The sequence below is a fragment of the Schistocerca americana genome, chromosome 3 (genome assembly GCF_021461395.2).
Source record: "Schistocerca americana isolate TAMUIC-IGC-003095 chromosome 3, iqSchAmer2.1, whole genome shotgun sequence".
NCBI classification, from domain to species: domain Eukaryota; kingdom Metazoa; phylum Arthropoda; class Insecta; order Orthoptera; family Acrididae; genus Schistocerca; species Schistocerca americana.
Genome location: NC_060121.1, coordinates 905,564,664 through 905,636,752, shown reverse-complemented (window position 1 = coordinate 905,636,752; position 72,089 = coordinate 905,564,664). Strand labels below are relative to the sequence as shown.

Here is a 72,089-nt window from a genome sequence, read left to right as displayed (position 1 = left end):
CAAAACTTATGCTCACTAAATAATTATGTACTTTCCAACTTAACTTTTGTTAAGGAAGATAATTGCCTTTCATTTCACTAAAACAGGATACTCGGATTCATGGCAGCACTTGCGATAAGACCCTGTCTAGCTAAACGTTACGGATAAAATATAATAGCAAAACGTTATTATTGAAATAGAAACCACGTAACTGGTCCATGCAGTTACACGGTACTCAACATTCGAGATGAAAGTGGTGCCAGCATCGATCTACTGTGTTATTAAAAAATAGGCGGCAAAAGTATCCATGGGTCTTCCCGTGTAACAAACTCTGAAAATACTTTTCTTAGAGTCGGATTTTCATAGTACAGACCTTACCAAAGTATGTCATGAATAAGAAGCCGCATTACTTCCACATCAGAGGCTATATTCTATAACGTTTCAGTTCTCGCCCCTTTCAGCTCACAAGATCGAACCCTTTGCCTACTATCCACCAACTGACACATACCTCACAGGACCTTTGCAGTTCGACCGCCAGATCCACCTTTTCTATTTCCACCTAGCCAGTTCCGTTACGGAGGGAGTTCTCTTTAAGGTTCACATGATTACATACCTACTTCCCCTATGCATGAACCAGTATTACAATTGAACTGTTAACTTTTACGTTCTCTTACACTACATTATTTACAATTAATTTCAATTACATAAATTATCATAAATAATCAATAAAAGATTTCAATGGATGTTACATCAAAGAACGTGGTTACATAGAAATTGCCTTAAGTAAAAACAGACAAAGAAGTTAGATAAGACCATTGTAGGTAATACTGATAGTAGTGTTACAACGAGATACATTAAAACCATCGTCTTAGATTTTCTCTATTTTTTTACTAATCCAGTCTCGGAAATTTTTGGACCGACAGGATACATAACCAAAGGGTGCGTCAACCTTAAATCTCTAAATGTGTAACAGACGGGATGGTTATCGATCTTTTGTAGACAATGAAATTATTAAATGATTACAGAATGCGACCAAAAGCAAGTACTGCGAAACGTATTTTCGTGAAAAACGGTGAAAGAATCTATAAAACTTCCGTTTACGTAGCATGCGATGCTCTGAAATGCTGCCCACCCAATCATAACAAAGAGTTAGATTGCAAATATTCGTCTATTGATACACTATAAGTAGATATGAAAGTCGCCATACAGTTTGAATAGTCTGGTATCGGCTGTTCCAAGATCTAGAAACATATGGTAGATAAGAGTACTTAAAAACTGATAAATGTAAAATTGGAATAATCAATTCCAAACATGCAAATCTCTCCGAAAAATAAATGGTCGAAGAATATTAACACATTCTTGCTGAAAAATAGAAACAATTTAACACTGACAAAACTTTTCTTTGAAAAACTCTGCAACAGTCTAGTTTCCCCCAGCTTGACAGTACGTGTTCCATTGTCGCGCAGCCTGTAGCTGTGTCCAGGCGACATTCCTGGCGTGTGTTGCCTTGACCACTCCCCGCAGGCGAAGAATGAACTTTAAAACAAAGGAGTCTGGCGGTCAGTGTATCGGGCGATTGCATCATGTCTGTGTGCTGGGATTACGGTACATTTGTTCCATACAACAGTTTTTTGTTCCAATTACGTTTTTCGTTCAAATAACGGTGTGTGTGAGAGAGAGAGACAGAGTGTGAGAGAGAGAGAGAGAGATAGAGAGAGAGAGAGAGAGAGAGAGAAAGAGCTCTGCTGCCGCTAGATGTGTGATTGCAAAAGAATAAAATACTAAACAGTGAAATTGAGGTAAATAGCATAATAGTAGTGTAAAAACTCCCCAATAAGAATTTACAACCAAAACAAGTCAGTAGCTGTACTGGACTCATATTTGGAAGAAGTGGGGCTCAAATTGCGATACGGCCATCCGCTTACAGGTTTCCTATAAGTTTCCTAAATCACCTCCAGGGAATGATGACTCACGCTTATCAAATACGAGCTTTTTCTTTGTCTTCTATGATCTCGTAGTCGGGACGTGCATATGTGTCAGCGCATCATGATTTACATTATCTATGACTGCCCTAATAAATTTCAGTCGAAAGAGGAAATGGTTCTTACGTCGGATTCCACCCCAACCTCTGTCTTCCCATCCTTCACCTCTCCCCATTAGGCACCTACAATGGAGCTACTACTTCCGTCTCTAATAACCATGGCTTCGATAGAGCAATATACATTTCGTTTATTTTGGTATTAAGCTATTAATATGACCAAGGACTTGGTGGAAGTGATTGTGGAAAAAAAGAAGCTGTATCGGGTATTGTTAAGCTCTTGGAGGTAAAAGGATTTGAATAGACGCAAGGTACATAAAAAGAGGCTAAGAAATTGACAGGAAATAAGGAAGAGGCAAGGGAAAGAGTATGTGGGAAAGCAGAGCATTCACGTGGATATAGAAGGTTGGCGGTAGCCATGAGGATGTTAAGGAAGATGCACCCACAAACATACAACCTACATCTACAGGTGTTGAACAGTGGAAAAAGCACTTTGAAGAACTTCTGATAGAAACAGCAGAAACTTTACGTAAGGTAATACAGAACCTATACTAGAGTAAGAAGTAAAGTGGATGCTGAAAAAGGCAAGAAATGGAAAGGCAATTGAATCGGGACGAATTATGATAGAACTGTGGAAATATACGCTTCCTCAATTGGTGAGACTTATATATACATTTTTCACTCTGATTGTGGAGGTAGGGGAAATACCAAAAATAGAGTGGTGCCAATCATACATACCTGCTAGTTACAAAAAAGGAAACAAGAAGCATCCAGGATTAGTGAAGGGCTTCCATCAGCAGACTTTTTATCGTTATACTGAAGAACAGGTTGGAGACTGAGATTGAGGGAAAGACGCAAATGTAACAAACCGGTTTTAGGGTAGGAATATCTTGTATAGATCATATTTTTAGCCTCAGACAAGTAAGTGAGAATGGGTATTCTAAGGGTCAGGAAGTACACTTAATATTTGTGGATTTAGAAAAAGCGTGTGATTCTGCACCCATCAACGCAATATGAGAAGCGATGGAGTATATCGTATATAAGCACTACAGATAGCCCTAATTCAGGAAATATACGAGCAATCTTACCCAGTAGTTAAAGTAATGAGAAAGTTGAGTGAAGAATTCCAAACATCGTAAGGACTTAGGCAGGATTGCAGTGTGTCACCGATCCTGTTTAAAATAAACATGCAGTATATATTGGAGCGGTGGAATCAATCGTCACTGACGTAATTTGTTCACAGTGGTGTCAGAAACTTCTCACAGAAGTTGTGGAAAAAAATCCTATGTTTCCGAAGTGAAGCAGGTAAGAATCACTTTTCAACTTTCTTGGTCTTGTTCTGGTCCTTTGTTGTGTAAGTTATACACAGAATACACGAGCAGTAGCCTTTAATTCTTTATTGCATTTTAAAGGGTGGCTAGTAACCTACCATATTGCATCCAGATGTTTTGCAAATGTGACGTGTGCTGCCATCTGTTGACTTCGCTAGGAATCATTGTTAATGTACGAAAGAGCTCACATTTAGCGCCCCCTAAGAGTGCGTGCGTTCTCTTTAATGTCGGTTGGTTGGCTGATTTGGGGGAGGGGACCAAACAGCGAGGTCATCGGTCCCATAGGATTAGGGAAGGATGGGGACGAAAATCGGCCGTGTCCTTACAAAAATGCCATTCCGGCATTTGCCTGAACTGATTTAGGAAAATTGCGGAAAACCTAAATCAGAATGGCCGGACGGCTGTTTGAACCGTCGTCCTCCCGAATGCCAGTCAAGTGTACTAACAACTGCGCCACCTCGCTCGGTCTCTCCTTAGGGGCACAACTGCAAAATTTGTATCCCTCGAGTGCGTTGTGGAGTCCGAAGGATAGGATTTGCTTCTGAATTATACGTCAAATAAAGTACGAAAGCTCTTCTAACTGAAGAGCTGCTCATTGAGACCAGACAACGAATTGAAAATGGAGAAAGCAAACAAAGGTTGTTGATGCTCTTAGTACGAAGGAGTCTGCTTTAAGAAAAAGATTGAAAGCAGTGAGTAGAGAACATAGATTTTGGCGTTTCCAGAGGACTGGATCCAGTGCATTAAGTGTGGGAGATGGTGGCACTTCATTTGAGGGTGATATTGCGTTCATTTGTGACATTTGCTAAATACGTACTCTTTAGGCTTGTTTTGAGTACTCTTAAGCGCAGGTGAACGAAACAGTGAGCATTTTCCACTTTTTGTGTTTTTGAAAACTTCAACAACAGTATTACCTCTCTGCTGCTGTAATTTTTCTGAACACGTAGATTTAATAGGGGTGGAGATCTCTTCTGAACAACACGTTGCAAGGTATCCCGGATATGCGCAGTAATGTTCATGTCTGGGGAGTTTAAATTTCCTTTACTTTACGTCTATGGTCACAAATTTTTTCTCATCAAAAATGGTTCAAATGGCTCTGAGCACTATGGGACTTAACAGCTGTGGTCATCAGTCCCCTATAACTTAGAACTACTTAAACCTAACTAACCTAAGGACATCACACACATCCATGCCCGAGGCAGGATTCGAACCTGCGACCGTAGCAGTCGCGCGGTTCCGGACTGCGCGCCTAGAACCGCGAGACCACCGCGGCCGGCTTTTCTCATCAGACCAGCGGTTTCGGTCTATAATGACCAACTTCGGATCTGTTTTATAAAAACATGACCATCTTCAGATCTGTTTTATAAAAACATGTCTGAAGATGGTCATTATAGACCGAAAGCGGTAGCCTTATGACAAAAAATTTGTGACTATAGGCATAAATTAAGAAAATTTATTCTCTTTTTGTGTCACTGTTTCATTCGCGACCATGTCGCAGCTTGTGAATCTGGGGAGCTGGTGGCCAGCAGAAGTGTTTAAACTTAGAAGAGTGTTGCTGGAGCCACTCTGTAGCAATCTACACGTGTGGTGTGTCGCAGTGTCGTGCTGGAATTGCTCAAGTCCGTCGGAAACGATGGACATTAATGGATGCAGGTGATCAGACAAGATGCTTACGTACGTGTCACCTATCAGAGTCGTATCTAGACGTATCAGGGGTCCCATATCACTCCAACTGCACACGCCCCACACCATACAGAGACTCCACCAGCGTGGACAGTCCCCTGCTGACATGACGGGTCCATAAATTCATGAAGTTGTCACCATACCCGTACACGTCCATCCGCTCGATACAATTTGAAACGAGACTCTTCCGACCAAGCAACATGTTTCCAGTCATCAACAGTCCAATGTCGGTGTTGACGGGCCCAGGCGAAGCGTAAATCTCTGTGTCTTGCAGACATCAACGGTAAACGAGTGGGTTTTCGGCTCTGAAAGCCCAAGTCGATGATGTTTGCAGAATGGGTCGCACGCTGACACTTGTTGACGGCCCAGCACTGGAATCTGCACCAGTTTGCGGAAGGGTTGCTCTTCTATCACGTTGAACGATTCTCTTCAGTCGTCGTTGGTCCTGTGTTTGTAGGACCTTTTTCCGGCCGCAGCGATGACGGATATTTGTTGTTCAACCGGATTTTTAATATTCATGGTACACTCGTGATACGGACGTACGAGAACATCCCCACTTCATCGCTGCCTCGGAGATGTGTCCCGTCGCTCGTTCGCCGACTATAACATCGCGTTCAAAATCACTTAAATCTTGATAACCTGCTATTGTAGCAGCAGTAACCGATCTAACAACTGCGCCAGATACTTGTTGATTTACACAGGGTGATTCACGCAGATATGCAAATATTTTAATGTGTTATTTTACAAGTAAAATTAAAGAAAAATGTTCATATAAACACAGGTCCGCAACTGATTGGTTACAGAGTTACGGCTAGTAAAAGGTTTTGCCTGCAATTTAGCAACTTCGCTAATCTGAGGCCATCGCAAAACAGTACGAGGTTAAAGTAAAGCACGCTTTCCATTTATTTTGTTGTTATTGATCTGGTGAATCTAATACAACATGTCCCAGACGCGTATCTGCAGTAGTTTTCCCGAACATCCAGAGAATCAAAGGTTATTATGCAAGTAAATTTGTTTACTTTACATTAAGAATGTAGAAATGTTTAGTTTTCTGTATTGTTCAGTTAAAGTAGTTTGCAGATTATTTATGAAATAGGGATGCGTTTCAAATTTACGACAGACGAATACGCCGATATGGTGTTTATTTATGGCAAATGTGATGGTAATACTACGGCTGCAGTTTATGAATATCGCGTACGTTATCCAACTCGGAGGATTCCGAATACACGAACCATTAGTGGAGTATTTCGAATGTTACGGTAACAGGTTCTCTACCCAGCGTTCGTAATCATTACGAGCGCTCGATACGTGAAGACGATGATGAGGATATTATGGATGCTGTTAAACGTAGCCTGGCTACCGTACAAGATGATTAGGCATTTCACGATCTAAGGTATGGGGTACACTGAAGTACAATTATCTGTATCCTTACCATAAACAAAAAGTGCATCATTTACATCGGGGAGATCCTGCCCTTCGCTTGTAGTTGTGCCACTGGTTAAACACTGAAACTTCCTGATAGATTAAAACTGTGTGCCGGATCGAGACTCGAACTCACGACCCTTTCTCACAGCTTCACTTATGCCAATACCTCGTCTCCTACCTTCCAAACTTCACAGAAGCTCCTCTGCTAACCTGCGAAGGTTTTGCTAACTTTAATACCAAAGCTTATCTGTACCCCACATGTTTCGTACCGCCCTACTCTCTGGCTGACAAGGAGTACACAGCTGGAACAGCAAGACAATGCCGAATGACGGCTGCGCTCTGGCTTTCCGCTTCTCAGAGGCGTGTCGCAGTGGAAGGTCGTGTTTACGCAGAGTTGTCCCTGCCTCTGCTGCACCAGCCGGTTCTCTCAAGATGTCAGGGGTTACTCACCACGCCACTGTGTGGAACGCATTACCAGTTGGATTGAATGTGGAGGACAAGATAGCAGTACCACAGCACTCCCTAGTTGTGGTTAAAATTTTCCTGCAACAGTCATTTTACGGAACTCAAAAAATAACTGTTTTGCGTTGGATCCCACTGCTCACTAGCTCTACAGTTACCTGTGTTTACATGACAGAATAGTGGTACACGCATCTTTCCCGCAGGTACTTTATGGAACTACAAAGGTCCCTAAAGAATTCGAGTACATACATCGTCGGCAACACTGATTCCGCCATCTGCGTGCCCACCAAGCACTTCGTGGATGTTTATACCATAAGTGGCGAAATGCCGACGTCATACACATTGAGCAAAATAAATAGATTTCCAAAAGGCTTTTGACACTGTACCTCACATGCGGCTTGTAATCAAATGGAATATCAAAATGGTTCAAATGGCTCTGAGCACTATGGGACTCAACTGCTGAGGTCATTAGTCCCCTAGAACTTAGAACTAGTTAAACCTAACTAACCTAAGGACATCACACACATACATGCCCGAGGCAGGATTCGAACCTGCGACCGTAGCAGTCTCGCGGTTCCAGACTGCAGCGCCAGAACCGCGCGGCCACTTCGGCCGGCAAATGGAATATCGTCTCAGTTATGCGACTGAATTTGTGATTTCCTGTCAGAGAGGTCACGTTTCGAAGTAACTAACGGAAAGTCATCGAGCAAACCAGAAGTGATTTCTGGGGTTCCCCAAGATAGTATTACAAGCCCTCTGCCGTTCCTTGTCTATACAAACGATTTAGGAGTGAGTCTGAGCAGCCATCTTAGGTTGTTTGCAGATGACGCAGTCGTTTATCGACTAATAACGTCATGTTGTTGTTGTTGTGGTCTTCAGTCCTGAGACTGGTTTGATGCAGCTCTCCATGCTACTCTATCCTGTGCAAGCTTCTTCATCTCCCAGTACCTACTGCAAACTACATCCTTCTGAATCTGCTTAGTGTATTGATCTCTTGGTCTCCCTCTACGATTTTTACCCTCCACGCTGCCCTCCAATGGTAAATTTGTGATCCCTTGATGCCTGAAAACATGTCCTACCAACCGATCCCTTCTTCTAGTCAAGTTGTGCCACAAACTTCTCTTCTCCCCAATCCTATTCAATACCTCCTCATTAGTTACGTGATCTACCCACCTTATCTTCAGCATTCTTCTGTAGCACCACATTTCGAAAGCTTCTATTCTCTTCTTGTCCAAACTGGTTATCGTCCATGTTTCACTTCCATACATGGCTACACTCCATACAAATACTTTCAGAAACGACTTCCTGACACTTAAATCTATACTCGATGTTAACAGATTTCTCTTCTTCAGAAACGATTTCCTCGCCATCAGAAAATAAAAATAAATTGCGAAATGATTTAGAAAAAATATCTGAATGGTGCGAAAATTGGCAGTTGACCCTGAATAACGAGAAGTGTGAGGTCATCAACATGAGTGCTAAAAGGAATTCGTTAAACTTCGGTTACACGATAAATCAGTCGAATCTAAAAGCCGTTAATTCAACTAAATACCAAGGTATTACAATTACGAACAACTTAAATTGGAAGGAACACATATAAAATGTTGTGGGGAAGGCTAACCAATGACTGCGTTTTATTGGCAGAACACTTGGAAAAAGTAACAGATCTACTAAGGAGACTGCCTGCACTATACTTGTCCGTCCTCTTTTAGAATACTGCTGCACGGTGTGGGATCCTTACCAGATAGGGCTGACGGAGTACATCGAAGAAGTTCAAAGAAAGGCAGCACGTTTTGTATTATCGCGAAATATGAGAGAGAGTGTCATAGAAATGATACAGGATTTGGGCTGGACGTCATTAAAAGGAAGGTGTTTTTCGTTGCGACGGAATCTTCTCACGAAATGACGATCACCAACTTTCTCCCCTGAATGTGAAAATATTTTGTTGACAGCAACCTACATAGGGAGAAGCGATCACCACGATAAAATAAGGGAAATCAGAGCTCATTCGGAAAGATACAGGTCTTCGTTCTTTCCGGGCGCTATACGAGATTGGCATAATAGAGAATTGTGAAGGTTGAAACACGTATGTAACATAGCAGCGATGGCGAGGCATTGTAGCATCTGTGACCAGAGAGTATGCGCTTGACCGCGCGAGTGTTGCGAGCGGTTCTCAGTCTGTCAGTCAGTCGTTGCGAGTCTGTAGCTCTGTCTAGTTGGGTACAGTACTCTGTCAGTAGTCGTCGCGTGCAGTACGCTAGTAGTCGTCATGCAGAGCGGTCGGTCAGTGGTAGCAGTCCAGTGGGATTGCGTGATGTGGTCTGGCGACAACACTGGTCAAGATGCTGAATGAGGTATACTGTTAATTAAGATAATCATCGGATAATGTAAAGTTTTAATTATTGTAACTAATTTTCAACAAGTGCCCCAATAATAACTTTGATTTCAAAAGCAATTTTACATAAAATTTTCATTTAATTGAAGTAACTATTTCGTTCCACTTCCCCTAAACAAAAGTTTCAGTTTTCAATTAGATTACAAAAAAAAGAAAAGGGAATATTATTATTTGCAATGCAGTTCCTCCAAGCGGTGCGCAACAACAAGAGCAGAAATTTGACTAGGTGTTGTAATGAGGTAAGAATTTTAATTTTGATTTTTTTTTGCACAGGGCCAAAGACCGATATTTCGGTTTAATTGAATCATTATTATCACTGAGATTTTCTTATCACTGAATGGACTTTAATTTTTTATGAAGAACTTATACTTGAGTCAGATTGCGATTCTCACTTTTATTGTCATTAAATTTAATTGCTAGGGAGGTTACGTTTCGCTCCTATTCATTTATTATTTCTGTCTTTAAAATTTCAATGGAGAGGTTACACTTAGCGCAATGTCCATTGGCATTCCTAAATAATATTTCTGTCTTGTAAATTTATGTGGGGAGGTTACAAGGTGGTTCGATGAACCCTCTGCCAGGCACTTAAATGTGATTTGCAGAGTATCCATGTAGATGTAGAAGAGAGAGACACATGGATCGCTGAGCCACCGTTTGTACTGGAAGAAGACTCACACGAACTTTTACCTGCATTCTCAGAACTGTCACCATATATCGCAGAGCAATGGCGTAGTAGAAACCCTGGTATGTAGGGTACGCCCTCTGAGTCTGAAATCACAAGCATGGACGAGCAAACATAAACGTAGTCTTCAAGGAAAACGGATACACTGAGTGGTAGATTTAATGAGCACTACGAACTGCTCTGACAGTTCTGTCCTACGAGAGAGCGGATGGACATGAACAGTGTGTGTCCAGTGTTTTTGTTGCTTACACAAGGACACTATCGAGGAAAATAGAACGAATCCTTTGGGGAAAAAGATTAGACTGTGTTCAGCCCTTCTACAGAGCAATGCCGGCGTTCATCATATCCTCTGCCGTAGTAGCAGTTCTGCGTGGGGCTGAAGATAGAAGCGGCCCTTGAGCCGACCAATGATCAATTTATTAGCGCAGCGCAGTATCGATCGCCAAAATACAGTGACCGTTTGAGACCAAAAGACAGCAGTACACCTGTGAATTATTTTGTCATCAAACACTTAGAGAAAAACAGAACTGAAAGTTTACATGGCTCCATTACGTATCTCATCGTCTTACTGGGATATATTGTTAAACTTGGGAAGCTAAAACGTCTTAAATAACATTTTCAAGTGAAGCTTTCTGGGGTGTTTGAATGCAATAAATCTTGAATTTCTAACTACACTCCTGGAAATGGAAAAAAGAACACATTGACACCGGTGTGTCAGACCCACCATACTTGCTCCGGACACTGCGAGAGGGCTGTACACGCAATGATCACACGCACGGCACAGCGGACACACCAGGAACCGCGGTGTTGGCCGTCGAATGGCGCTAGCTGCGCAGCATTTGTGCACCGCCGCTGTCAGTGTCAGCCAGTTTGCCGTGGCATACGGAGCTCCATCGCAGTCTTTAACACTGGTAGCATGCCGCGACAGCGTGGACGTGAACCGTATGTGCAGTTGACGGACTTTGAGCGAGGGCGTATAGTGGGCATGCGGGAGGCCGGGTGGACGTACCGCCGAATTGCTCAACACGTGGGGCGTGAGGTCTCCACAGTACATCGATGTTGTCGCCAGTGGTCGGCGGAAGGTGCACGTGCCCGTCGACCTGGGACCGGACCGCAGCGACGCACGGATGCACGCCAAGACCGTAGGATCCTACGCAGTGCCGTAGGGGACCGCACCACCACTTCCCAGCAAATTAGGGACACTGTTGCTCCTGGGGTATCGGCGAGGACCATTCGCAACCGTCTCCATGAAGCTGGGCTACGGTCCCGCACACCGTTAGGCCGTCTTCCGCTCACGCCCCAACATCGTGCAGCCCGCCTCCAGTGGTGTCGCGACAGGCGTGAATGGAGGGACGAGTGGAGACGTGTCGTCTTCAGCGATGAGAGTCGCTTCTGCCTTGGTGCCAATGATGGTCGTATGCGTGTTTGGCGCCGTGCAGGTGAACGCCACAATCAGGACTGTATACGACCGAGGCACACAGGGCCAACACCCGGCATCATGGTGTGAGGAGCGATCTCCTACACTGGCCGTACACCACTGGTGATCGTCGAGGGGACACTGAATAGTGCACGGTACATCCAAACCGTCATCCAACCCATCGTTCTACCATTCCTAGACCGGCAAGGGAACTTGCTGTTCCAACAGGACAATGCACGTCCTCATGTATCCCGTGCCACCCAACGTGCTCTAGAAGGTGTAAGTCAACTACCCTGGACAGCAAGATCTCCGGATCTGTCCCCCATTGAGCATGTTTGGGACTGGATGAAGCGTCGTCTCACGCGGTCTGCACGTCCAGCACGAACGCTGGTCCAACTGAGGCGCCAGGTGGAAATGGCATGGCAAGCCGTTCCACAGGACTACATCCAGCATCTCTACGATCGTCTCCATGGGAGAATAGCAGCCTGCATTGCTGCGAAAGGTGGATATACACTGTACTAGTGCCGACATTGTGCATGCTCTGTTGCCTGTGTCTATGTGCCTGTGGTTCTGTCAGTGTGATCATGTGATGTATCTGACCCCAGGAATGTGTCAATAAAGTTTCCCCTTCCTGGGACAATGAATTCACGGTGTTCTTATTTCAATTTCCAGGAGTGTATTTCAAACTGTAGGATGTCCGCAGCATTTCGGGAGAGTAACCTGATGCAGAAACATTTTATCTTCAATGACCAGTCAGTGAATATTGCTGTTTATGGCCTCTACAGGAGTTCACTGGTTCATTCACACATGCTGACTGCTGTTCAACGGCACCAAAGGCTAGAATCTTCACACCAGTACCACAACTAGATACCTTTTCACATAAAAATTTGTACAGAGGCCAGACTGCACTTAAAAGAGTTAAAGGACATAAAATGGAGGCAGTAATTGAGAAGTGTATGGGATATTCTGCTAACGGCCTTGCCGCAGTGGTTAACACCAGTTCCCATCAGATCACTGAAGTTAAGCGCTGTTGGCTGGGCTAGCACTTGGTCTGCTGAGTGCTGTTCGCAAACGGGGTGCATTCAGTCCTTGTGAGGCAAACTGACGAGCTATTGCATAATAAGATCCAAGTCGATGTTCTGATATTTTTTTCCAGTACCATCAGCATTATATCCCGATTACTGCAGAAACAAGTTGGCCATCACTTCTCTCTTGGACAAAACAGCTTTCGATTTTTCCGATATATTTTTCTGCTTTTTTCTACATTCGCGTAACAACGCCTGATATCCTTCATGCTATGTTTCAGCTTCTCAAATTACGAATTTCACATATTGTAGTACATTATAAAATTTACTTGATGCGCGAACTGAAATTATATTTATCTGACAGCTACTTCTACGCCACAGAAGAATTTCTGCATGAGTAATACTATGTGAGTGTGTATGAATGTGTGTGTGTGTGTGTGTGTGTGTGTGTGTGTGTGTGTGCGAGAGAGAGAGAGAGAGAGAGATACAGAGAGAGAGAGAGAGAGAGAGAGAGAGAGAGAGAGAGAGGTCAGTTTGTGCAAAGAATTGGAATAAATCATTGCATGAAGAAGGAAAGTTACCTTCAGATTAACACGGCAGACATGTAAATGGTTTGCAAGTCATCATATTTTTCATTATGAAAATTCATAGCATTTATACCTAGCCTGCACGTTCCATATGATAGCGAGAGATTGCACCTGTGACCCATAAGTCACGCTTAATATAAGCATTCTATGATTTCTTTACATGTTTGCATAGGTGATGATATGATGACATGTTCATAGTAACGGAAATAGTTATAGTCCAGGAATAATTCCAGAAGAGTTGTACAAAACATTTCGAGAAAGGAAAGGTGCTTAAATAGAAATGATAAAGTTTGAGGAAAAATTTGGGAAAGAATAACATTTCTCACAACGGGAGCGATTCTTTAATGATACTACTTCACTGTATGGAAAAGTAACTGATTTTAATCAGGTGAAGAAACACGCTGATATTAGAACTGGATGTAGCACGATAGATTACTTGCAAGCAGTGAATTAAATTATAGAACAGACCAATGAGACTGAATTATTGCTTTTGGTCAGATTGACAAATTCTGAGAAAGATTTTGGAACATTCAACAAAGCCTGTACTAACACTCCTTGAGAAAACACGGAGATACTCAGATCGGCACTACGAATTCCATTACATTTCCTCACGAATATTTAGAACTGAAAGAAGAGTCAGGCAAGGAGACTGTCACGAAAAATATCCTCAGCAGCTCGACTGCAAGGGCAATTTACGACCTAAATTACTGGCTTGTCTTGGTTCAGTGTCGTAGGGGTCGGTTGTACAACAGCGTTCCGACGCCCATGCGTTTATTAAAGGTATGACCTATAGACCGTTATAATTCAGTTGACAGATTAGCGCTAATTTATATATAAAAAGTCTGTATAATAATGTTGCCGAAACAGGATAATTAAACAAAATAAATGTTTCTTGATAATTTTGTTGTTGTGGCCTTCAGTGCAGAGTCTGGTTTGATGCAGCTCTCCATGCTACTCTATCCTGTGCAAGCTTCTTCATCTCCCAGTACCTACTGCAACCTACATCCTTCTGAATCTGTTTAGTGTATGATTTTTACCCTCCACGCTGCCCTCCAATACTAAATTGGTGAGCCATTGACGCCTCAGAATATGCCCTACCAACCGATTCCTTCTTCTAGTCAAGTTGTACGACATACACCTCCACAGTTCAATTCAATTCATTAGTTATGTGATCTACCCATCCACTCTCCAGCATTCTTCTGTAGCACCACATTTCGAAAGCTTCTATTCTCTTCTCGTCCAAATTATTTATCGTCCATGTTTCACTTCCATACAAGCCTACAATCCACACAAATACTTTCAGAAACGACTTCCTGACACTTAAATCTATACTCGATGTTAATAAATTTCTCTTCTTCAGAAACGCTTTCCTTGCCATTGCCTTTATACATTTTATATCTTCTCTACTTCGACCATCATCAGTTATTTTGCTCCACAAATAGCAAAACTCATTTATTACTTTAAGTGTCTCATTTCCTATTCTAATTCCCTCAGCATCACCAGACTTAATTCGACTAAATTCCATTATTCTCGTTTTGCTTTTGTTGATGTTCATATTGTATGCTCCTTTCAAGACACTGTCCCTTCCGTTCAACTGCTCTTCCAAGTCCTTTGCTGTCTCTGACAGAATTACAATGTCATCGGCGAACCTCAAAGTTTTTATTTCTTCTCCATGGATTTTAATTCCAGCTCCGAATTTTTCTTTTGTTTCCTTTACTGCTTGCTCAATATACAGATTGAATAACATCGGGGATAGGCTGCAACCCTGTCTCACTCCCTTCCCAACCACTGCTTCCCTTTCGTGCCCCTCGACTCTCATAACTGCCATCTCGTTTCTGTACAAATTGTAAATAGCCTTTCGCTCCCTGTATTTCACCCCGGCCACCTTCAGAATTTGAAAGAGAGTATTCCAGTCAACATTGTCAAATGCGTTCTCTAAGTCTACAAATCCTAGAAATGTAGGTTTGCTTTTCCTTAATCTATTTTTAAGATAAGTTGTAGGGTCAGTATTGCCTCACGTATTACAACATATCTACGGAATCCAAACTGATCTTTCCCGAGGTCGACTTCTACCAGTTTTTCCATTCGTCTGTAAACAATTCGTGTTAGTATTTTGCAGCCATCACATCTGTCAACACCTGCTTTCTTTGGGACTGGAATTATTATATTCTTCTTGAAGCCTGAGGATATTTCGCCTGTCCCATACACCTTGCTCACTAGATGGTAGAGTTTTGTTAGGCCTGGCTCTCCCAAGGCTGTCAGTAGTTCTAATGGAATGTTGTCTACTCCCGGGGCCTTGTTTCGACTTAAGTCTTTCAGTGCTCTGTCAAACTCTTCACGCAGTATCACATCTTCTATTTCATCTTCATATACATTCTCTTCCATTTCTATGATATTGTCCTCAAGAACATCGCCCTTGTATGGACCCTCTATATACTCCTTCCACCTTTCTGCTTTCCTTTCTGTGCTTAGAACTGAGTTTCCACCTGAGCTCTTGATGTTCATACAAGTGGATCTCTTTTCTGCAACGATCTCTTTAATTTTCCTGTAGGCAGCATCTATCTTACCCCTAGTGATGTACTCCTCTACATCCTTACATTTGTCCTCTAGCCATCCCTGCTTAGCCATTTTGCACTTCCTGTCGATCTCATTTTTGAGACGTTTGTATTCCTTTTTGCCTGCTTCATTTACTGCATTTTTATATTTTCTCCTTTCATCAATTAAATTCAATATCTCTGCTGTTACCCAAAGATTTCTAATAGCCCTCGTCTTTTTACCTACTTGATTCTCTGCTACCTTCACTATTTCGTCCCTCAAAGCTACCCATTCTTCTTCTACTGTATTTCTTTCCCACATTCTTGTCAATCGTGCCCTAATGCTCTTCCTGAAGCTCTCTACAACCTCTGGTTCTTTCAGTTTATCCAGGTCCCATATCCCCAAATTCCCACCTTTTGCAGTTTCTTCAGTTTTAATCTACAGTTCATAACCAATAGATTGTAGTCAGAGCCCACATCTGCCCCTGGAAATGGCTTACAATTTAAATAGTTAATGTAGTGCAGCAGAGATACGTAAATGGAAGACGTGCATGCAGAGTTCGTCTGAAGGCCCATTAATTATGAACTTCGAAAGCAAACGCTCAAAACCCGACAGAATAGTTTGTAGGGTTGGCTCTGAGCACTATGGGACTTAACTTCTGAGGTCATCAGTCCCCTAAAACTTAGAACTACTTAAACCTAACTAACCTAAGGACATCACACACATCCATGCCCGAGGCAGGATTCGAACCTGCGACCGTAGCGGTCGCGCAGCTCCAGACTGTAGCGCCTAGAACCGCTCGGCCACAGTTTGTAGGGAAGCAGCCTACTCACACCGTATAAAATTCGCATCAGTCTTTCCATTGTGTGCCAGCCTAGTCCACTGTAACTAGCTCTGACGTCATAAATGTTGCGCAATACTTTAAAAATCAAGTAAATAACCTGAAACGTTTCTACCATGTCAAGAGTGATACTAAATCAATATGTGTTGAATATCAGTTCAATAACTTTAATCATTTTCGAAATTTGGATGTTTGTCTGTAAAAATCATTGGCGCAACAGAAAAGAGCTAAAAACTTAAAAATATATATTTAGATTCCTTTTTCATAATAATTTAGTAGAAACCGTCTTCTGGATCTCACAAATTAAAATTTTAGTTGAAATTTATGATTTTCTGGTTTTTGCCTTAGTAATTAAGGAATCAAGATAGATTAAGTAGGCGAATAAATAAGGCTAAAATGTTTAAGTAGAAGGGAGATCCGCTATAATCATAAAGATGTGACAAGTTTCAACTGAATAACTATAAAACTATAGCGATAGCGTATCTCCAAAGAGCAAGTTCAGAGCTCGTCTACTGCGTGTAGTGTAATTAAATTAATTCTCTCGCCCAAAATATTTGACTTGGCCACGTCAGACTTTTATTATGATTACTTACCTGTGTGCTGAATGCACATTTAAATTGAGAGCTTCATCGGCCATCAGCAAAGGAAGCAATGATTTATTCAATAACTTAAAGTGGTGCATTACTAGCCCAGCGGCTAGTCGGGAGAGCGGAATTGATCAGGCGTTCCCTTAGCCGTCCGCACCGCGGCTTTATATATAAGAACGCTGTGCGAGAAAAAAAGGCCCTAGTTCTCTCCAGATGCTGATTAGCACACCACCTGTGCCGGGAGTCGCGTCGCGTCGGTATCATTACTATAAACAGCCTCGGTTGCCGTAATAAGTTACTAGGGATACACGTAACCATGAAATCGTTTTCAAGTGAAGTGTTAATTCTGGGATAACTTTAGTGATCTATTTTCAGTTTGCGTATGTCGCATTTTCACGTGCCGCCGCGGGACAGACATTCTACCATTATTTAGCGTGGCGTTTGATGAACATTATCATCAAATTATGGCGAGCATTCACTTAAACATTTAATTTGAACAGTTATAGTTGCATCAGCGCACTATACTCTGAACTGCTCTGGTAGTTGGATTGTGTGGATTCTTTTTGGTCTGTGACTTTCAGAATATAATGAACCTTTTATAGAGAATGGTTTTTGATTATGAATCCCAGACAATCTCCTAATTCCTCAGAGCTATAAGCTGTAGCTATAAGTGTATTTCTCAGATGAAGTGGGCACTAGGAATTCTAATTACAGGCTTCATGTTTTTCTAATCACTTTCTGGTTGCCAATATTGTAGTTAGTGAGCCAGTGTTGAGAACGGCAAAAGACTGCATAAATAATAGGAACATTTACAAACCAATTTCTTCAACCCGCCGCCCCACATATGGTTAATCGGCCGGGAAATGCATCTTTTCTGCATTACATTCTACATTCATTTAACAACAATAATTCCACCCGCCGCCCCGCATATGGTGCGTCGGCCGAAAAAATAGAAACAAAACATGTAATAACAATTATTCAACCCGCCACCCCTTACACTCTATATTCATTAAACAGCAATTATTCCACCAGCCGCCCCACATATGGTGAATCGGCCGGGAAAAACAAACAAAACATATATTCTCAATAATTCCACCCGCCGCCTCACGTATGGCGCATCGGACGGCAAATGCATCTACATTACACTCTACATTCATTTAACAACAATTATTCCACCAGCTGCCCCACATATGGTGCATCGGCCGGGAAAGAAACTGATTAAAAGTGAAAGCGATTTTTAAATATTCAGATTCGGGAGTGAAATGCGACACGAAACTAATAGAACAGTGATAGTGTTACGTGTGCATGTGGACGACGCAATTGGATTAACAACGCATCTGTATTGACATTGTGCAAAGAGTAGATAATGTTGAAATGAGAGTAGAAAATATTAGTACTAACATTGCTAACATTGAGAGTAAAGTAGCTTCAGTAACTTCTGGTAATGGTAGTATGCAACAAGTTGTAGCTGCAAACGCCGCTTTTATCGGGTGTCGGCAGTTCTTGCGGTTCGATCCAGATAAAAATATCCACCCGCTAGATTTCTGGAACGATTTTGAAGATGTGATTCCACCAAGTTGGTCTGAACGAGAGAAAATCTCATTTATTAGAAGCCATTTAGCAGGTGACGCCATGCGTTGGTCAGCTGATGTTATGTTGAACTGTATAACATTAGCGGATTTTAAAACAGCTTTCATTAATGAGTATTGGTCTAGTAATAAGCAAAATGAAGTGTTGAGAGAATTTTGGAATGGAAAACGCTTCAATGTAGGCAAGGAATATATTAAAGAGTTTGCCATGTCATGGATCTCACGTTTGTCACATTTGGCCGAAAAGCTAAAACCTGAAATGATAATACTAGGTCTTGAAGCCAAACTGCCATGGTATTGGCAAACTAGAATTATATCTGCCCCTAGAGACAATCTGGATCGTTTCACTGAATATTTGGAACGTGTAGAGCGTGTGGCTGCCAATGAGGAGCAAGCACGTAATAACAGAAATGCTAATAACACTAGTAGTAATTTTAAGAATGAGCAGAATGGCAATGTAAACATCAGGACAGTAGGTGTTCGCCATCCTAAGAGAGATAGGAATTGGAGAAATAATTATCACAACAAACGATGGCATCCAAATGATAGTAATTTTGTTCTGAACAAAACTATGCAGGTAAACAATAGTGCGGAAAGCAATGCTGTGCCAGTTAACTATAATGGAAATAAAGGAAACAGTAGTAGGCCGAGGCAGGAAAACTAGTTCCCGTCTATGAGGACACTGGCGCTCACCAGGCGGTTACTTTTCCTAAGCCAGTAATTACAGTAATTGGTAGGACAGATCAGAATACTCAAACTGAACATGTGGATGAAGGGGCGGTAGCATCTAAGGATACAGCAGAAATATTAGATCACTCACAGTATTTGATAGATACCGTGTTAGAGACGCTTTCTAAGTGGGAGGAGAAAGAGAAGGCGCAGCAGTGTAACGGTAGGGAAGAGCTACAAAATAATGAATTGTCAGGTGAAGAAGCAGAAGAAATTCATGCTTATATTTACGATGAGGATGATGTGCTCTTATCTAAAGTGCCTGTGCAGGATGTTGATACTGTACTAATAGATTTAGGACAGGAGGTAAGTGAGAATGTAGAGGATAGCCTGTTGGGGGTCGATGAACCCAGTACCTGTGACCAGTTGTCACTTGAGAAGGAACCCGACGATAATAGTGAGAGTGATTTAGCTGTAACTAGTGTTATGCCCGGTCTGGAGACGCAGAATCGCTTAGACTACAGTAATTTGGGTCATGTTCAGCAAACTAAATGTAATGATGTCGTGCGGTGTTTCGATTTAAAATTAATAGACCGACTGGAAAAGGCAGCTGAAAATGTAACTCAGGAGACCCCTACACACTTTGACCTAAATGTAATGAAGACAAATGCCGATCACTTTAGTTGGAGACAAATCCAAAAGGAGCTATTGGATGAGTTTGAGGAACCACCTGTACAAACTAGAATAAGCCACCCTATAATAATAGTGAATATGTTGGGTATTAATGTACGTTGTCTGTTAGAAAGTGGAAGTGAGGTGAGTGCGATATCTCAGTCCTTCTTTGATGCATTACCTGGTAAAGACAAGCTTACAGTAATGAAGGTATCAGGACTAAGGATAATTGGTGCTACTGGCAAGGTGTCAAAAACGGTAAAACAAGAAGCTTTGCTGCCCTTTAACATTAATGGTAATTTAATTGATCATCCATGCTTAAGGTGTAAACAATCTCAGTATTGAGGTTCTAATTGGCATAGATTTGTTGTCGAAATATCAGAGTGTTGTTGACTTTGAAAGAAGCCAGTTAAAATTGGTCTTGCCGATAACCGGAGTAATTACGGTACCTTTTATTGATAAACATGTAGTAACTAATAATGAAACTTGGGAGCTGCCTATACGAGCTCTGAAAAATAGGAGATTTTGGGACGAAGGTGTTAATCTTAATAAAAGTAAGCTAAACACAGAAGAAGAAGAAGCAATTATTTTGGACGAAATAGAAGCTAAATTGCAGGAAATCGATAACATTTCAGCTAATGAGAAGGAAGAACTGAGACAGGTTTTAAAAAGGCATCATAAGGTATTTTCAAATCGACCTGGCGTGGTCAAAGGTTATGAATGTCAATTAAAGGTGAAACCTGTCCAAGTGTTTTTCAGGAAGCCATACCAAATACATGTAGCTAGGAAGGAGGCCGTTCAAAAGGAGATACAGAGAATGCTAGAGTGGGGTGTGATTGAAAAAGCGGTCAGTGAGTACAATAATCCTCTTTTTGTTGTACCAAAAAGAGACGGGAGTGTTAGATTGGTCTTGGACGCTCGTTAGTTGAATGAAATAGTGACTGGGGAAAGTAATAGATCGCAGAACATGGACGAGTTATTGCAAAAGTTCGGTGGAGTAAAATTCTTAACTTCTATGGACATCACGTGTGGATATTGGAATTTGCCACTGGCGGAAAGTTCAAGGAAGTACACAGCTTTCTTGTACGAAGGAGTTTGTTACCAATACCGTGTGGTACCTTTCGGACTTAATATCTCTGTTTGTGCCTTCGTACGTGTGATGTGCCATGTTTTAGGACCAGCCTTAATTAATAAAATCACAGTCTACGTAGATGATCTGTTAATAGCAACTCCTACCTGGGAAGAACACATAGTTGTATTAGAGGAAGTGTTAGAGGCTACTGGGAGAGATGGCATGAAACTAAAGATTGAAAAGACAGAGTGCGTTAAAGAGGAAATGGGTTTCTTGGGATATATGATAAGTGGAAAAGGTATTCTGCCTGACCCAGGAAAGCTAGCAGTCATTGAAAAATTTGAGGCTCCCGGAAACAAGAAGCAGTTGACTTCGATGTTCGGTCTTTTCGGCTTCTATAGGCGTTTTGTTAGTGATCAGGCTTTTAATGCGCCCTGTCTTCACCTCCTGCTGAAAAAGAATACCCCTTGGGTTTGGACAGCAGAATGTCAACAGGTATTCGAGGTGCTTAAGCAATCTTTAATTAATAGTCCTATTTTACATCATCCTGATTTTGAAAAACCATTCTGTATGTCTGTTGATGCTAGTGGCTATGGTATAGCTGTGGAGGTATTCCAAGTAGAAATAGAGAACGAACAAGAAGTGCACGACTTTCGCAAGTCGATCTTTACAGGCAGCAGAGAGAAATTATGGCATCTCAGAACTGGAAGCATTGGCAATTGTATTTGGGGTACAAAAATTTGAGCAGTATCTATTAGGTCACAAGATAATTGTTTACAGTGACCATAAGGCGTTGACCTTTTTAAAGACTTGTAAGTTGAGGAATGCTCGCTTGGTAAGATGGTCATTGTATCTCCAGCAGTCCGACCTTGAGGTTAGATATATTCAAGGGAAAGATAATTTGGTAGCTGATGGGTTATCTAGGAGTGCGGAACTCTGTGACGACGCGGGAATTACAGCAACAGACCTAAGTGAAGTACGAATGTTTGCGTTGCATGAAGTAAAGGAAGAAAGTGCATTAAAGAAGGTGATTAAGAACTTGAGACGTGAGCAGAATGCAGATGACCAGCTGAAATTAGTAAAGAGCTATTTGGGAGATGCGAACTATCATAAGGTTTCGCAATACTACTGTCTGCATAAAAGTATTCTCTTTAGGAGGAAAAAGGTAGGTGTTTCTGAGTGGAAGCTGTGCTTTCCCTCAAAACATGTAGACTTACTAATCGACTATGTACACCTCAGGTATGGGCACTACGGTGCAAAGAAGTGCATTGCAAAATTAAAAGAGAAAGTTGTGTTTGACAACATGTACCGCCGTGTTGCCAAGCGTCTTGCATCTTGTGCAGTGTGCCAGAAAGTCCGTGCTGCTAACACAAGAATACAAGGGGATATGCATTCAGTAGAGCCAACTGAAACTCTAGAATTACTGGCTTGTGATTTGTTTGGACCTCTTCCTGCTTCGAGAGGTGGGTGTACCCATGTTTTTGTTGTTGTGGATGGATTTAGTAAATATGTTAAGCTATACCCAATTAAAAGAGCAAATGTAAAAACGTTGGTAGAAAAGTTGGAAAAAGATTTCTTCGTGAACATTGGCGTTCCGAAGAATTTGCTGTCAGACAATGGGCCTCAGTTTACTTCTGATAGATTTAAAGAATGTCTGGATAAGGCCAGAGTGAAACATCTGAAAATATCTGCGTATTTCCCCCAACGAAATATGAGTGAACATATTATGAGAGAACTGAATAGGCTTTGCAGGACTTACTGTGCTCGGAAACACTCAATCTGGGCAGAGCACATGAAGTATTTTGAGAATGTAATTAACAACTTAAGGCATGATGCAACTGGTTTTGCGCCTTGCGAATTGATGTTTGGCCAAGAACCGCACAATGTGATTGCAGATATGGTAGAATTCCCTATTCTAACGCAAATATCCACAGACGAGAAGAAGTTAAAGTCTAGGGCAAATATAAGAAAAAGAGCATTGGAAAGGAAGAAGCGTCATGACGCAAAAGCTGTACCCACCGGTTTTGAAATAGGTCAGTTAGTCCTTGTCAAAACCAAGGAAAAATCGAAGAAAATAAATGCAGAAACAAAGAAATTCATGTTTGTATACCAAGGACCTTTCAGGATCATAGGAAAACCACATGCAAATGCATATAGGCTAGAGTACCCTAAGAGTAAAAAGATATTAGGTCTCAGGAACGTGATCGACCTTAAGAAGTTCATAGGTAGTGAATGAATTCTGTAGGGATGACGTTGTTCTGTAACCTCTAAACAGTGATGCAGCTGTGCAGTCCCAGCTGTGTGAGATCTTCTTTCTCATTTCAGATTTCACTCTCTCTTCATCTTTTCTATCCATCTAAAATTTCGACCTCTTCTTTCCAACACATTAAATTTTCCGTTATGGTTATCAAGCCAATAATAAACTAATGAATTCTCTAGGGAGGAGGTTGTTCTGTAACCTCTACGCAGTGTGGCAGCTGTGCAGTCCCAGCTGTGTGAGATCTTCTTTCCCATTTCAGGTCTCACTCATTCTTCATATTTCCTATCCACCAAAGTTTCGACTCCTTCTCTGCAATACAAAAAATTTTCCGTCATTGTTATCAAGCCATGAGTTCTGTAACCATTCTATCCACTGATTAGTGAAAAAAAATCTAATGTGACAAACCTAACAGTGACATAAACAACAGAGAAGTATGACGAAATTAAGATACAAATGTATTTGAGTAACAATTATGTATAGAACCCTGGTAATATTGTAAGTACAAAGTGTTGTTTTATTTGAAATGGTCCACCAACAGTAATTTAAAAAGATATACGAATTCGTGTACAAGCAGGATCTGAAGTGGCAGTGAAACCTATTGTATGCTGCAGAGCTAACTAATTAATAGTAAAAGAGATTGCTTAGTGTTATGAAAAATATGCAGATAAGTTGTAAGAATAAACTCACCTTGTGTAGCAAAGAATGGCAGTGTAATAGAAACAGTGTTTGTGGTTGAGACGTGAAGGACACGTCTTTGAAATATTTATAGGGTTGGAGCTGGCCGTTATTCGGTGTAATGTGTGACAGGACACACCTACATGTATTGAGGTTATGAGTTGGAGGCGTGAATGCGACTATAGGTACCCTTATGTTACATGAGACAAAGCAGCTCATGGTGTCATATAGGTTTAAGGAATTTAGCAATACGCTCGTCCATAATTACTTAATGCAATTTAGTGGTAGATCGAGAGAGACTACTTGTGGTTTCAGCGTCCGATCGAGTGGAAATGGATTGCCACGTGAGCAAACTGATCAGCTGCAATACACTATAGATATGAAATAAATGTGCTATCCTATGCTTTAAATGTTAATAGAGTGAGTGTTAAATAAGTACATACACTAGCAAACATAATTGAGTAACATAATGGCAGACGTGAAACATTATTTATAGCTCAGCATAAATACACTTCGATAAAGTAAGCACATAATTGCAGATGTGGAACTGACATAGCAGCAAACGACCAATAAGTGGATTTAGTAGTCAACTAAACGTAGTGTGTTTTGAACACTCAGAACTGTACTATTACCACAAGTTACTCACATGTACAAAGAAGCTGAGAAGACTACTACTAATCAAATATACTCATACTATCTCTAAGAATAAGGTAATCGAAGATGAGTCAGCTAAGTAAATTAAATACAAATGTATCAAGAATATACTGAGCATTGGTTCAGTGTTCCGGCCCAGAAATGATAAACTAAGATTAAATAGGATTCATGATTGTATGCCTTGAGCATAAATTTTATCTAGTACGTGACTAACGGCGTTTAGAGCCATTTGTTTACCGATTTTATGACAGTTAAGTAACCGCGAGAGTAAAATTGAAAAAGTTCCGTTAACTTTGTTCCAATAACATACTGAAAGATAAAATGTATATATCCCCATTTCATTGTGACCCACCCTTAGATATTAAGTGAACAGAGTCTGAGGCACTCTTTTTGTTTGTTCTACAGGACAAACCAAATAATGGCAGCCTGGTAGCTGCGTGAAAGCGTGGAGTGACTTGGACACAACTCACAGTGATCCCTCCCCTTTCCCCATGTAATTTAGAGTGAACGTGAAGGACGCATACCATAGCGACTTCCCCTCCTCTACCCTTGTGAGTGGAAGTGTAGAACGCCAGCCAAAGCGGCTACAACCAAGTGTGTAAAAATGAAATTGTCATGATTTGTGAAATTTTCTTTCAGGTTTAGAAAAGACTGCTAAGGTATAATTATCTGTTTATGTATCATGAATAACTGTGTTATTTTCTTTGAATTTGTGTATGTAAAAATGTATTTAATGGATTTAAGATTTTCATAATTTTACATATTTTATGTGTTTGTCTGTCTAAGGCAATATGTATGCCAAAGTGTTTCATTGATTTTGCTTAAATTTTGAGTGATAATGTTGCTTAAGAAGCAGTGAACATCCCAGCAATTTAAATAATTGAAGTAGGTAATAAGTTTTCTTTTAATATTTCTATGTGTTTACACTTAAATTTTAATTTTTCATAGGGAGTTACGCTGTACTCTTGCATCCCTTTTTGTAATTATTTTTTTTCTCATTTATATTAAAAAAATTAAGTAGAGGGTGATGTAGGGAAGCAGCCTACTCACGCCGTATAAAATTCACATTAGTCTTTCCATTGTGTGACAGCCTAGTCCGCTGTAACTAGCTCTGACGTCATAAATGTTGCGCAATACTTTAAAAATCAAGTAAATAACCTGCAACGTTTCTAGCATGTCAGGAGTAATACTAAATCAATGTGTTGAATATCAGTTCAATAACTTTAATCATTTTCGAAATTTGGATGTTTTTCTGTAAAAATCATTAGCGCTACAGAAAAGAGCTATAAACTTAAAAATTTATATTTAGATTCCTTTTTCGTAATAATTTAGTAGAAACCGTCTTCTGGATCTCACAAATTAAAATTTTTGTTGAAATTTATGATTTTCTGGTTTTTGCCTTAGAAATTAAGGAATCAAGATAGATTAAGTAGGAGAATAAATAAGGCTAAAATGTTTAAGTAGAAGGGAGATCCGCTATAATCATAAAGATGTGACAAGTTTCAACTGAATAACTATAAAACTATAGCGATAGCGTATCTCCAAAGAGCAAGTTCAGAGCTCGTCTACTGCGTGTAGTGTAATTAAATTAATTCTCTCGCCCAAAATATTTGACTTGGCCACGTCAGACTTTTATTATGATTACTTACCTGTGTGCTGAATGCACATTTAAATTGAGAGCTTCATCGGCCATTCAGCAAAGGAAGCAATGATTTATTCAATAACTTAAAGTGGTGCATTACTAGCCCAGCGGCTAGTCGGGAGAGCGGAATTGATCAGGCGTTCCCTTAGCCGTCGGCACCGCGGCTTTATATATAAGAACGCTGTGCGAGAAAAAAAGGCCCCAGTTCTCTCCAGACGCTGATTAGCACACCACCTGTGCCGGGAGTCGCGTCGCGTCGGTATCATTGCTGTAAACAGCCTCGGATGCCGTAATAAGTTACTAGGGATACACGTAACCATGAAATCGTTTTCGAGTGAAGTGTTAATTCTGGGATAACTTTAATGATCTATTTTCAGTTTGCGTATGTCGTATTTTCACGTGCCGCCGCGGGACAGACATTCTACCATTATTTAGCGTGGCGTTTGATGAACATTATCATCAAATTATGGCGAGCATTCACTTAAACATTTAATTTGAACAGTCATAGTTGCATCAGCGCATTATACTCTGAACTGCGCTGGTAGTTGGATTGTGTGGATTCTTTTTGGTCTGTGACTTTCAGAATATAGTGAACCTTTTATAGAGAATGGTTTTTGATTATGAATCCCAGACAATCTCCTAATTCCTCAGAGCTATAAGCTGTAGCTATAAGTGTATTTCTCAGATGAAATGGGCACTAGGAATTCTAATTACAGGCTTCACGTTCTGCTAATCAGTTTCTGGTTGCCAATATTGTAGTTAGTGAGCCAGTGTTGAGAACGGCAAAAGACTGCATAAATAATAGGAACATTTATAAACCAATTTATTCAACCCGCCGCCCCACATATGGTTAATCAGCCGGGAAATGCATCTTTCTACATTACATTCTACATTTATTTAACAACAATAATTCCACCTGCCGCCCCACATATGGTGCATCGGCCGGAAAAATAAAAACAAAACATCTAATAACAATTAATCAACACGCCGCCCCACATATGGTGCATCGGCCGGGAAATGCATCTACATTACACTCTACATTCATTTAACAACAATTATTCCACCAGCCACCCCACAAGTTCCTCATTAATAATCACGAAATAAAACTAAAATTCAACGGTACATAAACAAACATGTTCATCACACGCGTGTCTCAACACTAACTGCAGCAAAATATTTGAAGTGCTCAGTTGCCTTAAGTCCCACAAATAAAGTGGTGGTATGAGTGCTCAAATTCAATCAACCAAATCAACATTAATTATTTCAAGTTCCTACTTTAAGTTAAAGTATGAGCCTCCACTTAGCAAAATTATTCTGTTAAACGTTCAGCACCCAAATAAACTTGCAGCACTTAACTAACGTGGATGTTTCACCATCCAGGCTATCTCGACTGCTCACATTCGGCCCAATGGACAAGACCACTCTCAAATACCGACAGCTACAGACAAAAGCCCAAAAGACGGAAGACGGAGGACTGCATGTGCTCTGTGGCGCAGCCTTAAAAATTTTCAATGAAAATACTGAAAAAAATAATCATTTTTCAAGTATAAGACGTTTTTGCACATGTGTACAGCATATTAGAATAATTCCACAATTATTATAATTGTTTGTGACCTGTCATTGCAGGAACAATGCAGTAGTACATAAGTTTTTAAAAAAATTATAAATATGCTTACATTCGCTTTTTTAGTACTGAAGGAAAACGTAAATATTACAAAACACATCTGGCTTGTTTGAAGAAAGAGTATCCTTCTGCCTTATAGACACCTGTACTTTTATTCTTCTGTTGTATTTCCTATCATTTGCACTTCCACATGGATTTAATACAGTTTTTGTTAATGGCCATTTATATCAATAATTCATTTCACCTTCAAGGTCTGGGACATGTTCATAAAAATCAGGAAGGCCTATTAATGAGGAGAGTGTACAAATATTTTAATAAGTTAAAAGAGGTGGTAGTGGGATGAGGTATGTACAGAAAGAGTTGTGTATGTGAAATTCAGTATATTCCATAGCTGATTTGTGCCAATGTTCGAAAGAATATTTCCTAAAAAGTTATGCAGCAACACCATTAAAAAAACTATATAAGCCAAGGATAACTAAATGGAATTTTATATAGAATGTAGGGAAGCAACCAACTCACGGCATATGCTTTCCATTGTGTGCCAGCCTAGTCCGCTGTAACTAGCTATGACGTGATGAATGTTGCGCAATACCTTAAAAGTAAAGTAAATGATCTGAAAAGTTAATAGCATGTCAGGGGTGGTGCTAAAATAATAATGTGTTAAGTTTCAGGCTAGTAACTTTAACAGTTTACGAAATTCGGACATTTTATGTAAAAATCGTTGGGGCAACAGGAACGAGCTAGAAACTTCAAAATTAATATTCGGATTCCTTTTTCATTGTAATTTAATGGAAACAGCATGCTGGATCTCACAAAGTAATATTTTGGTTGAAATCCATGATTTTCTATTTTTGTGTCCTAAAAGTACGGAAACAAGATAGATTAAGTAAGTGATTAGATAAAGCTATGAAGTTTAGATTTAGATAGAATGGAGATACGCAATAATAACAAAGATGTGAGAAGTTTCCAAAAGGTAGCTATAAAACTGTAGCTGTAGCGTCTCTCCAAAGGGCAAGTTCAGAGCTCATCTATTGCGTGTAGTGCAACTAAAATAATTCTCTCGCCAAAAGTATTTAGCCTAGCCACATCAGAATGTTATGACAGATACTTACCTATGTGCTGATAGCACAATTAAATTGAGAGATTCGTTGGTGTTCAGCGAATGAAACAATTAATTATTTAGTAACCTGAAGTGGTGCTTTACTAGCCCGAGCGGCTAGTTAGGATGGCAAATATTGTCGGCTGCGACTTCGGCGGTCCGCACCGCGGCTATATAAATAAGAGCGCTGTGAGCTAGAGTCAGGCCTCAGTTCTCTTCTAGATTTGTATCAGCACGAATTCCGTGTCGGAAGCCGCGTCCCGTTTGTACAGTTGCAAGGAACATCCTTGGATGCCATAATACGTAACTCGGTATGCATGTAACATCGAGTTCACATAGGGATAAAGTGTTAATTGCGGAACGACTCCAGTGATTTATTCTCAGTTTGCTTATGTCGTATTTTCACGTGTCGGTGCAGGACAGACCTTCTATCATAACTAGCGCGGCGTTTGATGAGTATTAACATCAAACTTTGGCAAGCATTCACTTTGAACATTTACATCGATAACGGTTATAGAGCAATTTCATTATCTAGGGATGATAGGATCTGTGCAATAGACTCTTAACAGCTCTGATAGTACAATAGCTGATAGTAGCATTGATATGGTTAAACATTTATTTGAAACTTTATAATTTATCGTTTACAGAATATAGTGAAAATTGTTAAAGTAAACTGCATTTTCTGTGAATCCTGGCCATCCTAAATCCTCAGGGTAATAAATTTCAATGATCAATAACTTTATTTCTCCATCAGAGTGGGCACAGTGAACTTTAATTACAGGCATCACGCTTTTGCTAATCACTTTCTGGTTGCCAACATTGTAGTTAGGGAGACTGAGTTGAGAACGCCAACAATACAATAGAAATAAATTTTCCACCTGCCGCCCCACAAGAAGTCAGACTAAGTCAAGATCCGATGTTAATTATATTCTTCAAGAAATACTGTAATATTTTAAGGAAAGCCATTACAAGGAGAGAAGTATGCACATGCTGACAGAAGTTAACAATGCAGATAATAAGATTAAAACTATATTGGATATCAAAAAGCTGCAAGTTGCAAATATTTGCAACAGGAACTTCCTAAATATAACAGCAAACATAGAATTCAGTGGCTCAGTTGAAGATCAATTGAATCTATTAAAAAACTCATTGCACAAAAATTTAAGCAATTGGAAGTGGCATCAACATCATCACTGACATTAATACACTCCTGGAAATGGAAAAAAGAACACATTGACACCGGTGTGTCAGACCCACCATACTTGCTCCGGACACTGCGAGAGGGCTGTACAAGCAATGATCACACGCACGGCACAGCGGACACACCAGGAACCGCGGTGTTGGCCGTCGAATGGCGCTAGCTGCGCAGCATTTGTGCACCGCCGCCGTCAGTGTCAGCCAGTTTGCCGTGGCCGACGGAGTTCCATCGCAGTCTTTAACAGTGGTAGCATGCCGCGACAGCGTGGACGTGAACCGTATGTGCAGTTGACGGACTTTGAGCGAGGGCGTATAGTGGGCATGCGGGAGGCCGGGTGGACGTACCGCCAAATTGCTCAACACGTGGGACGTGAGGTCTCCACCGTACATCGATGTTGTCGCCAGTGGTCGGCGGAAGGTGCACGTGCCCGTCGACCTGGGACCGGACCGCAGCGACGCACGGATGCACGCCAAGACAGTAGGATCCTACGCAGTGCCGTAGGGGACCGCACCGCCACTTCCCAGCAAATTAGGGACACTGTTGCTCCTGGGGTATCGGCGAGGACCATTCGCAACCGTCTCCATGAAGCTGGGCTACGGTCCCGCACACCGTTAGGCCGTCTTCCGCTCACGCCCCAACATCGTGCAGCCCGCCTCCAGTGGTGTCGCGACAGGCGTGAATGGAGGGACGAGTGGAGACGTGTCGTCTTCAGCGATGAGAATCGCTTCTGCCTTGGTGCCAATGATGGTCGTATGTGTGTTTGGCGCCGTGCAGGTGAGCGCCACAATCAGGACTGCATACGACTGAGGCACACAGGGCCAACACCCGGCATCATGGTGTGGGGAGCGATCTCCTACACTGGCCGTACACCACTGGTGATCGTCGAGGGGACACTGAATAGTGCACGGTACATCCAAACCGTCATCCAACCCATCGTTCTACCATTCCTAGACCGGCAAGGGAACTTGCTGTTCCAACAGGACAATGCACGTCCGCATGTATCCCGTGCCACCCAACGTGCTCTAGAAGGTGTAAGTCAACTACCCTGGCCAGCAAGATCTCCGGATCTGTCCCCCATTGAGCATGTTTGGGACTGGATGAAGCGTCGTCTCACGCGGTCTGCACGTCCAGCACAAACGCTGGTCCAACTGAGGCACCAGGTGGAAATGGCATGGCAAGCCGTTCCACAGGACTACATCCAGCATCTCTACGATCGTCTCCATGGGAGAATAGCAGCCTGCATTGGTGCGAAAGGTGGATAAACACTGTACTAGTGCCGACATTGTGCATGCTCTGTTGCCTGTGTCTATGTGCCTGTGGTTCTGTCAGTGTGATCATGTGATGTATCTGACCCCAGGAATGTGTCAATAAAGTTTCCCCTTCCTGGGACAATGAATTCACGGTGTTCTTATTTCAATTTCCAGGAGTGTAGAATTGTAAAATTCTGGAAAAGAAAATCTGATACAGTGTTGATGGAAATTCAGACAGAATTCTGAAAATATTTTCTAGTTTCGTAAGGAGTGATGTATGTAATGTATCACTGCTACAGAGAGTTTTTCAAAGTGATGAAGGCACACAATTGCTAAACGCTTTCACCAGAAAGGTGATAAGAAAGACTTAAACAATTGTTGTCTAGTTTCCTTGCTGATGTCTTTTCCAAAGTATTCAAGAAACTAATGTACTTAAGAGAAGCCTCAAAACAGTTTACTTAGAACATCACTCTTTGAATACCAGAACAACTGCTATACTGAAAATGCTATTTATACTTGTACATTCGCTCACGAAATATTTTAAGCCTTAAATATTAAGATGTCACCAGATCGTTTTTTGCCATCTTTCCAAGGTTTTTGATTGCATAATTCATGTCACCTGCTCTTAGAAAAACTGAAGTTGTATGCAGTCGATGGTTTTACACACAATTGGCTTGAATCATAATTAACAAACAGAATGCGAAAAATTGTGGTGAATAATTCAAACCATGTTGAAATGTGAGAAACTTTAAGTGACTGGGGAGCAATTACGAAACGAGTCCCACAAGGTTTCAGTTTGAGTTCGCTGCTATTCATTATACAGTACATGTGATTAACTACTTGACAGGCATCAAGCAGAATTAGTACATTTTACGTAAAATCCGTATGTTATAATAAATCCATTTAGTGAGAAGGCAAGTGAAGAATCTGTTAATGACGGTTTTCAAAAAATTATTAAGTGGTTCCTTGAAACGGGGCTGTTCCTTAATTTCGGGGAAACACACTACATTCCGTCCTGCGGAACAGTGTCATACCAACAACTGAAGCACGGGAACAGGAGGTTGTAATGAAGAAGCTTATTGTTGAACTGCGCAAATAATTAAGTTCAGCTACGTTTGCTCCTCGTGTAATTGCTAGCAATGGAAATTAACGAATCAACCTCCTGACATATCTTATGTAGTTCCACTTAATAACGGATTAAGGAATAATTTTTGGGGTACCTCATCAGAAAAAAATATTGATTGCACAAATGCAAGCAGTAAGACTGAGATGCTCTCCTGCGGTCGTCGTGTAGGCACGTCTACTAGGATTTAGACATTTTAAATCATCACAATAGACACACTCGCAAATGAAATTCGTCGTAAATAATCCGTCAGAACTTTAAAGAAAATAGTGAAATCAATACCTACAACGCTAGAGGGAGAAATTACCTTTATTATCCATTATTAAAGCTGTCAGTAGGTCTGGATTTTTGATCATTTGTCCAATAACATAAAACGTAGCAAAGCAAGTTTTAAATCTAAATTAAAATCATTTCTTCTAGATAACTCCCTTTATTCCATTAACGAATTTTAATTTAAAAACAGTTAGCATGTAACAAACTAATTTTTGAGTGTAGTGTAACTTGAAAAGTACGTTCACTAACGTTAAGACTTAACACATACTAATATCCTGTAAACAGACTCCTTCCACATCATTTTGATAATAGAATCGTCTGAATGACGTATGGTACAAATACTAACTAATTAATAATCACTTAAAGTATATCTTATAGTTAACTGTAGGTACTCATTATCTAGCATGATTTGGTCAGAAACTAGATAATTTATACTGCTTTCCTACTATGTGTAGCTTGTGGAGGCTCTTTGGCTGTAGCATATCTGCATATCTGACTTCAATAAAATCGTCTATAACTATTGATATACGTGCTAAATTTAAAATGTAGCCACCTACCGTAGAGTTTGCTGACATCGCCAGCTTCCATTTTATAATTCACTATCCGATAGATCCGACATTGCCCTGGAATTCATGAGCCAATTTTCTATTAGAAACGAAAACAATTAATGAACTACATTTGTAGTGAAGTAACTAAAAAGTTTCATTTCCATGTATTCGTGAAAATGACTTTGAAATAATGAAACTTGAAACTGTCGTACAAAGAATTATACGTAATGTACAAATGTATAAGTACAGTATCCAAGTAACATGATCCTGGACAGTTTCTGATAGCTGGGCGCAGCTGTTACGTGTGTCTACAACGCGATTTTGTAAACGTTTCTCTGGCAACGCCTGTTCATAGTTCTATAGTTTAGCTACACTATTGATGACAAACAGCTGGAGACAGCGTCTCCCGTAAAATATCTAGGGGTAACTATCCAGACCGACCTTAAGCGGAATGACAACATGAAACAGATAGTGGGAATAGTAGATAGCAGACTCATGTTCATCGGATGAACCTTCACGAAATGTAACTCATCCACGAAATAAGGGTCTTATAAGGCGCTTTTTCGCCCGATTCTTGAGTATTGTTCATCTATCTGGGATCCCTATCAGGTAGGACTGATAGACGAGACAGAGAAGATCCAACGAAGAGCGGCGCGTTTCGTTTAGCTGGCGAGAGAGCGTTACGGAGATGCTAAACAAACTCCACTGGCAGACGTTACAAGAGAGGCGTTGTGCATCACGGAGACATTTACTATTTAAATTTCGGGACAGCACTTTTCAGGAGGAGTCGACAACATATCACTTCCCCCCACATATATCTCGCTTATTGACCACGAGGAGAACATTCAAGAAATTACAGCCAATACAGAGGTTTAACGACAATCATTCTTCCCACGTACTATTCGCGAGTGGAACGGGGTTGGGGGGGATCAGATAGTGGCACCGAAAGCACCTTCCGACGCACACCATTATGTGGCTTTCGGAGTATGGTGTGGATGTAGATAGCTGTCGTTTTCGCCTACAGCCGATTGCGCTTCGCAGTTGAAAGCCGCAAAAGTGCTGCTAAGTTTCAGGGATTTCCTTAAATTGACTCGACTGTAAGAGCGTCTTAGAAGTAATAAATACATGTATTAAAACTTCTACATCTATATCTGTACTCTCCAAACCACCGTGAGGTACCTGTTATTATGGTTTTTACCTGTTCCATTCACATATGGAGCGCCAGAAAAATTATTGTTTGAATTCCTCTGTGTGTGCAGTAATTATTCCAATCTTATCCTCGCTATCCCTATATCAACGATACGTAGGGGATTGTAGTATTTTCCTAGAGTCATCATATAAAGCCGGTTTATGAAACTTCGTTAATAGACTTTCTCGGGATAGTTTACGTCTATCTCCAAGAGTTTTCCAGAACAATTCCTTCAGTATCTCTGTGACACTCTCCCTGGATTAACTAAAACTGTGACCATTCGTGCTGCGCTTCTCTGTATACGTTCATTAATCACTTGTTGGTCCTGTCTAGTACTGGACCCTCACGCAGATGATTTGTAAGCAATCCACACTGCACTTACGCAGTAGAGTACTGTAACAGTTCTTTCACTAAATGTAACTGGGTTTTCTCTTTTGGTGCTAGTCAATTGTCAAGATGAGCATTCTAAAGCATTATGTCAGGGTGAAAATACTAAATAAATTAATTTTTCTCTCTTAACAACATGTGGGCCGGGTGGGTTCTTCCTTGGCTCGCGTATGAGGTAGAATGAAACAGCATTTTTACATAAGATAACTTTTATTGAAGATTTGTACAACTGTTTCCTTACTCGATGTTCTGGCTCGGAGAGCGGCAGCTGTGTCGTTTGCAAAGTCTTCTGCTGTGGCAGCGGCGGCGTCTGACTACGAGTGGCAGTGTGTATCTCGTGTCGCCGTCTCGCCCAGCTGACTATAGACGCGCAGCGCGAGGTGGCCCGTTTAATTATTGCGAGCGAAGTCGTGCATCGGATGGTGATACCTTGGATGTGGCGTACCAGTGTTTCTCTTCTATTAGCGTCCGCGTGTGTTGTGCGTCGACCAGCGGAGCGGCGCGGCAGGGGAAGGCCAGTGTCCCGGACTCGAACAACGGACTCCCGCTTGCCAGTCTTCCGCTGTCAGATCTTCATCCCAGCTCACAGGTGACTGCTGATGTGAGGCCGTTTCCTTCCCGTCCTCACGAGTCACCCGGGTACGTAAAAATTAGACTTCAAATACCCTATAGCTTCTGTCTTCTGGCGCCGAGGCTGCTGCTTGCTATTCCGTTACAGCGGCGGACTTGGTGCGTCTGTGCATGATGCAGTCTCTTCTTGCATGACGGTCTTCAGCACCGAAACTGACTGAAAACTACTGCTACTCTTCTCTTCTTCCTTCGTCTCGTCGGGCCCACTGCATCTCGCGTATTTATTACTTCAGTTCACTGGAGGTGAACGACTTCATGGTCATTGCCTCATCTGTCACGTTGAGAAGCTACTCGAAGAATCTTCTTAACGTCGGTCATTGGCTCTTGGAATGTAGGCGAGGGCCTTTGATCACATGTGACAACTGAGAAACACGTGAGCCGGTCATTGCCTCTTCTGTCACGTTGAAAAGCTTCTCGAAGAGTCTTCTTAACGTCGGTCATTGGCTCTTGGAATGTAGGTGAGGGCCTTTGCTCACATGCGACAACTGAGAAACACGTGAGCTGGTCGGGCGATGCCTTGACGGCTGAATCGACAGCGTCCGCTTATGTGGAACTTGCTGACTTCACGGTCATTGTCTCTTCAGATCTGCTGTTCTGCCCGCTGTTTGCCAGTATGCAACTCTAAACTAAACCAAGTTTGTCATTTATATTCTAATTTCTACTTCACTTTGATTTCACTAATTTATTTACTTAAGTACCACTCAACAGTACGGATAAAACAAAGTCTACCAACTGCTTTACCCACGACTGAACCTATGTGATCATACCACTTCATATCCCTACAAAGTGTTTCACCCAGGTATTTGTGTGAGTTGGCCATCAGTGACTCACTAATATTATAGTTACAGGCACTACGTTTTTTTATGTTGCTGGGTGAAAAATTTTACATTTCCTTACATTTAGAGCAAGTTCCCAGTCTCTGCACCAATTTGAAATTTTATCAAGATCTGACTGGATATTTATGCAGATTCTTTCAGATAATACTTCATTATAGATAACTGCATCATCTGCAAAAATCCGGATTTTACAATTAATACGTCTGCAAGGCCATTAATATGCAACGAAAGTTCCCAACACACTTCCCTGTGGCACACCCGAAGTTACTTCTACATCTGACGATGACTTTTCATCCAAGATATCATATTGCGTCCTCCCTATCAAAAAGTCCTCCATCCAGTCACAAATTTCACTTGATACCTCATGTGATCGTACTTTTGACAATTAGTGCAGCTGGGGTACTGAGTCAAATGTAACTGGTACTGTGGGATGTACCCTCTGCCATGCATGGTATATACAGTATAGACGTGGATGTAGAAGTTGTAATACATTTATTTCTTACTATTAAGACACTCCTACAGTCGATTCAGCTTAAAAAAATCCCTGAAACCTGGCAGCCCTTTCGGCAGCTTTCAACTGCGAAACGCAAACGTTAGCCGTCTATAGAGCTATGAACAGGCGTTGCCATAGGCACTTTTACACAAACGCTTTTTAGACACACGAAACAGAAATCAAGAAATACTTCGTGTACCTGATTGCCGTGATCCAAGTTGTCAGTATGTCTTGTGAGAAAAGTGCGAGTTGGGCTTCACATAATTGATGTTTTCGAAATCCATGCTGGTTGGCATTTAGAAGGTCATTCTGTTCAAGATACCTAATTATGTTTGAGCCCAGAATATTTCCTAAGATTTCTACAACAAATCGATGTCAAGGATATTGGACACTAGTTTTGTGAATTACTTCTACTACTCGTCTTGTGGACGGACGTTACCTGTGCTTTCTTCCCACTACCGGGCATGGTTTGTTGTTCGATGAATCTACAACAGCTTACAGTTAGAAGAGAGGCTAACTCAGCCACAAATTTAGTATAGAATCTGATAGGGATTCCATCGAGCCCTTGAATTGTGTTCAGTTTTAACGATTTCAGCTGTTTCTCAACACACTGACACTAATATTTCTTTCATTCATCTTTTCAGTAGTACGAGGATTAAATTGGGGTAATTATCCTGGGTAAACGAACATTTGAAAACGGAGATAAGCATTTCAGGTTTTGCTTTGCTACCCTTAATTTCAGTTCCTGTCTCATTCGCTAGGGACTCAACACTAACTTTGGTGTCACTGACAGACTTTACATACACCAGAATTTATTTGGGTTCTGTGAAAGATCACTTGACAATATTCTGCTACGGTAGTCACTGAAGGCATCAAACATTGATCTCTTGACAGCCAAACGCGTTTTATTCAGCATCTCTCTATCTACAGCCCCACGCTTCGTTTTACACCTGTTATGCAGTAATCTCTTCCTTTAGAAGCTTCTTCACACTGACTGTACACCATGGAGGTTCCCTCCCATAATGAACAGTTCTACTGGGTTTCTGTCTATCCAGTGTATGGTCAACTATTCTTTTAAACTTGAGCCACAGCTTTTCCACAAGTTCTTACCCTGTGTTGAAAGTTTCGAGATCCTCGTTAAGATAGGACAGTACAGATTTTCTTATCTAGTTTACAGAACATATATATCTTCCTTCCTCTTTTTACGAGGGTGAGTGAAATGAAAATCTTAAATTTGTAATAACAAATAGAAATTTCTCACCGTTATCCTGTGAGTTGGGAAGCGTGCTACAAACAGTGTGCAGAATAGCCTGTAGGTATCAGCACAGTGCAGATGCACACATACCGTCGCAGTATCAGTATAAAGATGGCCGACCCACTTGCGACTTGCACCAGGGAAGAACAGCATTCTGTTATTCGGTTTTTGCGTAGTGAAGGTGTGAAACCTATTGAAATTCATCGACGAATGAAGATTCAGTAAGGTGATGCATGTTTGTCACAGCAGCAAGTCTACGAAAGGAGTAGGAAGTTTGGAAATGGTGTGACTTCAGTGGAAGATGCTCCTCGTCCAGATCAGGCACAACGAGTTGTGACTCCACAGAACATTGCAGCAGTTGAAGCCATAGTGAAGGAAAACCGCCGAGTGATATTGAATGATACTGCAGCATGTTTATAGATTAGTCATGGGTCAGAGCACCACATTCTGCATGATGTGCTCCAGTTTCACAAAGTGTCTGCAAAATGGGTGCCACGGCAGCTGACTCCCAAAATGAGAGAACGACGTGTTGATGCTTGTGAAGAACTTCTTCGACGCTTTGAACGAGGAAGTGACGGCTTCCTTGCAAGAATCATTACTGGGAACGAAACCTGGGTTCACTTCCACCAACCGGAAACGAAGAGAGCGAGCAAGGAATGGCGCCATTCCTCATCACCAAAACCATAGAAGTTTCTAACAGAACCATCACCGGGGAAATACGTAGATGTATATCATTTGATTCAACGTGCGCCACATTCTGTAATTGGTTGCACATTGTTTCCTCAATGGCTACTAGAATAGCCTCCTCAACATGTCGAATGAGGCTCCCAGGCATACACACTGAGTGCACCTTATGTCCTTTCCTGTCCCTTGCTGCCATTTCCCTAAGGGATACCATCATTCGCTGCACGTATGAACTGCCGACGATTAATAGACCTCTACGCTCTCACGTTTGCCTCCTCCTGACATCGGACAAAACAAATTTCCGCAAAACAGGTGAAGTGAGTCCCACTGGCTCAGTTTAATTGTCGGTGAAAGACAGCACCTCAAACTTGTTGGTTAGGCGGATCGGTACAACACCCTGAGTCCTCCCTAGTTCCCGTCCACCCTCTACACGATGACTATATCCACCATTGACATGCCACTAGCAGTCAGACGGACGAGTAATGACAGATCCTGTACTTTCTGCAGAGGAGGCAGCACTCATAGGAGAAGACAGTTCTTGAGGTAGCTCTGGCACAGCTATCACAGGTACACGACCCTTGAGAGTTCTTCAAAACGGATCGATTCGCAGTAGCTGTCAATCGTTTGATAATAGTCAGATCGATTTCCAGCTGCTTCTGAAAGTCAACCAACTCACCCTGTGTTCGAGAACAGCGTTCACAAAAGGGCTGCATTTTAGCTGGTGAAATATATTACAAGGCAGTGAACAAATAACTTTAAATTAAGTCCGCTGACTATCTTTTAATCTGATGAGCTGAAAATCTGCTAATTCCTTATAAGAATTGAAGGAAATACACAAAACGAGATTTCTATTAAGACAACACAATAACCTGTGGTAAAAATTACTAGTCCTGGAACCTTCTGATGTTAATTATAGGTGTTAGAAAACTTGAAAACGGAGTTAATTTACGATAAATACAGGCAATATGTAAGGCTACACCTCTTTAATGGGAACTAGATGTAACAGAATATGTTAGAAAATATGCACAGTAACTGAATCACAAACGCCGATTTACTACAGATTGGTCTTAGATTATACGAATGACAATTGTAGCTTCCGAAAATTCACAAAAACGCAGGTTTATTACTGTTGATATACAATGAAATTCAGGAGTGATGAATTCTTTGAGTGAACTGTGAACCACAAACACTGATTTGCTACAAAATAAATCACGCATGCAAAACATTTGTTCCGGTGAGTTACGAAAATATAGTTTCGTAAGCGTCCTAAAATTCTCAAAATAGCCTATTTCTCACCTAATTGTACAATGAAATCAGAAACGATTGTTTTGAGCAAGGACAGACCTCGTGTTCTCAATAATTTTAAATGAGCACATAATTAAGTTTAAGCCTTGAGTTGACGATAATAGTACGAGCTCATCGCGAATGTTCGATATTCCACAATACATCACAATCCAAACGACTATTGATACAATCAATGAAAGATAACGTAGAAGCGACACGAACACTAAAATATGCGAATCTAGAAACTGAAATCGGCAGACGATCTTGTGGTGTCACACAAAGGAAAATTCCAAAGTCGGGTTTTGTATATACGTTAACGTGAGTATTACACAGCTTTTTCACTAGCTGATTCTATGCACACTTCTACAATGGCGTTCCGGAAAAGAAGAGTGCGGCGTGAATTTATCTCGGTCAAAATCGCAAAACTGTGCGGCACCAACAAAGCACGTCTTCTGCTTGTTGCAGCTAACTTCATGAGTGATTCGGCAGTTTTTCACGTATCTCAGTGTTTAGGACATCATATCTCTTGACTGTATACTGTACAATGATAAATTTGCATAGGTACATTCGGCGGCATATGTAGACACCGTCAGCGAAATATGTTGCGAATAGAGTTAGTAGCAAAAAAGTAATAAATTTAAACGTTATGCATGATGCGGCAGTTTCTCACGCATCTCAGAGTTTATGACATCATATCTCCTGATCTCTGTGTCATTCAGTGATATACACTGAAGCGCCAAAGAAACTCGTGTGGGCATGCATATTCAATTACAAAGATATGTAAACAGGCAGAATACGGAGCTGCGATCGACAACGCCTATATAAGACAACAAATGTCTGGCGCACTTATTAGATCGGTTACTACTGCTACAATGGCAGGTTATCACGATTCAAGTGAGTTTTAACGTGGTGTTAATAGTCGGCGCACGAGCTATGGTGCCCACAGCTCCTGGTATAGTGGCTAGCGCTGCTACCTCTGGAGCACGAGATCCCGGGTTCGATTCCCGGCCGGGTCGGGGTTTTCTCCGGCCGGGGACTGGATGTTTGTGTTGTCCTCATCATCTCATCATCATTCGGGAAGTGGCGAGATTGGAACTGGAAATATTGGGAACTTGTACGGGCGCTCATGACCACGATGTTGAGAGTCCCACATACCAACATTGTCATCATCATCATCCTCATCACTAGCGACGGGCACAGCATCTCCGATGTATCGGCGAATGGAGATTTTACCGGGCGACCATTTCACAAGTGCACAGTGAATATCAGAAATCCGGTAAAACATCAAATCTTCGACATCGCTGCGACTGGAAAAAGATCCTGAAAGAATGGGCCCAACGACCACTGAAGAGAATCGTTCAACGTGACAGAAGTGCAGCCCGTCCGCAAATCGCTGCAGATTTCAATGCTGGGCCATCAACAAGTGTCAGCGTGCGAACCATTCAACATAATGGGCTTTCGGAGCCGAAGAGCCACTCGTGTACCCTTGATGACTGCACGACACAAAGCTTTACGCCTCGCCTGGACCCGTCAACACCAACATTGGACTGTTGATGCCTGGAAACTTTTTTCCTGGCCGTACGAGTCTTATTTCAAATTGTATCGAGGGAATAGACATCTACGGACATAGAGACAAACTCATGAATCAACAGAACCTACATATCAGCAGGGGCCGTTCAAGCTGGAGAAGGCTCTGTAATGATGTGGGGCGAGTGCAGTTGGCGCGATATGGGATCCTTGATACGTCTAGATACGACTCTAACAATTGACACGTACGCACGCATCCTGTCTGATCATCCGCATCCATTCATGTCCATTGTGCATTTCGAAAACGATCAATAAAAAGGTGTTAGCATGTGGATGTAAGGTGCTGTTCCAGTCTCTTCTGTATCTAAGGTCCATCACCTTTCCCTTTGGATCCCTACGTAATTCGGTGCTCTTCGATACACACGATCGAACAGCGGAGGAGTGGTACTCAAGCGTCAACTTTAGGTTACAATATCTCCGGATGTAATTAACATTTTACAATGCAACAAACGGCACTGATTACGTATTTGTTTAAATGTTCAGATGTGCTAACAAAACTAACGGGGTACCATTTAAAAAAAACGTAGCTTTGTGTTAAAAAACATACTTCCGTGCATTTTTTTATGGTTTGTGGAATCGATTCGTCAGTATTTGATGTGGTTTACGAAATATATCCAGCGGTAACGTTGGGCGACTCACCCTGTGAGTGTTTGTGTGTGTGTTTGTGTGTGTGTGTGTGTGTTTGTGTGTGTTGCGCGCTTTTGTGTGTGATTTGTTAAGAATTTCCATGTAGCGGATGCCATGTTTATCTTAAGTAGGTCCAACAGGCAGCTTAGTATCGGGGGCGCGGTGAGCCGTTGACCGGGGTTGGAGAGAGAGTGGGCGTTCTGCATGACTCCGTTCGCGTCGAGGTGGGAGAAGCCATTACCGACGGAGCCGTAGATGGTGCGGACCTCCTCCTCCGCTGTTGCCGTAGAACTGCGAGGATACCGCAGGCACCAGCATGGAGGTGGCCAACGTCAGAGGAGCGGTGGAGACGTCCGGGCCAGCAGGGTACGTCGTGCCTCCCAGGTAGCCCAGCCTGCACTCTGGCAGAGTGGCCGCCACCACCAGGACAGGACCACCTGCGAGCAGCCAGAAAAGTGGTCACCAGCGCTCTCCTAAGACCTTAGACCAGAGGTGGAGCATGCTGCATATGACATCAACTTCTCAATCAGCCAACTAATGCTGGCATCCATTTGCAGGCGAATTCTGGAATACTGTTTAGTTCATTTTAACTGTAGTACAGGGTTATTCCTTTACTGCTTGCTCAATATACAGATTGAATAACATCGGGGAGAGGCTACACCCCTGTCTTACTCCCTTCCAACCACTGCGTCCCTTTCATGCCCCTCGACTCTTATAACTGCCATCTGCTTTCTGTACAAATTGTAAATAGCCTTTCGCTCCCTGTATGTTACCCCTGCCAGTAAAGGAAACAAAAGAAACATTCGGAGTAGGTATTAAAATCCATGGAGAAGAAATAAAAACTTTGAGGTTCGCAGATGACATTGTAATTCTGTCAGAGATAGCAAAGGACTTGGAAGAGCAGTTGAACGGAATGGTCAGTGTCTTGAAAGGAGGATATAAGATGAACATCAACAACAGCAAAACGAGAATAATGGAATGTAGTCGAATTAAGTCGGGTGATGCTGAGGGAATTAGATTAGGAAATGAGACACTTAAAGTAGTAAACGAGTTTTGCTATTTGGGGAGCAAAATAACTGATTATGGTCGAAGTAGAGATGATATAAAATGTAGACTGGCAATGGCAAAGGAAAGCGTTTCTGAAGAAGAGAAATTTGTTAACATCGAGTATAGGTTTAAGTGTCAGGAAGTCGTTTCTGAAAGTATTTGTATGGAGTGTAGCCATGTATGGAAGTGAAACATGGACGATAAATAGTTTGGACAAGAAGAGAATAGAAGCTTTCGAAATGTGGTGCTACAGAAGAATGCTGAAGATAAGGTGGGTAGATCATGTAACTAATGAGGAGGTACTGAATAGGATTGGGGAGAAGAGAAGTTTGTGGCACAACTTGACTAGAGGAAGGGATCGGTTGGTAGGACATGTTCTGAGGCATCAAGGGATCACCAATTTAGCATTGGAGGGCAGCGTGGAGGGTAAAAATCGTAGAGGGAGGCCAAGAGATGAATACACTAAGCAGATTCAGAAGGATGTGGGTTCCGGTAGGTACTGGGAGATGAAGAAGCTTGCACAGGATAGAGTAGCATGGAGAGCTGCATCAAACCAGTCTCAGGACTGAAGAGCACAACAACAACAACAGTTATTACTAATAATTGTTTCTGTGGAGTGTCGAATTGATATTGATAATCGCTAGGCCGACTCTCGTTTCTGTCTTTTATTTTTTTCATTCAATATTTAAACATAAAATTCATCAAATAAATGCTAATTAACACACTTAATAAGTATTTTTACGTAAAATGCACGTCTTCTTATTTATTATCATATATTGCACACAAAAATCCAGTTTCCGTTACAAACAAATATTCCTAATTATCGAGCCTCTGTAATAGATCGGTAATGAAGATTCAAAATAATTTTTTCTGTCGTTTTTTATTTTACGCTTCACGCAATCTGTCATATGCTCATGTCTTAACATATGTACTATCATCCTGTCCCTTCTCCTTATAAGTGTTTTCCACATATTCCTTCCTCTCCGATTCTGTGCAAAACCTCCTCATTCCTTACCTTATCAGTGCATCCAATTTTCAACATTCGACTGTACCACCACAACTCAAATGCTTCGATTCTCCTCTGTTCCGGTTTTCCCACAGTCAATTTTTCACTATCATACAATGCTGTCCTCCAGACGTACCATAAATACAAAAAAAGCACACAAATTCGATGGCCTTGTGGTCTCCTTGATACCTCTGGAATTATTAAAAATAAGAACACACACACACACACACACACACACACACACACATATATATATATATATATATATATATATATATATATATATATGCGAAAGAAAAGCGGAAAATTTAGTGACTCAGCTAGTACAGAGAAGTCTTTCGCTAGGTTAAAATAATGAAAGACTGTTTTAGAAACGAGTCTGTTGTAAACATATGGGAATAATTTAAGTCCTATAGACAGACAGGTTAATAGTCACGATGTAGTCCGAGAGCAGTAATCGTGACTGTGCTCAAAAGTATCCAAAACAAATTACATGGTAGTACTTATACTTCCTAAATACATCAGCAACTCTCTCTCTCTCTCTCTCTCTCTCTCTCTCTCTCTCTCCCCCCCCCCCCTCTCTCTCTCTCTCTCTCTCTCTCCTTTGCTCGATTATTACCACTGTTTATTGTCCTGTAATCTTCGAAATTACCCGCTGCCTTTCGTTGGTGTTTTATATTTCAGTTGTATATGATTTAATGCAACTGTAAATTAAGAGAAACCTTCTAGAGGCGATCTTTATTATAAGTTAAACCCGATGATTTGCTCGGTCATTGCGCCATAACAAATACTATTTTTGTGAATCCTGCAGCACCTTCACCTATTGTAAAGCTTGTTGCATGGCCGCCAGCCTTCAATTATGTTTCTCTGTATTTGTCGTAAATGCGTAATTCTTCCCACTGAAGTTTGGCCAGTGTTGATGTAAAGTGATATTGATGGCAAAGGCGTCGCGTTCCTTGGTTAAAGTTCTACGCAAAATTGAAACGGCTTCGCAATGATAGATATTTTTCGTTGGGTCTTAAGCGGTTTATACAGTTGCTAAAAATAATTAATTGCTTGTTCTTGACCTGTATTTCTTTGTTAACCACTTATACTCCAATTTATTAATGCTTTAATTACACTGCTTGAAAAAAGTATTACATCTACAAACACGATGTATATTTTGATACGATGACGCCATATGCCCCGTGGAGGATAGTAGATATATTGATAATGATTTCATTGTCGTCCGCCAACAGATAACGTAGTGCCATGACCACCAGAGCACCATCTGTGTCTACCCTTTAGTAAGGAATGCTTACAGCCAGAAGGCTTCTTGTGGAACAAACGTGTGAAGCAAGTAGGCAACCATGCCAATGGATATGTACTTGTGCTTCCTTCAGCCCTCTGAGCGAGTCTGAAAGAGGTCAAATCGTAGCCTTCCGAATGGCGGGATGGTCCTTTCTGAGGATTGCCACACAAGTTAGAAGTGTTGCGTCAGTTGTACAACGATGCTGGTGTCAGTGGGCACGCGAACCTTCTCACACCCATAGACGAGGTTCTGGATGTCCGCGAAGCACAGTGCCCACCAGTGTCATCATATTGTAAGGGGAGCAGTGGCAGGTCGTAGCTCTACCACAACACAGATAAGCACGAACCACCTACCAGCACGAACTGTAGCGAACTGGTTATTAGCAGTGAGACTATGGGCACGCACGCCTCTAGCCGTTTTCCTCTCTCGCCGCAGCATCGATGTGCAGACTGGTGCCATTAGAAGATCACTTGGAAGATGTGTAACGTGCAATATTTGTGGTTTACTTATTCTACGATTGAAGACAATTGTGTAAGTATGAATGACATGTTTGATGTCGCAATATTAGCACAAAAATACACGCTTTTACACAGTTTTCAATGTGACAACAAAAAGCAGTTGTCAGGATAACTCATCTCGTCAACATCAAAAAGTGAAATAATCCTAAACTCAACAAGATTAAATATTAACTCTCAGAAGGTTAAATTATCCTAAACACGACAATATTAAAGTTTAACTAGAAGTTTCTTTACAAAATTGTTCCTACACTTACATTATGATGTTGGTCAGTACTACGAAAATCGTCCGATTCCGGTTCAAAGTTCGGTACTATTTTTAGGATGACAATCAACTCTATGGTGGATGGTTAGTTATGTGAAAAATTGAGCAAAAGATTACCCAAGGTCGCTCGATTTTACCGGTGGACGCAAGCTGGTGAACCAACAAGTTTACACCTCTGCACGCGGTATTTACCTTAAGCTGTGATGAGCTGTCGTCTGCTAGGCCACTCTCTTCCGCTGAAATTCCTATAAAACTTATTACACCATTGCTGAATTTTCCAGCAGAAACTTTGTCTATGTTTCTCATTATGCGAGACAACATGTACTCATCCTTGGTCTTAGAATGTGGCGATATACACGCGCATGGTTGGAGCAGCGTGTATATTATAATGCCCTCTCAGTTCTCGCAAAGTTGGAGCTAAACGATGCTACAGCTAATTTCTATCTGGATATCAGCCGCTGTGAACGCAGTGTTCGCACAAATTACTCCTCTGCGTCGTACAGAGCGTTATGCACTCTGTTCTGCAGTTGACGCCAGTTCAGAGAAGAGCCCCCGGAAATTTCCGTCTTGTCTTACTCATAGCCGAACTGTCTCCCCACCTGGGTTCTTTCGTTCTTCACGTCTCGGCTTTTTTCGACCAATAGGAGCGTTCCTCTTATTTTATGGAAACTCTCTCTACCAATCGCTAGGTCCCTACCATTAAATTGTCTCTTTTCTCCTACCCAGCGCGTTTCTGCCAATCGAATGTTTTGTGCCCATTCCAGATGCTTAAATGCATACATTGTCTTTCTCACATATGTACCACTTGCTGGACACTTGATCGAAAACGCGTCACTGGTCTTGTTTCGTATCCATTTGTAATTCTGAAAGGCAGATTTCTAAAAGCTCTCTTTCCTGTCCTCCCTCAGATGGTGTTACCCCCTATAGCGCAGCCTTGCCTCTGCCCTCGTCCCTCTGAATTCCAAACTAAAACGCCTCTTGCTGCTTGTTTCACCTTCCACTCAAACATGCATTATAGGAATGGCGTGTTAATTACCGTCAATTGAGTGTCATCCCTTTTTGCATTTCATACTGACAGGCAAATTTGCTCATTACTACCAAATTAAGTTAGATGTCATATTCACCTTGCCATTGTGATATATGAAGCTCTCATGTAAGGTGTGAATCTGACCTTCATTTGTTCTGCCACCTTACAGATTGAACGGCGCGCTGTCAGCTTCAGCGATGAAAGCAGATCCTGCCTGCACGCAACTGGTGGTCGTTTGTTTGTACGACATAGACATGGTGAGCGCCGCCTCGTTGAGTGCACTCGTCCAAGACATACTGGCCACACCCCAGGCCTTAAGGTCTGGGGTACGATAAGCTACAACTCTTGTTCACCTTTGGTGTTTGTGGAGGGGCCGATAACCAGCGCTTGGTACGTGCAGAATGCTGTGACTCTCGTTCGTTTGCTGTTCTGCAACACGAAGGTGATTTGTCTTTACAACAGGATAATGTTCGTCCACACACTGCCTGTGAAATTCAATCGGCTCTAAAAGACGTGCAGCAACTTTCCTGACCAGCACGATCTAGACTTTTCGCTAATCGAACACGTGTGCGATCTTACGGGACGAGAAGCTACTCGTGCAGCTCATCAACCAACAACTTTTAAAGAACTAAGTGAAGAGGTCGAGCAGATGTATCCCAGGACAGTATTCGCCATCTGTACCATCGACTGGACGCCAGATTCAGTCTAAAACGATGTATTAGTCTTTTTCGAACAATGTTGAGCGGATGATTTGGATGGGATTCGGTTAATGAAAAGGGGAGATACAATTCAAGGTGTATTTCCCCAAAACAATTAATTAATTGTACTAAATTACACTGTGGCTTACAAATTACAGTGACACAAACAAATCAAGCTGCTTACAATAAAAATGTTATAAACCAAAGGTAAACAGAGAAACTTCAAAACTGTCTACAATTTGATACATTAACAAATAATCATTGTGCATTGTACATTAAACTACATACTTTCACCTAATACAGTTAAATTTTTAAATGTGAAGCACAAATGTATAATTTACAACTAAATTTTCAGTTGAAGTTACTCCTTCCTATACCTTCTTTAAAAGAGTGATAAAATTTCCAACAGGTATCTCAATTAAAAGTGCCCTAAAATCCTTAACACAACAACACGTACATGACTAAATATATGTACGGCAAAGCCCAACATCAACAGCGCAAAACACATTCAAACTCTCGCCAACATGGGCCGCTTGACGGTCAAAACATGTTACGACTACAGCAGCGGGCAAACTTACATAGGTAATAACACAGGCCACCTAGCAATCTTGCCAAAATCTGTTTACACGAAGGAGGAAGAAGGGGGGAGGGGAGGGGGGGGGGGGAGGAAACACAATAAATACCATATGCAAGTGCACTTGCCAAACCTACTACTAAAAATACAGTATAAAAGGCTCTCAATTAATGACAAATCCGGGATAGGTCCGGCAATATTGCACCTGAGCGCTAGTAGCCAAAATAAGGTTGACAGATACCAAGGTCTGACATCATCTTAGGGCTAACTGGCACAACAAATAAATAAGAGTAAAAGAACAAGCAAATGCCAATGCCCAAGAATTTAAATAGGATTAAGTACACACGAGGCTAAAATCAATTGCTAGCACCTTGGACATCGTCTTAGGCTTAACTGAAACTACAAATAAATAAAGATAAAAGAACAGCCAAATGACGATGCCCACAAATTTAAATAAAAATAAGTAAGCACAAGACTAAAAGCAAAAGCGATTGCTAGAAACTTAACAAGCACACATAAAAATATCAAACTGCTGCCACATCGCTGCGCACGCAGTCCCCAGCAAGCCAGAAAACCAATAACACACACTCCAGCAACCGAGACAGCCTGACCACAGTAATTTCAACTCAGAATCGGGGCGCGCAAAACACGCTGCCACATAATTCCCACCAACAGATACGGCTGCCTCCCGGGTGGGAAAGCAGGGGCGACGACCGGGTACACACCAGCAGAAAACTCGACACCCAGACTCCGGCTAAAACGGAATCACGCAGAAAATATAAACAACAGCTGAAGTAAGGTGAAACGAACCCCGCCACGCAGACCGGACAGAGCAAACACACAGAAAGCCTGCCCTGCTGTCCTTACAACTCCTGGGTGCGGAAACCCAAGCGATATCGTGGCACCCTTTTCAGAGGCGGAGAACCTCGAGCGATCGCGTGCGGGGATCCATCAGTTGTCCACTACAGCACGTCACCAACACGCCACACCGCCCAACGGCCAAATGAACGAGACCCGCCAACGAGACCACACCTCCGCGCCGGGGCGGAAGGCAAAATACCACCAGCTCGGTGCGAATCCAACTGCCGAGGCGAGCGCCCCCCCCCCCCCCCCCCCCCCCCGGCGAGAAACGCTCCAGAGGGCAGCAGCCGCCTCAGCGCCTGCGCAGGCCGAACCAGACGGAAACAGAAGTACAAGTGGCTATCGACAGTGCCGGACACGCAAAGCGCCAGAGAAATGGCACAAATGTGTTTTGTCTTAATTGTGGAAGACGTTTGTTATTGGGCCTTAAGCCGTTAGTGCTATTGCTAAATATAGTTAGCTGATGTTCTTGGACTATCTGTTAATGAGCAACGCCGTAGGGTGATTAATAATTTGTTCGCAACTGCTTAATACTTGAATTACTTGATTATTTCATCTTGGTCCTCCATCGTGGTGTGACCGTAGTTGTTTTCTACTTATCATCTTACTCTCATGCATTCCAAGTGTTGTATTTAACTGCGTACTTTTTCATTGGAAAAGTTTTAATTTTTTAATCAACTAGTGTTCTAGTATACTTTATTTTATGATCGCAGTACCTTTCTACGACCCAAGCAGCTCCCTATCGTATCAGATTCTAAAATTTCTTCATTAGTTTTTATAAGACACATGGTTAACAGTTTTTACAGCCCAAACAATTGTTTAAGATTGTGTCACATATGATCTTTATAAGGGATTTAATTTGAAGCATGTAAAAATTTATTGACAATGTTTCAACACGTTTCCTCTTCTTAAAAAACGTACACGAAGATTGTAGTATCACATGAAGAGAATGTAGCTGATGTACCGACTGTAATGCTACAACCCGCATACAGGCTGGTTTTAGTGAAACGTTCGCTACTTGAGAGGGTCCCCATGAAAAGTGAGTCAACGTAGGACAATGAAACTTTGAGGAAATATTTGTGAGGACACGCCGAAGAAAAATAACGAAAAAAGCATAGAAAAAAACACATTTTAATTTCCACGCGAGAGGGTAACGTTTATTAACAGGCTCCGGAACGCCCTATACTTGCAATGTTAAAATAACGCTTATAAATTACATCTTTCCTCACAAAGTATTTGAGGTAGGAAATTGAACTTTTTACAGATTATTTATTGGAATATGGGCTACAACTTAACACAGGGATTTTACAAAATTTTAGTTCAGTTATTAAAGATGATTTTTTTTCAATTGTAATGAAAATTCACAACATTTTTTTGCAATTTTTTATTTGTATATTCAAAAATATACAGTTTTTTGGAAAAAGGCTGTGTTAAATTATGCAGAAGGTACTGTGTAGCATTTACTGAAAGTTTTAAACAAATATGGTTGGAAGATCCTTAGGAAACATGTAATTAGTATGAGAAAATAAAAGTTTTGGGAATCGAGCGACAAAGATTGGATTAACTTTTTAGTGCATTCCAGGTCCATAGGATGGATTATCTTCATCCTCTGCAAACTCCTCCTCCAGCTTCCTCTTGTTCCTCCTCCTCTTTACTCTTGCTTGTATTTCTAGACTCTTTACAGCCCTGTCTGCAGCCCGAAGGCGTTCCTTGTCTAAGGCAAGCATCGCTCGTTGTTGTGTTCGTAGATTTTGCTACCATTTTCTTCAGTTGCAGTTACTGCAACACTGTTCCAAAAGGTGGTCATGTATGAACACTTATCACATTTCAGTTGTATTTCACTAGCAAGTCCTACGTGCTTTATTATGGAGAGTTCCAGACCAACTTCACTACAATGAATACATCTTACACAGTTTGAAAAAATTCCTTTGAGAACCGACATATCAAATATTTCATTCACATCCGATTCGCCCATAAAACATTCATAGTTTTCACTCATTGAACCAAGCTTCTTCTGTGAAGTATTTTCTTTCCCACTTTGACTGCTATGGGCAGGTGTACTTGAGAGGTTAGGTTCACTCACTTGGTTATCGTCTTTATTGTTTACAGTAATAACACATACCTTTGGCTTTCCAACATTTCTCCTTTTCTTAAAAGCCTTCAGAGGATTTCTAATAACTTTACTTTTACTCATTATTATACTTCAACAAAACAGAGACTCAAGAAACAGAATTAATTACGATTATTTTCGAGATAACGACAGAGTAAATAAACATGAAACAATCGACAATCACACCAGCGATATATATATTGAACAATCACAGGTTAGCCACAACACATACTTTATCTCACATCACTAAAATGTACCTGATGAACACGGACGTTAATAATAACACCATTTGACAGCAGTTTAACAGCGCCACAGTGGGTCACGCCCATGTAGAACACATTTCAAAAAAAATTTAAAAACAGTTGTAGTCTTCGGAATTGAATAAATTATATATCTATTAAAAGGTAAAAGTCTGCAGATTCAGAAAACGCAAAAAAAGTAAAAATTGAACTTTTAATGATTTTGAGGCTTTCCGGAGCCCCTTAACCGCTTACTGTGTTTACGTTTCACGTTGCAAACGTTGCTCAGTGTCACGACCATCTGCATCCACGACAGCCTGGAACCGCACTAGAGATTGCACTAAAAAAATATAAATGTCATGTGACTAGGGCCACCCGTCGGGTAGACCGTTAGCCGGGTGCAAGTCTTTCGATGTGAGGCCACTTCGGCGACTTGCTCGTCGATGGGGATGAAATGATGGTGAGCAGGGCAACACAACACCCAGTCCCTGAGCGGATAAAAATCTCCGACCCAACCGGGAACTGTCGCGCTGACCACTAAACTACCGGGGGCGCACAGAGATTGCACTAATGCTGCCTGAAAAACGGTGCACCACGGAACAGCAGTAGTGACACAGCTTGTGTACTGAAACTCCCTGGAAGATTAAAACTGGGAGCCGGACCGAGACTCGAACTCGGGACCTTTGCCTTTCGCACTTACCCGCGAAAGGCAAAGGTCCTGAGTGCGAGTCTCGGTCCGGCACACAGTTATAATCCGCCAGGATGTTTCATATCAGCGCACACTCCGCTGCAGAGTGAAAATCTCATTCTAGCTTGTGTACTGCTTGAAAATTGCACATTGCGTCAGCACTCTCAGCCATGGCAACAGTAACTTCTTCAACAATTTGTGGCAGAATTGGCCATCGGCCACTTGTTGGAGCAATTCCAAAGTCACCAGTTCATTCGAACTTCCGAATTATGTTACTCAACCCCATTGTGGGTATAGGACCTTTTCCTAATCCTCGATTCTCGCGAAGAGCTGCATCACTCTTGCTCCTTATAGATGTCGGCTACCTCCAGAAGTAATTCACACTGATGTTTGTGTTTCATTCCTAATTCGCCGTACCCATCTACTCTGGGTCAAGCAGCAGGAGTTTAATTATAGCCAACCTGTACAATGACAATTCGAGATCCAATGCGTCGCCTGTAAAAAAAAAAAAAAAAAAAAAAGTGTAGAGCCCTAAACCTGCTGCCCTCCAATAAGACAAAGGCACGCCATATGCATGGTACACATTTATGACTCAATGTAAATGTGCTTGTTTTGATATGTAATACATATCCATTTGTTAATCATACTTGCACTTATTAGGACAGTGGTAAGTCATCCGGATTACACAGACTACGACACAACTGCGAATAAGACTGATCCAGAAAGTCCTTATACTTTTTCCGAGAGGTTCTAGGCGCTTCAGTCCGGAACCCCACGGCTGCTACGGTCGCAGGTTCGAATCCTGCCTCGGACATGGATGTGTGTGATGTCCTTAGGTTAGTTAGGTTTAAGTAGTTCTAAGTCTAGGGGACTGGTGACCTCAGATGTTAAGTCGCATTGTGCTTAGAGCCATTTGAACCATTTTTGAACCAAAAGTTTTGTAATCACAGACGAAAATAAAGGAAATTTATACAGGCGTTCCTTTTCTAAATTGTAATGTAGTATTCATCACAAATAATTTAAAAGTAAATGCTCAGTGGCTTTAATGATTTTCGTATTGCATTATGTCTTTTCTCCTTTCTCTTAGTAAATATTGTGTGTTCTTGTTTATATATTGTAAGGAGATTCTACCAAATAATGGCAAGGCCTGTTCCAACCTAGTTTGTGAATAAAACATCAAAAACTTTTAATAAACTGCATCAACTGTTTTGCAAAAAAAATGTTCTTTTATGCTAGGTTAGGCATACGACTTTAAGACCCACCAGGGTTGCCGAACGCGCTAACGCGCTGTTCCTGGACTCGGCTAGGCGCGCGGGCCCCGGATCGAATCCGCCTGACGGATTAACGACGAGGGCCGGTGTGCCGGCCAGCCTGGCTGTGGTTTTTAGGCGCTTTTCCACATCCCGCTAGGTGAATACCGGGCTGGTCCCCACGTTGCGCCTCAGTTACACGCGTCGCAGACATTTGAAACACGTCCGCACTCTTTCACGATTTACACTCGACGCAGACAGTTGGGGTACTCTGATTCCATCCTGGGGGGTACGGGGTGGCGGCAGGAAGGGCATCCGGCCACCCCTAATACTAACACTGCCAAATCTGTTGTACCACGCCGACCCTGCGATCGTTGCGGGACTATGGCGTAAGCGAAAGAAAGAAAGGCATACGATTTTAAGATGATTTGATGTGATGCTGTGTATTATAGAGGATCAAGAAAACAAAGCAAAAGGTTGATTCTAAAAACATTTATTTCACATAGTATAAAACAGACAGTATTTTCAGTGCAAATATGTACCAATAATAATATATTATTGCATATTTACACAAATGAAGATTTACAGTGTTCTATACATTAAATTAAGGGAAGATAGGTACGAGTGGAGGAAGAGTGGACAGTGGACTCTGCTCTGGCACTACCCGCCCTCAGCAGGGGGGGCTGAGGACGGCTCCAGCCCAGCAGGGGCACTCGCTCAGTCGTCATCCGGCGCCAAGGCCTGTCTGTGTCCGAAAGTGGAAGCAACCTGTGTTACAAGGTGCGTCCCATCACGTGCTGAGACTAGGAAGCAGCAGTGTAGCAACAGGTATCCATCCCGACATTTGTGCTTGCCATACAGGTATATGTTACGTGTGTGTGTGTGTGTATGCATGTGGTAAACATTTCCAGGGAGGGAGCAGATGTGATGTTCAACTTAGGCAGGTCCGACGGGCAGGTTGGTGGCGGCGACCCTGAAGCCCAGGCTATCGGCGTGGTACTTGACACTCTGCACCAGGCCGTTGCCGTCTACGTAGGAGTAGCCGCCGACAGTGGAGCCGTCAGCAGCGCGGCTCTCAGTCTTGGCGGAGTTTCCGTCGGCGTAGCCGTAGGTGTACTGGCCGAGTTCGTCCTGGACGCGGTACTGGCTGGAGGCGGCCACTGGCAGGACGGCCGCGGCGGCGGGTGCGGAGTAGGCGACAGGCGCGGGAGCGGAGTAGGCGACGGCGGCGGGGGCGGCGGCGACCACGTGCGCCGCAGGGGCGGCGGCCACGACGGGGGCGGCGGCGGCGTAGGCGGCCACGGGACCGGCGGGGACCACCTGCGCACCGTGAGCGGCGACGGCGGAGTAGGCGAAGCTGCGGGCGGGAGCGACGGCCACGGCGGGGGCGGCGTAGGCCACTGGGGCGGCGAGGGCGGTGGCGGCGGGGGTGGACAGCACGGCGGCGGGGGCGGCTGCGCTCAGGAAGCCGGGGCTGCGCTTCTTGCGGCCGAGGACGGCGGCCTTGGCGGCCAGGTGGGCGTTGAAGTGGGCGGCCTTGGCGGCGGCGACTTCGGGGGTGTCGGCGACGACGGCGGGCGCGGCGGCCACGGCGACGGCAGGGGCGGGGGCGGCTGCCACGACGGCGGGGGCGGGAGCGGCGGGACCGACCGGGAGGTTAGTGGCGGCGACGCGGAAGCCGTTGACGGGGTCGGACACGTAGTGGGCGCTCTGCACGATGCCGTGGGCGTCCACGTAGGAGTAGGCACCCGCGACGGAGCCGTCGGCGGTGCGGATCTCCTCCTTGGCGGAGGGGCCGCCGCTGTAGCCGTAGTGGTACTGGCCGAGCTCGTCCTGCGCGTGGAACTGCGAGGACACGGCGGGCGCCAGCACGGAGGCGGCGGGCAGCGTCAGCGGGGCGGCGTGGATGCCCAGCCCCGCCGCGTACGTGGTGGCGCCCAGGTAGCCCGGCCTGGGCTCGGCGAGCGCGGCCGCCACGGCCAGCGAGAGGACCACCTGTGGGCAGGCAGCAAACCTCACACTGACATCTGATTTTCTTACAGTTTTATGTGGTCATTCCACTTTAGGTATTTAACTGGTTTCCAGTCGTTCGACGCCTACAAGTGTGATCGAACAGAAGTCTATTGCCTCGGCTATACGTGTCCAATACACTACATTTAGTTACTTTCGTGATCAACTGCCAGGCCCTGCATCAATTATCGGTCCTCTGCAGGTCCTCGTGCATTCGTACAGTCTTCCGGTGTTGCAACCTTCCTTTCCTGCAGGCAACTGCCTCCAACGCTTCCAGTAGACCACTAACAGAAACTGTAAGCAATGAAGTTCCTATATCATCTCCCTTGGGTATTACCGAAATTACCTTTGCAGTAGCAGATTTTGTTCCATTATGTATGGCGTGTTCCGTTCGGTCTGCTATAAAAGTACTGAATTCGGTCACAAATCTGGTCAAACGTTCGGTAAGCTCGTATATTATTCACTAAACCTCAGTGCGGAGCTGTATCGAATGCCTTCCGGAAGTCAAAGACATCAATCTGGGCACCACAGCTGTGGTCTGCAACAGTACATCATGAATTTGAGACGCACTCGAAAAACTGAAAGTAGTGAAAGTGGTTCATGGCTCTGAGCACTATGCGACTTAACGTCTGAGGTCATCAGTCGCCTAGAACTTAGAACTAGTTAAACCTAACTAACCTAAGGACATCACACACATCCATGCCCGAAGCAGGATTCGAACCTGCGACTGTAGCGGTCGCTCGGTTCCAGGCTGTAGCGCCTAGAACCGCACGGCTACTCCGGCCGGCGTAGTGTAAGTACTGTGAGCTCTTTCTTCATTATAGTGGTCAGTATATAAGCGTATTTTCATTATGTAAACTATGTTTTCCTACCTTATTGCTATTCGTGAAACAACGTGATGGTTACTTGATATCGAAACCGGTTATGGAATAAAGTTGTAACGAGCTAATATTCTTTGCTGCACCTAGAATACTGTGAAAATAGAAGAAAGGATCGTGGTGGGAGGAGGTTAACCGCAGCGTATAAGCAATTTATCTGTAGTGACTAATGAAAATCTGTGACATGATCAAGAGTTGAATCTGCATAATTTTTCTTTCCGTTAGCCGCTTTACTATTAATGTATCTAATCATGCCTCCAGAACTTCCGTTAATTCGTTACTGATGCAGTGGAAATCGCTTTTTGCGCTAAATATGTAGCCGCTTCAAAGTTATTAAATTGTCACTACGTAAATCTTGCATAATTCCATTCCTTTCAGAACTCTTAATCAGAACGTTCGACAACGTGAAAAAGTGAGTAAGATGTTCCAATTTCTGAGACCAGCACATATAAGCCGTAAGGAAAACCGCGTAATATACACCGTGTACACGCACCAAACGGAACGAACAATAATGGAACACCGAGAGAGAAATTCTGTGATTAAAAAGGATGCCAATCTGGGATGCAGTCTTTCTTCCCTACAGTTTAATCTGTACGTCGAAGAACCGATGATCTAACAACAGAAGGGTTCAGAAGGAAGTTGAAATTGAAAGTGAAAGGATGTCAGTGATAAGATTCGCTGATGAAATTGTTATCTTCTGTGGAAATTATGAATTGTAGGACACGTTAATTAGAATAAACAGTCTACTGACCACATAATATGAATTGATAGGAAATAAATACGGAAGTATTCAGCAGAAATAAGATTGGCCTTACACTTAGCATTAAAACTAGGGACCACGGAGTGGACTAAGCTTATAACGGTAAAAGAGGAGGACGAAGCATTTGAGATGCTGTTATGCAGAACGATGACGGAAATTAAGTGGAATAGTAAGAAATAAGGAGTGTCTCCCCAGAGACGACGAGGAAAAGAATGTGTAAAAACACTAACTATAAAAAGTGGTAGGATGTTTGTTAAGGGATCAGGTAATAATTTCTGCTTTACTAGAACAATAGAGTGAAAACCTGTGGGGAACGGCGGAGATTAGATGTAACGCTTAATTAAGAACGTTGGATGCGGGTGCACTCTGATGTTTCAAATGGTTCAAATGGCTCTGAGCACTATGGGACTTAACATCCGAGATCATTAGTCCCCTAGAACTTAGAACTACTTAAACCCAACTAACCTAAGGACATCACACACATGCATGCCCGAGGCAGGATTCGAACCTCCCCTCCCTCCTCCCACCCGAAGAAAACCTCTTCGAAACGTCTAGCAGTGATAATTGTTTATGGCTATATCCAGCCCTTGCAAATTGTGTACGTTTCCAGTAAACTTTTAAATAGCGCAAGTATAATTTCAGTGAAAGTGCGGAAGAATTACAGGATCTGTTGAAAGGGACAAATAGTGCATTGAGTACAGAATATAGATTGAGAGTAGAGCCGGCCGCTGTGACCGAGCGGTTCAAGGCGCTTCAGTCCGGAACCGCGCTGCTGCTATGGTCGCAGGTTCGAATCCTGCCTCGAGCATGGATGTGTGTGATGTCCTTGGGTTAGTTAGGTTTAAGTAGTTCTAAGTCTAGGGGACTCATGACCTCAGATGTTAAGTCCCCTAGTCCTTTGAGCCATTTTTTTTAGACTGAGAGTACACTGCAGAAAGTCGAAACTAATGAAGAGTATTAGAAATAAGTTTCTGATACGCTTAACTCCAAAATGTGTGACCCCGAAGTACATGAAGTGGAGGACAACTGCTACCCTGGCAGCAAAGTAACACTTGACGGACGAACCGAGTCGGGCACAAAAATTTGACTAGACAGACCAACATTCCACTGGAGGAAAAAATTTCTGAGAAATGACTTTTGGAGAACAACACTACATAGAAATGGATCATGCACTGTGGGAAAATCGGAAAAGATGAGAATCGACGCACTTGAGATAAACTGCTGTAAAACGATGTTGAAAAGTATATGAATTAATAAAAATGACGAGGTTCTCCACAGAATTGGTGAGGAGAGAAGTACGTGGAAAACATTGACAAAAAGAAGAGACAGGGTAATAGGATACGTGTTAAAACGTCAGGGAATAACAAGAAGGAGCTGCAGAAGATGAAAACCATATGGGAAGACAGATATTGGGAGACTGGAGACCGAACTGAAGAGGTTGGCGCTTTGTCACAGGGAATGAGACGGTGGCGATCCCAGTGAAGACGGATGACACAGAAGTAATAATAAAGTACTCGGGACCTAGCCGAAGATCAGTAGCGAGGAAAGCCCGGCGTCCAGCGGCCCACTCACCAGGGCGTTCATGTCTGCAGGTGCGGTCGGCGTCGGATGCTGAGCGACTGTGGCCAGTGGGGCGTGCGGCCCGCCTTTATAGAGAGCCGGGCTGGGCGTCCAGCGTGTGCCGGCTGGGTCAGCGGCCGTTCATACCCACGTCCAGGTACTCAGGCCCGTGTCCGCCTCTGACAGCCTTTCCTTCTCCAGCCAGGCCCCGCCCTGACCCCGGCCAAGGACACATCTGTGCGTGCCGCCGACCGCCAAACGCCAACGCACGCTCCAGTTTCGGACAAGTCCGGCAGGGGGGCCGTCTTACAGCGTGTCTGATATATCCATATTCTGTAGAAACTTCTAATTATCAGACTACAGAAAGTTACAAATCACTAGCTCTTGTTGTAGCTATTAGCTGGATAACGTTTTGTAGATGGTACGATATTTGCGGAAAACCTGCTCCCCAGGTGCAGATTATAACAATACCACCACCTGCAAAGTAGGTTAGAAATCAGATTAATACTGTTGCTCACGCTTTATCGGGCAACAACAAAGTTATTGACTGTGGATGGTATCGTCAGAATCGAAATAATGAAGCCATTGTAAAAAAAAGTCATTAATTTTGGCACTTCTCTTGAATGGATTCCCACGTAGATTTCGTCGAAGTTGTTATGGCTCATCTTGTTGATTCTAGGGTGATTCCACTTTGACTGCTAGAAGGTCCAGATCTGTATTTTAGCAATATTTGTAGACCTAACAAATGCGTTTTTCAGGAAATTCTTAATGATCAAACAATCCCAGATCAGAACAATGGCACGGTAGAAATAATTTTTGATTTGGTATTCATGATCCACATTTTTATTAAACTTCTTGTAAACTCACATATACTTTTTCTTAATTGTCACATCATCAAGAAAACAGTTTTGTATCAATCTTTATATATTTAATTTCCACTTTAACCAAACACAAGACTTGACTGTTCTTTTACAAAGCGAAATAACAACTTAACTTCTGCAAAGTGAAACAAAGATTGATCTGTGCGCATTCCCGCCAAAACGGTTACAAGCAAGTCAAAGATTATGATAGTCTCACAGAAATTAATACACACAAGAACCATATCACTGTGATATATCGATACATCGGAGTACCTATACATTAATAAAACCAAATGTGATATTACTGGTATCGAGAACTGGGGTTGGAGTGCCGTAATGGTCACGCAAATAAAGAACCATTACAAGACCCAGGATTCAGGGAGATGTCACAGACGGTTCATGATTTGCAGTGAGTTTTCAAATGTCTTTAATCTCGACGTCTCTTTCTTGGTTGTAAGAAGATGCGACAAGAGCGATGGCTACACACACTCCAGAGAGTTTGTACTGTCAGTCAGTACACAGGCTACTCTCAGCTGTGTATTATTGATGTCTACAGTGACTGCCACTCTTCCGCCCCACGCCGCCTTCAACACCAATTTTTGACGTGCCATAAACGCCAAGAATTTTAATAAAAATACGATGAAGGTATAAATATTATAATATTAAATTAATAATTTTTTACATCAGTCCTTATTAAATGTCCATATATTACCTTCAAAGAGATTGCAAATCAGAGGAACATATCATTGAAAAAGTTTAAAAAATATGTGTTTCATGCTCTTGATTTAACAACACTGACAGCAACAAACTTTCACAACTTTGGAAAATTATATATATATATACAGGGTGTTTCAAAAATGACCGGTATATTTGGAACGGCAATACAAACTAAACGAGCAGCGATAGAAATACACCGTTTCTTGCAATATGCTTGGGACAACAGTACATTTTCAGGCAGACAAACTTTCGAAATTACAGTAGTTACAATTGTCAACAACAGATGACGCTGCGGTCTGGGAAACTCTATAGTACGATATTTTCCACATATCCACCATGCGTAGCAATAATATGGCGTAGTCTCTGAATGAAATTACCCGAAACCTTTGACAACGTGTCTGGCGGAATGGCTTCACATGCAGATAAGATGTACTGCTTCAGCTGTTCAATTGTTTCTGGATTCTGGCGGTACACCTGGTCTTTCACGTGTCCCCACAGAAAGAAGTCACAGGGGTTCATGTCTGGCGAATATGGAGGCCAATCCACGCCGCCTCCTGTATGTTTCGGATAGCCCAAAGCAATCACACGTTCATCGAAATATTCATTCAGGAAATTAAAGACGTCGGCCGTGCGATGTGGCCGGGCACCATCTTGCATAAACCACGAGGTGTTCGCAGTGTCGTCTACGGCAGTTTGTACCGCCACAAATTCACGAAGAATGTCCAGATAGCGAGATGCAGTAATCGTTTCGGATCTGAAAAATGGGCCAATGATTCCTTTGGAAGAAATGGCGGCCCAGACCAGTACTTTTTGAGGATGCAGGGACGATGGGATTGCAACATGGGGCTTTTCGGTTCCCCATATGCGCCAGTTCTGTTTATTGACGAAGCCGTCCAGGTAAAAATAAGCTTCGTCAGTAAACCAAATGCTGCCCACATGCATATCGCCGTCATCAATCCTGTGCACTATATCGTTTGCGAATGTCTCTCGTGCAGCAATGGTAGCGGCGCTGAGGGGTTGCCGCATTTGAATTTTGTATGGATAGAGGTGTAAACTCTGTCGCATGAGACGATACGTGGACGTTGGCGTCATTTGGACCGCAGCTGCAACACGGCGAACGGAAACCCGAGGCCGCTGTTGGATCACCTGCTGCACTAGCTGCGCGTTGCCCTCTGTGGTTGCCGTACGCGGTCGCCCTACCTTTCCAGCACGTTCATCCGTCACGTTCCCAGTCCGTTGAAATTTTTCAAACAGATCCTTTATTGTATCGCTTTTCGGTCCTTTGGTTACATTAAACCTCCGTTGAAAACTTCGTCTTGTTGCAACAACACTGTGTTCTAGGCGGTGGAATTCCAACACCAGAAAAATCCTCTGTTCTAAGGAATAAACCATGTTGTCCACAGCACACTTCCACGTTGTGAACAGCACACGCTTACAGCAGAAAGACGACGTACAGAATGGCGCACCTACAGACTGCGTTGTCTTCTATATCTTTCACATCACTTGCAGCGCCATCTGTTGTTGAAAATTGTAACTACTGTAATTTCGAAAGTTTGTCCGCCTGAAAATGTACTGTTGTCCCAAGAATATAGCAACAAACGGTGTATTTCTATAGCTGCTCGTTTAGTTTTTATTGCCGTTTCAAATATACCGGTCATTTTTGAAACACCCTGTATGAAGATGGTATCTGTTCTTTCGGACATGTTCGAAAGAACAGATACCATCTTCATACATATATATATATATATATATATATATATATATATATATATATATATATATATATATAGTTAAGGCTCACCAGCCATTTGACCATCTTCACAAACAGTGCCCGAACTCTTACGGGAATCGGCAACAAGCTGCAAGTAATGAGTATAATTGGCAGGGGCACTGTGAATATAGTGCGGGACAATAAGTTGGGAATGTGGGTCCCACGGGAGGCGTGCAAGAGATAAGTCCCTGCACTCGCACTGTCCTCTATGTCCTCAGTGGTTCAGGTGGCTAGAGCGTCTGCTATTTAAGCAGGAGATCCCCCGTTCGAGTCCCGGTCGGGGCACATATTTTCAACTGTCCCCGTTGACTTATGTCAACGCCTACATGCAGCTAAGAGTATTCATTTCATTATAAAATTATAACTTACACCAATAAAGTCCCAATGTCCACTCACAGCTGTTAGTATTTCACTCAGCAAGAAGTCAGTAGCTCTAGAAGTGTTTAAACAAGGTGGCAGCCGCTTCTTTCTGTCGTTTCCGCCTGCTTTTGGCAGCAGTTAATCTCTATGACTTTTTTTTTCCTTACTGGACAGTGTTTCTCTCTTGCCTTAGCCATCTTGCTCGAACTCACAAAGATGTCAGATTTTTTCATGGTAGTAGGTTGCTGGCTGCCACGTTCTTTGAAGCATGTCAATTAGAAAGCCCATCTGCATGGGTTTTCTCCCTGGGGAGTAGTTGGGTTCCTTGCCATTTTCGAGACCCTACATTTCATGCTACCTTCTTTTCATGTAGTCGGCTAAAAATCCGGAGACTGATACATGTAAAAAAATAAATGGTTTTGACAAATTGCCCTTTTAAGGTGTTCACAACAAGCATCACCCTCCCTTTGGATCCATGACTGCGCTTCCCTGCTGAAAATAAATTGAGGCGCATCTAGTGAATAAATTAACTATTCTTGCTGCAGTCAGAGAGTTATGACAACTGCGGCACTTCTGTTGGCACAGTCCAATGGAGTTCCTCCAAACTTTCCAAGTTCTGTTTGAGGTCATCTCGACCAAACAGTATAAAGAAAATACATACGCTGAAGTGTCTCATTGTTTGATAGCGAAAAACGCCGAATCAGCTCCACCCAATACTTTATTGCAAAGCTGTTCTCGCTGCCGAACTCTTGATATAACACAGTGTTTTACTTGTTGCAAGGAGAACGTACTTTTACACCCAGTAATTTTTGTTTAAAGTGTTATGAACTGGATGTCTGAAAGTCACGGGAAACGTTGTCCCGCTTTTAAGATGAGGCATGCATGACACACATGTTGCTTGATGTGGCGTCAGGCGCTAACGTAGACTCGACATCTCAGCAGTCTGTTACAGACAGACCAGACTGAAGTTATAAGTGCCGATGGACGTCGGAGAAGCCGCAGTTGAGATGCTAGTGACAGGGTTGTAGCCTACCCCCAAAGTCGTTCAACTTGTACACTGAGTAATCTGTGAAGGCAACCAAGGAGAAAGCAAGAAAGGGAATTAACGTCATGGAGAAGAAACAAAAACTCTGAGGTTTTCCTATGACGTTGTGGTTCTGTCAGAGACACCAAAGGGTTCGGAAGAGCAGTGGAACGGAATGGATGGCGTATTGAAAAGAGATTATAACATGAACATCAACAAAAGTACAACAAGAGTAGTAGAATGTAGCCGAATTATATTAGTCGATCCTAAGGAAATTAGACTGGGAAATAAGACACTAAAAGTAGTAGATGAGTTTTACTATATTGACAGCAATATAACTGACGATGGGCGAAGTAAAGAGCATATAAACTAGAGAATAGCAATAGCAAGAAAAGCATTTCTGGGAAAAAGGGATTTGTTGATGCCTAATACCAATTTGAGTGCAGGAAGACTATACAGAAAGTACTTTTCTGCATTGCAGCCTTGTAAGAACGCGAAACGCTGACGACAAGCAGTTCAGACCAGAAGAGAACAAAATCATCTGAAATATGGTGCTATAGAAGAATGCTGAGGATTAGATGGCCAAATCGGGCAACAGATGAGGAGCTACCGAATGGAATTCGGGATAAAAGAATCTTTTGGCAGAACCTGATTAAAAGAAAGGATCGATTAATAGGCCACATCCTACGGCATCAAGGTATCGGCCGTTTGGTTGAGCAGAGAAACGTGTGTGGAAAAATCTTGACGGAGAGCAAGACTTGACTACAGAACGCAAGTTCAAATGGATGAAATTTGCGGTAGTTCCTCGGTGATGAAGAGGCTTGTAATGAATAGACAAGTATGGAGAGCTGCAGCTAACCAATCTTCGAACAACAACAACACATGTTCTGTGCCATGTATGCCACGCTTCAAAGGAAACCACTACCTCTACCGTATCATACAAGACGCTACTACACTATCATATGGATCCATTTGTTTGCCTGTTGCACCATCCAGGCGACCTACCGCTTTAACAAGACAATGCATCACCTTATTGCTTCAGAACTGCGTCAGAATTTTACCTTGTGAGGTAACCACCTGAACTGAATTCCGACACTATGAAAGTCCAGTATTTCACCGTTCATTTACCTCCCTTCGCACATACATCTTCGTTAAATTAGCCTTGATACCGTGAAGGCTCTAGAGATTCTGCTAAAAGATAATTTGACAAATCCTAATGAGCATGAAATGTTCACTCCTAACAGACCGCGTCAGTGAAACATTTCCTGTCAGACTTCTTAGAAAATTGATCTACAGCTTTTTTAAATCTCAAGCCAGCTAAGAAACCCAGCGTTACCCAGGTGTTTATTTATTCCATTCTTCTATTATTCCATCTCCCCCTTCCCCATCTATTTGTCCAACTCCTCCTCCTCTCTCGCTGTCCATCTCCTCCTCTCCCTTCTCTCTATTTGCCTCCTCCATCCCGTCTCTCTCTCCATTCATCCTCTACATCTCTGTCCAACTCTCCTCCCATCCTTCTCCTCTTCCACCTCTCTCTGTCCATCTTCTCCTCTCCCTTCTCTCTATTTGCCTCCTCCACCCCATCTCTCTCTACTCATCCTCCACATCTCTGTCCATCTCTCCTCCTATCCCATCTCCCCTTCCACCTCTCTCTGTCCAACTCCTCCTCTTCCTTTTCTCTATTTGTCTACTCCATCCCCTCTCTCTCTCTTTATTCAACCTCCACATCTCTATCCATCTCTCCTCTCGAATCCCATCTCCTCTTTCACCTCTGTCCATCTCCTCCCCTCCCTTCTCACTATTTGCCTCCTCCAACCCCTCTCTCTCTATCCATCCTCCACATCTCTGTCCATCTCTCCTCCCACCCCATCTCCTCTTCCATCTCTCTTTGTTCATCTCCTCCTCCCCACTATCTCTGTCTGTCTCCCAAGCCCCCCTGTGACTGTCCATCTCCTCACCCCCCTCTCTCTCTCTCTCTCTCAGTCCATCTGCTGACCCCCTCTCTCTGCCCACCTTCTCACACCCCTCTCTCTCTCTCTCAGTCCATCTCCTCACCCCCTTTTCTCTGCCCACTTTCTCACGACACCTCTCTCTCTCTCTCGGTCCATCTCCTGGGCCTCCTGTCTCCTCCCACCTTCTCACAATCCCTCTGTCTCTCGTTCCATTTCCACATCCCCTCTCTCTGCCCACCTCCGCACGCCCCTTCTCTCAGTACCTCTCTTCCTCCTTTTTCCATATGAATATGAGTTGCGCTCTATTTTAAGAAAACACAGTTTTTCACGCATCTCAGTATTTATGATGCAATACTCCTGAACTGTGTATCGCACAGTGATACAATTTTGCAGGTATTTTCAGTGGTATACTATTTTACTGTTTGAAAAACGTGTTGTGAAAAAACTAATAAACTAAAACGTCATGCCTGATGTGGAATTTTGTCACTTATATTAGTGTTTATGACGTCATATGTTCTGAACTATATGTCATACAATGATATAGTTTTGCAGGTATATTTAGCGGTATATGTGGAACACTGCCTGTGAAGTGTGTTGCGAATAGAATTAGTAGTCAAGAAGTTATAAATTAAAACGTCATGCCTGATGCGACAGGATTTCACGCATCTCAAAGTTTATGAGGCCACATCTTATGCACTATGTGTTGCACAATAATATAATTTTGTAGGCACATTTAGTCATGTATGTGCACACCGTTTGCAAATGTTGTTGACAGTAGTGTTAGTGGTGAAGATGCAGGAGTTTTACTACAGGAACAGCGAAAATGTAGTTAGCGATAAAATTTTTTTCCTTCCATCATCTTATGAGGGGGGGGGGGGGGGGGAGGGGAGATGTGGGGACGGCAGCGAGAAAATAATTTACAATAGTACTTTTTGTACTTCATTTATAAATGAACAAGAGTCAATGTATATGGTACCTCTGAATACACTCCCCGTCGAAGTCTATAAGCCGCTGCCGCCTTCCTGACGACTTCATTGTTGCATCATAGGAGCATTGTTTGGGAGTACTTTGCACTCACTCGGACAGCTGCCTGCAGTTCTTCGATGTTGCCGGACCTCTGACCTCGCAGTGCGTCCTTCTTGGTACTGAATAAAGACTAATCAGATGGAGCGAGACTCCATGAACACGGCTGGTGTGGCCCAACCATCAACCCAGTACTGTCAACTTTACAGTCGTGGAATTTCTCATATGGGACCGCGCATTATCGTGCAGGAGCATTTGTAGCAAAACAGTTTGAATAGATACCTAACTCCATTTTCAGTCCGATAGCAATGCGGCATTCCTTTATTGCCTCCCTATTCCCTCTGAGTATATGTTCTCTGGATATCTTTGCTACCACGAAACTATGGCGGTGAATACATGTTCGATAGTTGCTTATTACGATAATATGTGTACTGTGCGAGATGTTGCTGGAACTGGAGACCCAAGTTTGGTACATTCTAGACCCACTCTCATTTGGATGTGATCTGGTGGAAAAGAAATTCTGCAACAGCTCACCTGTCCTATCGGAAAGGAAAATGATAGAAATAGGAAAGACGAATTACAAATGTGGTAAACGTTTATTGAACAAGCGATTGCTATAAAGGATATTTTTAATGGTGGTAAGGTGTACGTATTCGACCTCTGTGATGACAGCTCTTTTACTTTTGTTGGACAACAGTGTTGGCGATTCCAACACAACGAATTTCGTGCTTTTGTGACACATAATGCGTAATCCGAAACCACCCTTTTTCTTAACAACAAAGAGTCTAAAAAACGAAACCGTTATTAATACCGTTTAACGTAACATTTCAACGGCATGTAGTGATTTTCTACACGTCTAGATCTTCCAGAAACATGCTCATGGTGACATTACATCCACAAAGCGTGCACGCTTTACGCTTTTATCCGCATCACATCAAAGACAGTGAAGTGTAATTCTAACACATTTGCTGATGCAACACCAGTCGTGATGTGCATCCATAAACACTTAAGATGAGAAGCCACCTTTTACATAAACAGTAATCCTGTTATAACCGTCAATGAGTACAGGACAACTCCCCTGGTATAGCAGAAACCCATTTCCACGTTTGTTATCCTATCAAAGCGTTATATGACCATGAGGTCAGTTGTTTTGTTGAAACAGATTACAGTACTAACTTACATCCGTTTCTCAGAAAAATTCTTAGCTCAAAAATTATCATACATTCCAGTGGTCTGTTGGAATGCGCCGGCCGCTGTGGCCGAGCGGTTCTAGGCGTTTCAGTCCGGAACCACGTGGTTGCTACGGTCGCAGGTTCGAATCCTGCCTCGGGCATGGATGTGTGTGATGCCCTTAGGTTAGTTAGGTTTGCGTAGTTCTAAGTCTAGGGGACTGATAACCTCAGATGTTTATTCCCATAGTGCTTAAAGCCATATGAAACATTTTTTGTTGGAATGCAATTTATATCCAATATGATGGAACCTCTTCATACTCGTATTACACCACAAGAGTTAAACTAAATCTTAATTACATTTTCCCCAGTCACTTAGATGTGCTAAGATATGCAGTGTAGAACGTGCTCCCTAGAGTACCAAAGTCGAAACGGAATATCCTGTAACCTTTATGTGTAACGTAAAAAGTGATTGTAATATTGTGAACTGTTGTCAATTTATTATGGACTGCTTAAAATACTTCATGTGGTGTTATTACAACACTCATAACTTTTTAATCCCATAAAAAATGATAATACTAAACATATTAAAAATAACAAAATAATACAATTCAATAACTTTCACAAACATTTGCAAGATTTTGTCGTCCTAAATAGATTAGAACCATAGTCTACTAAAATAGATTTGCTTGAAATGTACACGTTCTGTCATCGTCAGGGATATCGATCTTTACTCCTAGAAGTACCTGTTTATACAATGTGGTAAAATGTTGCGTTAATGAATCTAATAACGAACTGATCTAAGTACACGTATTACGTTGTTCGGGTAAAGTGTCACAAAGGTTCCAAACAGTACGATGGAAGTACAAATCTACAATCAGATATTCTTCATCACTTAATATGCACATTAAAATTTGTAAATAAAGTAAAAGAATACAAATATTCGATATTAATCAGTGATCATTTTAATCAGTTATTTTTCAACGTTTGATAATGTAATATTGTTAATACCGGTAACTAGAATTCACGGTAATATTTGGTTTTACAACAGGAACTGCAAATAGAATAAAAACCATCTGCTAGTGGAGTTTCCAATCATTGGTTGAACACATAATCTTACACCTGACACTAGTACATAAATTAATTGTATCTGCCAATAACTACGGTGAAATTGCAGATATTCATTTAAAGCCCCTGACTCATGATGATTTGAAGGGTCATCGGAAACAGTCTGAAAAGCTTCTAAGGGTTTTCCAGGGTAAGTTTTGCTGAGAAATAATTGCGCTATTTTCGAGTTAATTAGCACTGAAGTTAGTGAATTTGGTCGTTTCGGACAGCCAGAGACAAAGTCGTCAAACGTGTTCTTCATTTTGTTTCCTAAAGCCGAACAAACGTAGCTTTTGTTCATCTAGCTTAAAATTATCACTTCCGAAAATGGCACATTTTATTTGGTAATGAGTATTTGAGCAAGTGGTACCTCACATACACACAGATGTCTTTGCATTAACGCATTTCACCGCATGCAAGTGCTTCAATTTACACGTGCAACGACCTGATTGGCTAAAATAGTCGCCGTTTAAACCAGAGACGGCTCAACCTATCGAATTTGTTTCTCAGCTCAATCTGTCCTTCAGTACCTCTACAAGCTTTACAGATTGTTTCAACCACCTTGTATGTGCCACCATGTATAAGTATGTACACCATACTGTATAGAAAACATGATTCCACAATTGATACATGTCTCTAACAATTACCTTTCGATTACAGAGGAAATAATTTTAGCAGTTGCTTAGGTTAGAAATGAATCAGTCGTTGCCCTTTGAGACCTCAGGGCTCTCAATCGTCTGATTTAACCGACCAAAATAATCCTACGGCTTCTAAGAAGTGGATGCATGTTCCAGGGACACTAGACTGCAATGAATCAGGTAAAACTTCTGCAATGACTGCAGAGCCGATGATACACGTCATTTTTCTCGTTTTGACTGACTTATCTACAATGGTTTCAGTGAAAACTAATACTTGCATACCAAACTTTTTTTAATTGGTTCAAGGCCCGAGTCGAAAACACCTATGCGTTATAATTTTATAAGTATATACTTATGTGCCTGCCACGGGGGTAAATCCTCAGTAACACAGAGAGAAACTTAGAACTACGCTAAATGAATAACCGTCTCAAAAACAGTTACAAAACTAGCAATATGTGAACGGAAAACATGTATAAGATGTATTACTGACCTACATGAGTAATCGCCGGTGCCAATTAGAGAAATACAATAGATCAAATATTTTCATATTTGAGGGAAAGGAGAATTTTAATTCTGTCCTAACGTCGAAGTCTTCTGTGTGTTTCCTTATCATTTTATTTCTTGTTTTTATTTAATGTGTTTTGTTACGCCATGTTACAGCAGCATACTACACTCCTGGAAATGGAAAAAAGAACACATTAACACCGGTGTGTCAGATCCACCATACTTGCTCCGGACACTGCGAGAGGGCTGTACAAGCAATGATCACACGCACGGCACAGCGGACACACCAGGAACCGCGGTGTTGACCGTCGAATGGCGCTAGGTGCGCAGCATTTGTGCACCGCCGCCGTCAGTGTCAGTCAGTTTGCCGTGGCATACGGAGCTCCATCGCAGTCTTTAACACTGGTAGCATGCCGCGACAGCGTGGACGTGAACCGTATGTGCAGTTGACGGACTTTGAGCGAGGGCGTATAGTGGGCATGCGGGAGGCCGGGTGGACGTACCGCCGAATTGCTCAACACGTGGGGCGTGAGGTCTCCACAGTACATCGATGTTGTCGCCAGTGGTCGGCGGAAGGTGCACGTGCCCGTCGACCTGGGACCGGGCCGCAGCGACGCACGGATGCACGCCAAGACAGTAGGACCCTACGCAGTGCCGTAGGGGACCGCACCGCCACTTCCCAGCAAATTAGGGACACTGTTGCTCCTGGGGTATCGGCGAGGACCATTCGCAACCGTCTCCATGAAGCTGGGCTACGGTCCCGCACACCGTTAGGCCGTCTTCCGCTCACGCCCCAACATCGTGCAGCCCGCCTCCAGTGGTATCGCGACAGGCGTGAATGGAGGGACGAATGGAGACGTGTCGTCTTCAGCGATGAGAGTCGCTTCTGCCTTGGTGCCAATGATGGTCGTATGCGTGTTTGGCGCCGTGCAGGTGAGCGCCACAATCAGGACTGCATACGACCGAGGCACACAGGGCCAACACCCGGCATCATGGTGTGGGGAGCGATCTCCTACACTGGCCGTACACCACTGGTGATCGTCTAGGGGACACTGAATAGTGCACCGTACATCCAAACCGTCATCGAACCCATCGTTCTACCATTCCTAGACCGGCAAGGGAACTTGCTGTTCCAACAGGACAATGCACGTCCGCATGTATCCCGTGCCACCCAACGTGCTCTAGAAGGTGTACGTCAACTATCCTGGCCAGCAAGATCTCCGGATCTGTCCCCCATTGAGCATGTTTGGGACTGGATGAAGCGTCGTCTCACGCGGTCTGCACGTCCGGCACGAACGCTGGTCCAACTGAGGCGCCAGGCGGAAATGGCATGGCAAGCCGTTCCACAGGACTACATCCAGCATCTCTACGATCGTCTCCATGGGAGAATAGCAGCCTGCATTGCTGCGAAAGGTGGATATACACTGTACTAGTGCCGACATTGTGCATGCTCTGTTGCCTGTGTCTATGTGCCTGTGGTTCTGTCAGTGTGATCATGTGATGTATCTGATACCCAGGAACGTGTCAATAAAGTTTCCCCTTCCTGGGACAATGAATTCACGGTGTTCTTATTTCAATTTCCAGGAGTGTACATGCTTCATGTTTCTACGAATTAAATTTCAAGACTAAGGTATTTAATTTTAAATGCTAACACCTGAGGTTGTGGGAAGAACAATAATTTACGGTACCAATAACTTTTTCAGCTCGTAGCAGAAGATTTTCATGGGACTGGTTTCAGTGAGCATCAGCGATAACAGGACAGTCGATTATCACAGGGTGTATTGTACCACAGAATGTTTAGTTGTACGTTTTAAAATTTTCAGTAATTACATAGAAATTATATATAGTGACACATCAGAAATCCTGGGGCAACAGAGT

General features: G+C 42.5%; 1 protein-coding gene across 3 annotated transcripts; it reads right to left on the bottom strand.

The window, feature by feature from the left end:
* Window positions 1-33,628: 33,628 nt before the first annotated feature.
* LOC124605602 (cuticle protein 19.8-like) lies at window positions 33,629-59,252 on the bottom strand. Of its 3 annotated transcripts, XR_006978662.1 has the most exons (4): window positions 59,099-59,252; window positions 54,751-55,873; window positions 47,052-47,053; window positions 33,629-33,643 (listed from the first exon to the last, which is right to left on the bottom strand). XR_006978662.1 is itself a non-coding variant. In XM_047137395.1 (2 exons), exons 1-2 carry the CDS (start codon window positions 59,108-59,110, stop codon window positions 54,815-54,817), a joined length of 1,071 nt encoding a protein of 356 aa, XP_046993351.1. In that variant the 5' UTR covers window positions 59,111-59,251; the 3' UTR covers window positions 54,356-54,814. The 3 variants fall into 3 exon arrangements, 1 of the variants encoding a protein (XP_046993351.1); XR_006978663.1 differs by lacking the exons at window positions 33,629-33,643; window positions 47,052-47,053 and adding an exon at window positions 42,330-42,362; XM_047137395.1 differs by lacking the exons at window positions 33,629-33,643; window positions 47,052-47,053 and having other exon boundaries at window positions 54,356-55,873; window positions 59,099-59,251.
* Between the last annotated feature and the right edge of the window lie 12,837 nt (window positions 59,253-72,089).